The sequence below is a fragment of the Chiloscyllium plagiosum genome, unplaced genomic scaffold, assembly GCF_037043375.1.
Source record: "Chiloscyllium plagiosum isolate Xiang-an unplaced genomic scaffold, Cpla_swu_hap1 HiC_scaffold_14, whole genome shotgun sequence".
Classification (NCBI taxonomy): Eukaryota; Metazoa; Chordata; class Chondrichthyes; order Orectolobiformes; family Hemiscylliidae; genus Chiloscyllium; species Chiloscyllium plagiosum.
The window spans coordinates 43,839,957-43,912,045 of NW_028270152.1; the positions used below are offsets into that span (position 1 = coordinate 43,839,957).

The window sequence follows — 72,089 nt, forward strand, 5'->3', positions numbered from 1 at the left end:
TCTTCACAGCGGAAGACATGAGTAATATCCCAACAATTAAGAAGAGACGAGGGGCAGAGTTGAGAATGGTAGCTATTATGATAGAGAAAGTGCTAGAAAACCTAAAAGGTCAAAAAATTGATAAATCTCCTGGCTCCAGTGGGCTACATCCTAGAGTTCTGAGGAAGGTGGCTTTGGAAAAAAGAATACATGGACTATTTTCTAATCAGTGAGAAAGTTCATAAAGCCAAAGTACAAAGGGATCTGGGAGTGCTAGTCCAGGATTATAGACAATAGACAATAGGTGCAGGAGTAGGCCATTCAGCCCTTCAAGCCTGCACCGCATTCAATATAATCATGGCTGATCATTCCTAATCAGTATCCTGTTCCTGCCTTATCTCCATAACCCTTGAATCCGCTATCTTTGAGAGCTCTATCCAACTCTTTCTTAAATGAATCCAGAGAGTGGGCCTCCACTGCCCTCTGGGGCAGAGCATTCCACACAGCCACCACTCTCTGGGTGAAGAAATTTCTCCTGAGCTCTGTCCTAAATGGTCTACCCCGTATTTTTAAGCTGTGTCCTCTGGTTCGGCACTCACCCATCAGTGGAAATATGTTTCCTACTGCCAGAGTGTCCAATCCTTTCATAATCTTATACGTCTCAATCAGATCCCCTCTCAGTCTTCGAAACTCAAGGATATACAAGCCCAGTCGCTTCAGTCTTTCAGTGTAAAGTAATCCTGCCATTCCAGGAATTGACCTCGTGAATCTACGCTGCACTCCCTCAATAGCCAGAATGTCTTTCCTCAAATGTGGAGACCAGAATTGCACACAGTACTCCAGGTGTGGTCTCACCAGGGCCCTGTACAGCTGCAGAAGCACCTCTTTGCTTCTATACTCAATTCCTCTTGTTATGAAGGTCAGCATGCTATTAGCCTTCTTCACTACCTGCTGTACCTGCATGCTTGCCTTCATTGACTGGTGTACAAGAACACCCAGATCTCTCTGTACTGCCCCTTTACATAAATTGATTCCATTGAGGTAGTAGTCTGCCTTCTTGTTCTTGCCACCAAAGTGGATAACCATACATTTATCCACATTAAACTGCATCTGCCATGCATCTGCCCACTCACTTAACTTGTCCAGGTCACCCTGTAATCTCCTAACATCCTCATCACATTTCACCCTGCCACCCAGCTTTGTATCATCAGCAAATTTGCTAATGTTATTGCTGATACCATCTTCTATATCATTAACATATATTGTAAAAAGCTGCGGTCCCAGCACGGATCCCTGCGGTACCCCACTGGTCACTGCCTGCCATTCTGAAATGGAGCCGTTTATCACTACCCTTTGTTTCCTATTAGCCAACCAATTTTCAATCCAATCTAGTACTTTGCCCCCAATACCATGCGCCCTAATTTTACTCACTAACCTCCTGTGTGGGACTTTATCAAAAGCTTTCTGCAAATCCAGGTACATACATCTACTGGATCTCCCTCGTCCAACTTCAGAGTTACATCCTCAAAAAATTCAAGAAGATTAGTCAAGCATGATTTCCCCTTCATAAATCCATGCTGACTCTGTCCTATCCTGTTACTACTATCCAGATGTGCAGTAATTTCATCCTTTATAATAGACTCCAGCATCTTTCCCACCACTGAGGTCAGACTAACTGGTCTATAATTTCCTGCTTTCTCTCGCCCACCTTTCTTAAAAAGTGGTATAACATTAGCCACCCTCCAATCCTCAGGAACCGACCCCGAATCTATTGAACTCTGGAAAATAATCACCAACGCATCCACGATTTCCCGAGCCACCTCCTTCAGTACCCTGGGATGCAGACCATCAGGCCCCGGAGACTTATCAACCTTCAGACCTAACAGTCTCTCCAACACCAAATCCTGGCAAATATAAATTCCCTTCAGTTCAGGTCCTTCAGCCACTGTTACCTCAGGGAGATTGCTTGTGTCTTCCCCAGTGAACACAGATCTGAAGTACCCATTTAATTCCTCTGCCATTTCTTTGTTCCTAGTAATATATTCCCCTGTTTCTGTCTTCAAGGGCCCAATTTTTGTCCTAACCATTTTTTTGCCTTTAAAGGTTGACTTGCAGGTTGAGTCCATGGTTAAGAAAGCAAATGTAATGTTGTCATTTATCTCTGGTTGGAATGTAAAAGCAGCGATGTGCCACTGAGACTTTATAAAGCTCTGGTTAGGCCCCATGTAGAATACTGTATCCAGTTTTAAACCCCACACCTCAGGAAGGACATACTGGCACTGGAGCGTGTCCAGCAGAGATTCACACGGATGAACCCTGGAATGTTAGGCCTAACATACAATGAATGGCTGAGGATCCTGGGATTGTATTCATTCAAGTTTAGAAGGTTATGGGGAGATCTAATAGAAACTTACAAGGTAATGCATGGCTTACAAAGGATGGACGCTGGGAATTTGTTTCTGTTAGGTGGGGATACTAGGACCCGTGGACACAGCCTTAGAATTAGAGGGGGTCAATTTAAAGCAGAAATGAGGAGGTGTTTCTTCATCCAGAGAGTGGTGGGCTTGTGGAATTCATTGCCATGGAGTGCAGTAGAGGCCAGGACATTAAATGTCTTCAAGGCAAAGATTGATAAATTCTTAATCTCGCAAGGAATTAAGGGATCTGGGGAGAGTGTGGGTAAGTGGCATTGAAATGTCCATCTGCCATGATTGAGTGGAGTGGACACGATGGGTCAAATGGCCTTACTTCCATTCCTATGTCTTATGGTCTAATTCAAAGCACTATATTCCACCTTTGAAAATAAAAATGGCATTTTATCCACCATACTTCATGCAGTGGCAGATATTTTGTCTCATTACTAAACAGTTGACGTCCAATCTTATTGACCTGTTATTTGTGCAAGTATTCTTACAGTACCATCCAATGGTCTCTTTGTGACAATGAAAGAAATACAAGCTCCGAGTATGTAGTCACGATCTCAGAGAAAGCCGCTCACAGAGATCCAGTGATTACAGTGGCATGAACTTCCCATTTCCCAGCATTAGTTTGAATCTAGTGTCAAGTCAAAACAAATCTCCAGGTATCCAGTAGTAATGATATAATTAAGTAGGGTAAACACCCAATCACAATAAAATGTACCCACAGACATCAAAACAAAAAGTAAAATATATTGATAATTCTTCACTTGTATTGACTTCAATAAGAATCAGGGGAACAGTCTCAACTAGCTGGAGTTAAACCTAAGAAAGATGGTTCTGGTTGATGGTGGCTGAATATCTCAGCCCCAGGACATCATTGCAAGAGTTCCTCAGGATGTTGTCCTTGTCGCAAACATCTTCAGCTGCTTCATCAATTATTTTCCCTCACCATATGGTCAGAAGTGAGGATATTTGCTGATTGTTCAATGTTGAGCAGCATTCAAGACCCTCAGATACTGAAGTAGTCGATTCCTGCAGGCAGAAAGAACTGGGCAGTAGTCAGGTGTGGACTAATACGTTAGAGACAAAATAAAACTGCAGATGCTGGAATCCAAAGTAGACAGGCAGGAGGCTGGAAGAAGACAGCAATACTGAGTTCTCCAATTTCAAATAGCCTCATTTCCCAAGCTCTGATTCCCTTCCCAGCCCCTCCCCTTCTCTGCCACTCCTCCTTGCCACCAAGTGGATTCATTACTCCCATTGACTAATCAGGTCGTACCCTCTACTGTCCCTACTTCACCACATTGCCCCTCCAACCCCCTTTATCTGCAGCTCCCCATACACACCATCCACAGTCCTGAAGAAGGGTTACACCTGAAATGTTGACTTCTCCGCCTCCTGATGCTGCCTGGCTTGGACTAATAAGTGGCAAGTCATACACAAGTACCGGGCAATGGCAATCTTCAACAAGAGAGAACATAACTATCTCCCTTTCATTTCCAAGGCCTTACCATTGTTGAAGCCCCCAACGTTCAATACCTTGGGGGTCACCATTGATCAGAATTCAGGGACAACTATATAAGTACTATGGATACAACAGCAGGTGAGAGGATGAACTATGTGGCATGTAATTTACCTCCTGACTCTCCAAAGGTTGTCCACCATTTACAAAGTGCAAGTCAGAAGTACAAGTGTGATGGAATACTCATCACTTATCTGAAAGACTGCAGTTCCAACAACACTCAAAAAGCTCGAAACAATCCAGGAAAAACAGCTCCCTTGAGTGGCACTCCATTCACCACCTTAGATATTCACTCCTTCCACTATCAACACAGTAATAGCACTGTGTATCATTTAAAATAACTTACCTTTAAGTAGCTGAGTCTGTCCCAGTACAGATGCAGGTGGAACAGATTATAGCAGGGGCCTCCAGAATTATAAAACCCAGCGATGAATGCAGAAATTTGAGCAACTTGCCTTCACCTCTGCTGAAGCCACAATTTACCAAGTCTGCTTCGACTGCACCATCCAAAACCACAAATTCTGCCACCTTAAAGGACAAAACAACAGGTTTGTGGGAACAGAACCAACTGAAAGATGCTCTTCAAACCATACAGCATCCTAACTTGAAACTACATTCACTTTCCTTTATTGCCCTTAGGCCAAAAACACTCCTCACAAGCAATGTAATTATACCTCTGTATCACAGAATGCAGCAATTCAAGATGACAGCTCTGTATCACAGAATGCAGCAATTCAAGATGACAGCTCACCACTTCCTTATCAATGAAAGATGGGCAACAAATGTTGGCCTAGCTAACAGTGCATGTATCCCATTAGCAAATAAACAAAAACACATAGCATATGAAATAAGTGATGGAACCATACACATAAAAGGCTGAGATTTCATAAACAGACTTAAAAAGTAATGTATTATATTAAGCAACATAGACATTTTAAATTAATTAAAATAATTAAGCTAATGTAAATTAGTTTGCCAAAGCCAAAAAAGATTTTTCAGCATAAGTTATTAAATACTATATCATTTAAACTCATTTAAGTTGACAAGGCAGAACTTACTGAAGTTTTAAAAGCAATATTTGAGGTGATTCCTGAAAGCTGGAATTCCTCATGGAAGCAAAAGAGGAAGATGAAGTCAAGGAACAATATAAAGTTGCAGCATTTATCATTCGCCCAGCCATGTACATTAATACCAAGGATACTCAAAGACTCAACAAGTGACCCGCACAGGGAAATGAAATCCTTAAACTCTCTCTTGCCAATATAATTGGCAGCAGCACAGTGGTTAGCACTCTGCCTCACAGTGCCAGGGGCCCAGGTTTGATTCCTGCCTTGGGCAACTGTCTGTGTGGAATTTGCATGGTCTCCCCATGTCTACTAGGGTTTGCCTGGGTCTTCCAGTTTCCTCCCACAGAACTAGACATGTTCATGTTTGGTGGACTGGCCATATGTGGTGAAACGGTTAAAAAATTATGTCCCAATACATGTGTGAATCTAACCGGAATGGAGGTGTTGCTTAGTCCCGTGTGAATCTTATTACACACCTCCCCGTGTGAATCTTCTTATCTGTATGTAACCAGAATGGAATGTGTTTTTTAGCCTTGCTCTGCTGTTCACATGAATGTTTATATCTGGAAAAGAGTATATCAGCTGGAAAAGTCTCCAGTTCGGTGAGTCTGCTCCGGGGTTACGTTTAACCGCCGAGTGTGGGTTGTTGGCAACCGCTCTACGAGAACTGACGGCTCCCAGTTCCGGTAACATGTAGAGTGAGTATAAGCCAGACCCGTTGTATGAGACCTTGTTGTGGCGACGCTGCGGGGAATAAAATGCCCATATTCTAGCAGACTCGCCTCTTGGTCGTTTGTTCTGTGTCAGACTACTCTCCTACGAACCTGACCTTGAGAATTTTTTAAAACACCATATTAAATTGTCCATAATGTCCAGGGATGTGCAGGCTAGGTGGGTTAGCCATGACAAATGTGGAGTTACAGGGGAAAAGAAAAGGGTCTGGGTGGGATGCTCTTTGGAAGGTCAGTTCAGACTCAATCGGCCAAATATCCTTTTTCTGCACTTTAGGGATTCTACGATTCGAACTGCACTTCACAACACAGTCCCTCAACACCACTGACATTCAGTATAAAACAACCAACAGAACATTAAATAGTGAAGGTGATGATGTAGCGATATTGTCACCAGACAAGTAATCCAGAGCTCCTTGGTCATGCTGTGCAGACAAGGGTTTGAGTTTCTCCATGGTAAATAGTAAAATTCCAATTCAATTAATAAATCTGGAACTAAAAGCTAATCTAATGGTAACCATGAAGTCATTGTCAATTGTCGTAAAACCCTATCTGGTTCACAAATGTCCTTTAGGAAAGCCGCCATTTTTGGTCTCTCCTTCAATAGCTTGGCTGGTACAGCGAAGGACTGTACCATCATCCTTAGGTCATTGGTTCAATTACGGCTCAAAGGACATGCTGGCTCAGTGGTTAGCAATGTTGCCTCACAATGCCAGGGACCCAGGTTTGATTCCAACCATGGGTGATTGTGTGGACTTTCCTCTGGCTGCTCAAGTTTCCTCCCACAGACCAAAGATGTGCGAGTTAGGTGAATTGGCCATGCTAAATTGCCCATAGTGTTCAGAATTGTGTAGGTTACATGCATTAGCCAGGAATAAATACAGGGTGGGGGAATGGGGCTGGGTGGGTTGCTCTTTGGAAGGTTGGTGTGGTCTTGTTGGGCCGAAGGGTCATTTTCCACACTGTCGGGATTCTGATTTTGACCTGGTATGTGACTCCAGTCCCACAGCCTTGGGGTTGACTCATAACTGCCCTCTGACTCAGGCAATTGTGGGGGGGGGGGGGGGCATTGTTTTAAGATCCAGAAGTCCTTCCAAAGTAAGGGATAAATAAGAAGCTTCTTCCCACATTCGAACAGCTCGTGTCTGGACAGCCCGAGCAGGATTCTGAGGCAGCGTTCCATTCAACAAAGGATTAAACACGGCGGAATTAAAGTTCAAAACAAAGCCTGACGACTGGGCCTACTTCAACAGCCCTGAGAGATCCTGCCCTTGATCTCGTTGCCACGGTGATCTGTACCCATGGTGCATTGCTGCTGCAGTCCGCAGCGGTCTCCCTCTCCCAGGCGGCTCGGCCGGTGTTAGTCAGGGTGGGCCCGGCCTCGGAGCACAGCCACCGAACCCTATTATAGCCATTCATTCACCTGGAGCACGATGTCTCACCGAGAGAACCGGTAAATGTAAGGTGACAAATGGAACAGCACAAACGGCCCCTCAGACACTCCGCGTTTTTGTGTGTTTATTTTGGAACAGGGTCTGTTGAGCTGGAGAGATTTGCAGACCCATGCTACTTTCGTCTTGATCAAAACTGCGTTAACAGTTTGTTTTTGTTTAAACCAGTAGATTGCGTCGAGGCGTATCAATAATGAACTGGGTCAATTTCAGCACAAGAAAACACCAGATTTATTAGATGGAAATGTCTTACTTAGCCCATGAGGTTGAGCTGAGCAAGCGTCATGAGGAAATGTAAGTATTAACGAAATTAAAAGTGAATTGAGGTAAACGAGATTATCCTGTCTTGAGGGTCAGCAGCACCCTAATCTAGACCCTGTTGTTCACAAAGTCAGGCCATGTTAGACGTTACCTAAAGAATAAGTAGCTGTATTTTCAGTTACATTTATTTGCACCAGTATAGCAAAGGTCACTAACCTGAATGATTAACTGTTTCTCCCTCCACAGATGCTGCCTGAGCTTGTGCGCTATTACAGCATTTTTTTTGTTTTAGTTCAGATTTCCAGCAGCTATATTATTTTGTCTTTTGTATTGGTGTAGTTAAACACATCAGTTTGTCAGATTTCCTCCAGTTCTGAAGAAGAATCATGGGACTCAGTTTTCTCTCTCTACAGATACTGCCAGACCTGCTGAGTTTCTCCTGCACTTTCTGCCGTTGTCAGATTTTTTCCGTCAATTTTGGGGTTGTGTCTCTTGCCTGCATTATGGGAATTTGCTGATTAGTCCATATTTTTCTCTGTAGGACTTTATCACTTGGCATTCCAATGAACATCAGTGTTTATTTGTTTAATTTTTATTTAAGTGCTTACTAGTTCAGTTACATTGACAATTGTTTCTGCAGAACAAACCAAATAAATGTGAATATGGTTTCCTGCAAAAGGAGTACACAAATGGAACATGAGTTCTTCAGAAGCTTCTGAAGACCAAGAATGTAATTTATTTTATTACTTAGCCCTCCCCAGAGGAAAATACATTCAACCAGCATTCAATATACAGTATAACTGTTTCTGGATTTGTTGGGAATACAAAATGAGACTTCTATCCATGAATTTAAAAGATTCAATGATGATGCACAATTGAATGAATGCTCGCTGACTGATCAATGGCATCATAGTTATACTCACCATACGAATCCACAAGTAACAGTAAAATTGTTCTGATACATTTGATGATGAGTGTGATTCCAGATTTAAAATCTGAAATTAAAACTATTAATTCATTACCAGTCATTTTTATCAATCTCCACTTAATAGAATTGACAGAAAAAAGGTCAAAATTTGCTGTCAAAATAACAGCAACATTTATGAAACCCTTATTTAAGGGTAAACATACAGCTTAAAACATTTTTAGTGTGAATGTGGAGATTTTGTCTGCATACGTTAGGATGTCTTAAAAATTTGCTAAGTATCTATTTTTTTAAAAAGTCCAGTTCCTTGAACCACTTCTACCATTCAGTATATTCATGGCTGAATTTATCTCAACTGCACATTCATGGATCATCCTTGTATCCCATGATCCCTTCAGTATGCAAAATATAACAATATCTAACTTGAATATTCTGAAGAATTTGTGCATCCAGAGATATAAGAAAATTCCTTAAGTTCAGAACATTTTAGTGAGTAATTTCCTCTATCATTCCAAAGTGACAGATCTTTTACTCCATACGTCCCAGCCAGTAGCAGTGTCCTCCCAGCACTTACCTTTTGGATCCATTTAAGAATTTTGTCAGTTTCAATTAGGTCACCTTTCCTTCTTTAAACCAGAGAAAAGAGATTTAGTGCACTCAATCTCTCTGCTATAGGATAGATCTGTCATCCTAGGAATGAATTTAGTGAACCTTTTTCTCAAAGGCATCCTTGGATAAGAAGAACAAACTACACAGTGCTACAGGACATAGACTTGCCAAAGTTCTATGCAATTGCAAAAAGACTTCCTTACTTTTATAGTAAAATCATTTGCTTTCCTAAATAATTGCATTAACTGCATATTAATGTTCTATGATTCATGACCAAAGAGACACAGTCCCTCTTAATCACTATTTCCAAATCTTGCCATTTAATAAATATTTTCCCTTTCTACTTTTCCTGTAAAGTTGATAACATATGTTTCTCTGCATTGTATTTATTTTGGCAATTGTTTGCTATCTCAGTCTGTAGTTACTCTTAATTAACCTGATTCAATGATGATGCACAATTGAATGAATGCTCGCTGACTGATCAATGGCATCATAGTTATACTCACCATACGAATCCACAAGTAACAGTAAAATTGTTCTGATACATTTGATGATGAGTGTGATTCCAGATTTAAAATCTGAAATTAAAACTATTAATTCATTACCAGTCATTTTTATCAATCTCCACTTAATAGAATTGACAGAAAAAAGGTCAAAATTTGCTGTCAAAATAACAGCAACATTTATGAAACCCTTATTTAAGGGTAAACATACAGCTTAAAACATTTTTAGTGTGAATGTGGAGATTTTGTCTGCATACGTTAGGATGTCTTAAAAATTTGCTAAGTATCTATTTTTTTAAAAAGTCCAGTTCCTTGAACCACTTCTACCATTCAGTATATTCATGGCTGAATTTATCTCAACTGCACATTCATGGATCATCCTTGTATCCCATGATCCCTTCAGTATGCAAAATATAACAATATCTAACTTGAATATTCTGAAGAATTTGTGCATCCAGAGATATAAGAAAATTCCTTAAGTTCAGAACATTTTAGTGAGTAATTTCCTCTATCATTCCAAAGTGACAGATCTTTTACTCCATACGTCCCAGCCAGTAGCAGTGTCCTCCCAGCACTTACCTTTTGGATCCATTTAAGAATTTTGTCAGTTTCAATTAGGTCACCTTTCCTTCTTTAAACCAGAGAAAAGAGATTTAGTGCACTCAATCTCTCTGCTATAGGATAGATCTGTCATCCTAGGAATGAATTTAGTGAACCTTTTTCTCAAAGGCATCCTTGGATAAGAAGAACAAACTACACAGTGCTACAGGACATAGACTTGCCAAAGTTCTATGCAATTGCAAAAAGACTTCCTTACTTTTATAGTAAAATCATTTGCTTTCCTAAATAATTGCATTAACTGCATATTAATGTTCTATGATTCATGACCAAAGAGACACAGTCCCTCTTAATCACTATTTCCAAATCTTGCCATTTAATAAATATTTTCCCTTTCTACTTTTCCTGTAAAGTTGATAACATATGTTTCTCTGCATTGTATTTATTTTGGCAATTGTTTGCTATCTCAGTCTGTAGTTACTCTTAATTAACCTGTTTGGATTTGTTATGACGCACCTCTGGGGCATATGGGATTTGAACCTGGACTTCTTGGCTCAGCAGGAGGGAAGGCGATAGCTAGTGGTATTATTGCTTAGACTATTAATCCAGAGACCTAGATAATGTTCTGGGGACCCATGTTGGAATTCTGCCACGGCAGATAGTGAAATTTGAGTTCAATTTTTTTAAAATCTACAATTAAGAATCTATTGATCACCATGAAATCATTGTCAATTGTCAGAAAAACCCCCGGGTTCACTAATGTCCTTCAGGAAAGGAAATCTGCCATCCTCACCCTGTCTGGCTGACTTGTGACTCCAGACCCACAACAACGTGGTTGACTCTCAGTTGCCATCTGAAATGGCATAGCAAGCCATTCAGTTGTACAAATCGCTACAAAGTCTCAAAGAAATGAAACAGATGGATCACCTGGCATTGACCTAGGCACCAGAAAAGACAACGGGAGAAACAGCCCTGTCGCATAACATCTGCAGCTAGTGCCAGAATTTGGAGGGCTTTCTTATAGAATAGACAAGCAGCAGCCTGATATTGTCATACTCACAGAATCATACTTTACAATAATCCCCAGACATCACCATCACCATCCCTGGATATGTCCTGTCTCAACGGCAGGACAAACCCTGCAGAGGTTGCGGCACAGTGTTATTCAATTGGGTGGAAGTTGCCCTGAGAGTCTTCAACATTGACTCTGATTCCCATGAAGTCTTATGACTTCAGGTTAAACATGAGCAAAGAAGCCCCCTGCTGATTACTGCGTACCATCCTCCCTCAGCTGATGAATCAGTTACTCCATGTTGAGCAATACTGAGAGGAGGCTCTGAGGATGGTAAGGGCACAGAAAGTACTCTGGGTGAGGAATTTCAATGTCCACCAAGACTGATTTAGCAACAGTATTACAGATTGAGCTGGCTGGATCCTAAAGACAAAGTTGCTAGACCGGGTTTGTGGCAGGTTGTGAGGAAACCAACAAGAGAAAAACATGCTTGGCTTCATGCTGACCAATCTGCCAGCCGTAGATGCATCTGTTCATGATCGTGTCAATAAGAGTGACCACCGCACAGTCCTTGGGGAGACGAAGTCCCACCTTCACATTGAGAAATAATCTCCATCGTATTGTGTGGCACTATCACTGTCCTAAATGGGACAGACTTCAAGCAGATCTAGCAGCTCAAGACTGGGTATCCATGATGCGTTGTGGGCCATCAACAGTAGAATTGTACTCCAGCACAATCTGTAACCTCATGGCTTGGCATATCCCCCACTCAATTATGACCATCAAGCCAGGGGGTCAACCCTGGTTCAATGGAAAGTGCGGGAGGGCATGACAAGAGCAGCACCAGGCATACCTGTAGATGAGGTGTCATTCTGGTGGAGCCACCAAATGGACTATTTCTACACCAAACAGCATAAGCAGCATAGAGCTTAAGCGATTGCCCACCAAAAGATCAGATCTTAGCTCTGCAGTCTTGCTAGATCCAAACGTGAATAACCATGGGCAATTAAACAACTCACTGGAGGAGGAAGCTCCACAAATATCCCTATCCTTAATGATGGAAGAGCCTTGTATATCAGTACAAAAGAAAATGCTGAAGCTTTCGCAGCAGTCTTCAGCCAGAAGTGCCGAATGGATGATCTATCTCTGACTCCTCCACTGAACCCCAACATTACAGATACCAGTCTTCAGCCAATTTGATTCACTCCACGTGATATCAAGAAACGGTTGAAGGCACTGGATGTTATAAAGGCTACAGTTTCTAACAGCATTCCGGCCATAGTCCTGAAGACTTGTGCTCCAGTACTTGCCGCTCCCCTAGCCAAGCTGTTCCAGTACAGTTACAACACTGGCATCTACCTGACCGGAACATTGCCCAAGTATGTCCAGTACATAAAAAGCAGGACAAATCCAACCCGGCCAATTAACGCCCATCAATCTACTATTGATCATCAGTAAAGGTGTCTTCAACAGTGCTATCAAGCAGCACCTGCTCAGCAACAACATGTTCAGTGATGCCCAGTTTGGGTTCTGCCAGGGTCACTTATCTCCTGATCTCATTACAGCCTTGTTTCAAACATGGAAAAAAGAGCTGAATTTCAGAAATGAGGTGAGAGTGACCTGAAGGCTATATTCGACCAAGTATGGCATCAAGGACCCCTATCAAAACTGGAGTCAGTAGGTATTGGGGGCAAGCTCTCCAGTGGTTAGAGTCATACTTGACACATAGGAAGATGGTTGTGGTTGTTGGACGTGAGTCACCACCGCTCCAGGGCATCTCTACAGGAGTTCCTCACGGTACTGTCCTAGGCCCAACCATCTTCCGCTGCTTCATCAATGACCTTCCCTCCATCATGAGGTCAGAAGTGGAGACAATATCTAGACTTGGGCTGACAAGTGGCAACGTTTCGGGCAGAAGCTCTTCAGGAATGAGGAAAGTGTGCCCAGCAGGCTAAGATAAAAGGTAGGGAGGAGGGACTTGGGGGAGGGGCATTGGAAATGCGATAGGTCGAAGGAGGTCAAGGTGAGGGTGATAGGCCGGAGTGGGGTGGGGGCGGAGAGGTCAGGAAGAAGATTGCAGGTTAGGAAGGCGGTGCTGATACTCCGTGGTTGTCCTCCTGGGAGCAGATGCGGCGGAGACGAAAAATTGGGAATATGGGATGGCGTTTTTACAGGGGGCAGGGTGGGAGGAGGTGTAGTCTAGGTAGCTGTGGGAGTCGGTCGGTTTATAGTAAATGTCCGTGTTGATTCGGTCGCCCGAGATAGAAATGGAAAGGTCTAGGAAGGGGAGAGAGGAGTCTGAGACGGTCCAGGTGTATTTGAGGTCAGGGTGGAAGGTGTTGGACCAGTTCCAAATCCGTACAACCCAGATGGCCTCCTCCTTCAAGGACATTAATTTCCCCCCAGGTGTGGTCGACGATGCCCTCCACCGCATCTCTTCCACTTCCTGCTCCTCCACCCTTGAGCCCCGCCCCTCCAACCGCCACCAGGACAGAACCCCACTGGTCCTCACCTACCACACCACCAACCTCCACGTACAGCGGATCATCTGCCGTCATTTCCGCCACCTCCAAACAGACCCCACCACCAGGGATATATTTCTCTCCCCTCCCCTATCAGCGTTCCGAAAAGACCACTCCCTCCGTGACCCCCCACCAACCCAACCTCCACTCCCGGCACCTTCCCCTGCAACCGCAAGAAATGCAAAACTTGCGCCCACAACTCCCCCCTTACTTCCCTCCAAGGCCCCAAGGGATACTTCCATATCCGCCACAAATTCACCTGCACCTCCACACACATCATCTATTGTATCCGTTGCACCCGATTGGGCCTCCTCTATATTGGGGAGACAGGCCGCCTACTTGCGGAACGGTTCAGAGAACACCTCTGGGACATCTGGACCAACCAACCCAACCACCCCGTGGCTCAACACTTCAACTCCCCCTCCCACTCCACCAAGGACATGCAGGTCCTTGGACTCCTCCATTGCCAGACCATAGCAACACGACGGTTGGAGGAAGAGCGCCTCATCTTCCGCCTAGGAACCCTTCAACCACAAGGGATGAACTCCGATTTCTCCAGTTTCCTCATTTCCCCTCCCCCCACCTTGTCTCAGTCAAATCCCTCGAACTCAGCACCGCCTTCCTAACCTGCAATCTTCTTCCTGACCTCTCCGCCCCCACCCCACTCCGGCCTATCACCCTCACCTTTACCTCCTTCCACCTATCACATTTCCAATGCCCCTCCCCCAAGTCCCTCCTCCCTACCTTTTATCTTAGCCTGCTGGGCACACTTTCCTCATTTCCTGCAGAAGGACTTATGCCCGAAACGTCGATTCTCCTGTTCCTTGGATGCTGCCTGACCGGCTGCGCTTTTCCAGCAACACATTTTTAGCTCTGATCTCCAGCATCTGCAGTCCTCACTTTCTCCTGACAAGTGGCAAGTAACATTCACACCACATAAATGCCAGGCTATGATTATCACCAATAAGAGAAAATCTAACCTCCATCCCTTGACATTCAATAGTGTTACCATCACTGAATCCCCCAGTATCAACATCCTTTGAGTTATTGATCAGAAACTCGACTGGACTCGCCACATAAGTGCAGTGGCTACAAGAGCAGGTCAGAGGCTAGGAATACCACAGCAAGTAACTCATCTCCTGACTCCTGAAAGCCTGTCCACCATCTGAAAGGCTCAAGTCAGGAGTGTGATGTATTACTCCCCAGTTGCCTGGATGAGTTCAGCCCCAACAACACTCCAGAACCTTGACACCATCCAGGATAAAGCAACCTGCTTGATTGGCACTGTATTCACAAACATCCACTCCCTCTACCACTAAACTCAGTAGCAATAGTGTGTACTATCTACAAAATGCACTGCAGAAATTCACCAAAGATCCTCAGACAGCAACTTCTAAACCCACGACCATTTCCATCAAGAAGGACAGGGCAACAAATATGTGGGAACAAACCACCTTCAATTTTTCCTCCAAGCCACTCACCATCCTGACTTGGAAATATATCGACGTTCTTTCACTGTCACTAGACCAAAATCCTGGAATTACCTCCCTGATGGCATTGTGGGTCAGCCCACTGCAGTGATTCAAGAAGGCAGCTCACCACCACTTCAAGGAGCAACGAGGGACAAGCAATAAATGCTGGCCACCCAGCGATGCCCACATCCCACAAAATGAATAATTTTGTTAAAATTGCCACTGCACACAAGATCTCCCTCATTTAGCCTATATAGATTCTTTTCAGCCTTTATGCATCCTTACTATTTACTTTGCTATGTAACTTTTTATTGTCAAAAAACTTGATTTCTTTACACTCAGTCATTAATATAGATTGTAAGTACCAAAGTCCATAACACTACTCCTTGCAGTACCTCTTTAGTTGCAGCCTGTCAGCCCAGAAATGGCCCATTTATTTCTACTTCCGTGATTTCTTTCCCCGAATACATTCTCAACCTTCCAAGTCCTAAGATACCTTTTACTCAATGCTTTTTGAAGATCCAAATATGATTCATCAACTGTTTTCTCCCTTAACCAAACAGAAATTTTAATAATGAAAACATGTTTGTCCAACAGTTTCCGTTTCATAAATTTGAGTTGGTTCTGCCCACCATATTATGATTTGCAAAATGTCCTGTTCATCACATCCCTATTTATAGATTCAGGCATTTTTCTTCGAATAGTATTAGTTTATCTGGACCCTGGACCATGACCCTGCCATGGAACACCAGATCATTGTGTCCTCAAGAGTCACTAATCTCATTTTATCTGAACATGGAATAAAGGCTTGCTATAGTGCTTCAACAAAACTCAGTGCAAGTGGAAGAACCGTAGTACCTCATTTGCCACTTGAGAAACCTGCAACCTTCTGGATCCCATACTGAGTTCAATCATTGTAGGCCTGAGCACTTCCTCCCATGTCCTCACCCCAACCCTCACACTTCAGGTCTTGTCATCACATGGACTGTAACTTCAAACAATCCAATGTCAGCCACTAAGAGTCCAATGTGTAACTATTGATTCTCCCAGCCTGTCTTTTACCCATTCCTTTGTCTGCCCAACATTTTGTCTCTCTGTCTCTGTGCTCCATCTCCATCACCTATCATTTTACTCCTGTCTCTTTTTTTTAACTTTCTCATCTCTCCTCCATGTTCCCTCCTCCAGCCTTTCAGTACTACAATTGGTTCTGAAGAAGGGTCACTGGACCCAAAATGTTAACTCTGTTTTCTTTCCACAGATGCTGCCAAATCTGATTTTTTTTTTTCCCCCCAGCAATTCCTGACTTTTGTATCTAATTTCCAGTATCCACAGTTCTTTTTGCTTCAACTGGCCAAAAGTTAGGTAGAATGAAAATAGGAAGCTTTCTTGAATAACTGGTTTTCATTTTCTTCCTTCCATTCCAAGTGTTGTGGCTGAACGAGGAGTTCTGGAAGATCAAAATCAACCGGTATTTCTAGGCACTTTTACAGTCTATGATGCAGAATAGCAAGTACAGAAAATTGCAGACGTTTACTTGTGTAAACGTTTCCAGTACTATGTCTTTGATAGTACAAATATTGTATTCCTCATTTTCACAAGAACCTTGGTTCCTCCTGGATTTAAACAATTGAATTTGTTTTCTATTGTGAAGTTAATTGCAGAGTATTTAATGTGTGCCATTTCCTAGTTTACTGATGTGAATTCTCCTGTCTCTTTCTTTTTGTTTTTATATTTGTCTCGAAACTTTTGTAATTTTTTTTTGGCTGAGCTATCTTTTGCATCTTATTTCCCTTTTTAATCAATTTCTTGTTTTTTTTTTGCTGAATTTAAATGTTTTCTCAACTCTTTGGTAACAAATTTAATCCTTTAGCCTGTTACTATCTTTAATCTAAATTAATGTTTTTGCTCCTTAAATGAACGTTCAATTATTAAGAAGTATGAACTTATTATTTGAAAGCAGTTCTGTGATAACTTGGGCAGTAGAGTGTTGAGCCATTAGCTGAATGACTTTTTTTGGCATTATTTTGTTGTCATTATTTTCAATATTTTGAATTGAAATTGTACAGAAATCAGGAGAAGTGCAATTTTGTTCTGTTTTTGCTGCCTAGATTAGGCTTGAGAACCACACTTCTTCAGCAAATGGAAAACCAGCTTGAAAGTCAGGCAAATAAGAAAAAACTGCAAACCATTGAATTAAAGTCAGCTAACGAAAGAAATAGATTGCTTTTAAAAGTAAGTTGCCTTTTGCAAAGGTTTTTTTGTTGTTTACTTTTACCTGTTTTTAAAGTACAGACAAAACTCTAAATCTGCTTATTCTATTGCATTTGTTTTTGTTAATAATGAGTTTTCATAAACCTGAATTTCCAGAAAAACTAATTTAACTCTTGCATGCAAAAATTGAAGAATAAAATGCATGTTACAATACTTACTAGCTAGTTTATTATATATTTTTTGTATTTTTTGACCTTTGTACATAACTTTAATTATTTGTCATTCTTTTTTCCATTTGGCTAATTCATTGAATTACATTTAATATTAAATAGTTTAATGAAGTAATGGAAATATTCTTTCTCCTGTAAGGTGAGCATTACTGCTGATAATGAATAAACATTTGAAGTATTTGCATATCATCCTTCTACCATTCTTTACCAGAAAGTTTAATCTGTTTTCCTTAGCTCTTTGGAACTTTCTTCACTTGTTTCTTATGTCATGAAATTATGATACTTTACTGCGGAAGATTATAGAGACCATGGAGAAGGTACAGAAATGATTCATGAAGATGATAGTAGAAATGAGATAAGAGGAAAGAATAGAAAAACTGAGGCTTATTCCTAACAGTGAAGGTGGCTAAGAGCAGTCTAACTGAGGTCTTGAAAATTCAGGTGTTTTGATTAAACCAAGAAAATATTTTCCACGGATTAATGAGTCAGTGATTAAAGAATACAAATTGAGTGTAGATGAGAAGTTCACTCCTTGTAGTTTCAATGTCAGTTGCAACCATACATTTGTCCTACAGGTACAATAGACATAATAGTTTTTGAGCTGCATCCTTACAGTACTGAAATGAAGAATGTTAAAATATTCTGTTCATAACCTAAAACCTGTTGAGCTTCTCTAGATCCTGCAATCCGACCTTTGTCATAAAAGATGTCTCATTTTTAATCGACACAGTATTTCTTTCATCTTTAGTAAGCTGTGGTTGACTGAGTGGTAAAAGTTCCCTTGCGCCTATTGGATTCCTTTAATCCTTTCCATAGAGTCATAGACATTTTCTGGAAATATTTAAAACATCATAGTTTAGTCTATTGCCATTCTTCTTCAATGCTAAGATTATGGTGCCATATACTCCTGTTAGGCCTGTGCTTGGCTTTTGGTTCAGTTTGGTTTTTCAGATTCAATCTGTTCTTTTCCAGAATAATCAGTACCTCTAGTGTACCAGCTCAGCCTTTGGCCAACAGATGGAAAGGGTTTGAGATCTCAAACCTGAAACAAAGATCTTAGTTTACTAAGAAGAAATAATTTCTGTACTCCTATATACGATACAGAATCTCAGTACCACCAAAGTGTGTTGTCAAGATCCTCCAGATTCAACAACAAACATGATCCAACAACAGCAGCATCCAAGCCAACTTACCCAAAATCACTCAAAACAGACTGCACTGAGTGGGACATATCATTTATATGCCTGACATTAGACTACTGAAGGAACTGTTCTGTAGAAACTGACTGTGGCAGGAGATTTTCAGGAAGACTTCAGGTACATTCTTAAAGCATCCCTGAAGAGAAACATACCCTCTGACACATGGAAAACCATGACTTGTGACTGATCAAAATTGAGAGAACTCATTCAGGGAGGTATCAACTGCATCAATAAACGACATCAAGATTATGCAGAGAAGACACAGATCTCAAATGCAGCAAGCAAACCCCTAACCCTTTGAAGCACTACGTATCCTGTATGTGATAAAGTATGAAAATCACATATTTCTGAACCCATTAAGTCTGAGCAGAAGCAAGTCTTCCTCAATTCTAAGGCACTGCATTAGAAGAAGATTAAGAAAAATCTCAATTTTGGACAACAGTTTTAAAAATTATTTTTGCTAATTCCATCCCTCATAAGTTGCAATTATTCCAGTTATGACTGTAATTCTGGACACCTTCCTATTATCACCATCTATTTCCTATTGCCAGTTTTTTTATGTTTTTAGGTATATTTGCACAGAAATTAGGATACCTTGTAATCTGTGTCAATTTGCATGCATATTTTGCCCTTCCAAATCCGAGTCCAGCAATCTATTTTAATTTTTACTCTTTTTAATGTTTTTTCTTTACCCGCTTAGAGTTTCTTCTGTCATCATGCCACCTTTCTCTCTCCTCCCAAGGATCTTCTGCCCTCCTAAATCTTCAGTACTTTCACAAGAACTTCCTCTTCTCATGCTGTTTTACCATGCTCTTTCTTAGATCAACCACTGCGCTTTTCTTTGCATCCTTCAATGAGCTCATTGAGGTATTTAGTCATAGCCCATCATGAGCAGCAATCACAATCGCCCTGTTGCACTTTCTCACCAGCTTACCTACCTATTATGCTCCTGGGGCCTAACCCTGTAAATCTGTTTGTCAAACCCATACCTCCACAGTACTGGACCACAAGCTTGAGGGAGTCTGCTTTTCAATAATGAAGAGGTGATGACATGGACACTTTAATGTTAAGTTCATAAGAAGCTGCTGTAACTTGTGTCCTCATATTTATGCATAAAGAGCTGTAAAGTCAACTATACAAAGTATGCTGAAGCTGGTTCTAGTTAGAATATCCTTCCTTATTGAGAGCTGTTGAAACTATTGTTACTCATTTTCTTTTGTCATGCCAAATGTTTCTTTCCTGTAGTCAGGTAAGTTAGTTTACTTCTGCAGATATTCAAGAAAAAACCTTAGTGATTTCCTTAAGGTACTTACATTACAGCTAAACTTGAACTTGACCACAGCTAATACACATACTTGAGTACTTCCAGCTGTGACCTGTTGTGCTGCTGTTTCTGGTGTATTAAAGGTCAGGTAACAATGTGGATCGAATACTAAGTCAGATCTAAAAAAAACAAAAGAACTGAGGATACTGTAAGTCAGAAACAAAAACGGAAATTGATGGAAAAACTCAGCAGGTAAGGCAGCATCTGTGAAGAGAAATCAGAGTTAACTTTTGGGTCTCGTGAACTCAGTTCACAGATACTGCCAGATTCACTGAGCGTTTCCATTAAATCATATTTGTTTGGACCTCTTCCAATGCCTCTTTACTGACATCTACATTCTTGGGTATGCATTCATAGTTCCTATCCTTATCTGTCTAATAACAGCGTTGTATCACTTGCAATGAATTTTTTTTTTGCTCTCCCATAGTTACCACTGGTGACCCATATGATCTATCCTTGACAAACTCCAGTTCTCCTCCATGTGCTGCCTTTAGTATTACCATCTGAAAACATAGCCTTAGGTATCACATGTATCCAGATCTACCTCTCCACCTCGTTATTCTGTTTGCAGCATATTCATTTAAGTCCATATTAACTTTTTTTCTACTCAACCTCTGATGTACAGTATCTTAGAACATGACTTGTGCACAGTACTTTCCAGATTATTGGAAAGCCATGCAATCTAGAATTATGTAGAACTATGCTTCCTAGACAGTTTTACATTGTGACCCAATTCTCATGCTTCAGACTCTGTGACCCCACTTCCTGATAAAATCTACCTGTGACTAAGATTTTAGCCATTTGGCTTAATATTGCCTTTTGCGGTTATTTCAGACGTTGCTTTATGATGCACCCATGAAGTGCCTTGGAACAATTGATTACTTTGTGGTTGCTTTATGAAACAAGCATTTGAAAGTATGTAGAGTGAAATTATATCCCAAACTGCCTGATGGAATCCTGGTGGGTGGACAATTAAAAGGTGGGTGGACACCCTGCTTAAAAGGTTCCTGGATCCTTCCAACTGGTGTTTATACTCTGGCTTCTGGACAGGTGGCTAAACTATCCAAACTAATGATTAGATTAGATTACAGTGTGGAAACAGGCCCTTCGGCCCAACAAGTCCACACCGACCCGCCGAAGCGCAACCCACCCGTACCCCTACATTTACCCCTTACCTAACACTACGGGCAATTTAGCATGGCCAATTCACCTGACCTGCACATCTTTGGATTGTGGGAGGAAACCGGAGCACCCGGAGGAAACCCACGCAGACACGGGGAGAATGTGCAAACTCCACACAGTCAGTCGCCTGAGGCGGGAATTGAACCCGGGTCTCCGGCGCTGTGAGGCAGCAGTGCTAACCACTGTGCCACCGTGCCGCCCTCAAAGCCTCCTTTTAATAAACAGCTATGATGTGATTACATCACAGAGCCTCCGCTACAATTGTAACTCTAGTCTGTGGCTCTCTCAGAAGTAAAGGATCTGCCACAGCATGAACGGGATCAAACAGTCATGATTTAATTTTACTTCACTTTCTGGATCAGATATGCTTTTCTAGTCCTGATTTGGAAAGTCATGACCTCCGGTGCCTCAATTCAGCTGGTCCCAAGAGACAGTTCTGGAGCTACCTTCCCTGTTTATTTTTGTGATGTTAGGCAACCTGGATGGCTTATATTTTTTTCCATGGAGGATTTGCCCACAATTCCTGCTAATGAGGCACAAGCTAAAATATCTTGCCTGATTTCTGATGCCATGGCTAAGCTCCAACATGCTGCATAAGCCACCCTTCCAAAGTTAAAGTAAGAGCCATTGATAGATGTAGTGAATCATCAAGGGAATCCATTTCAACTTATTATTTTTGATACTTAATGTAGTTAATACATATGGATATTTCCCTGGATTGATGCACATCTACTATGCACACAAACTGTATAAACAGACTTGGTATAAAGTATTTTCTCATGATTAAGAATGACTCTAACAGCTCTTTCAGACCTTGTGCTTCACTATAGTTAAGTATAATTTGAGGAACTAAAGTTCTGTAGATTAGAATTTGCTATAGTAATCAATATATATGATTAAAGTTTAATTTTTAGACAAGCTTTTAAATAATCAATTTAGTCTCAACATTATGGAAATCTTTAATGATTATTCCTTATCACATTGAAAATAATGTTTTATCAAATCTTTTGTTTGTTAAAGAGATTTTATTTTTTTTAGGATTTGGGAGTAGCTGAGGAAAACTTAAAAGTGAGGGCGGGTACACATTTGCATCCTTCTTTTATCACTCTCCAGGTACATTCCCAATTCTGTTCTGTTGGATATTGTTGCATAGCATGTTAATTGAGTTGTGATTTTATGTATGTTCATAATAAAATAATTACAGAATGTAAAGTGACTTTCTTGAGCTATCGGTGAGTGCCCCCTAGTGTATGTGAGACAAATCAAAATTTACGGGAGAAATACATTTTAAAATGTAACTGTTTAACAGAAGGGCAAAATAGCAATGTAAAATGTTTGTCTTCTAAGTACACATCAGAAGCACACATTTTAAACTTTTTAATATGTGTCATAATTCCAAATAACAATCAAGCTTGGTGTATCCGTCCTCTAACTTGTGCAAGAGCAAAGGCACTACATTCTGATTCAAGTGGAATCAGCAGTTGCTTTGCAGTTTTCTGCAAATCAGTACTCCTTTTTACAATTTTACGGCTGTCTGTAAAGTGGCATGAAGAGATGTAAGGGAGCAGAGTGACTTCAGTTGGTATGTGCAACTGTGAACTCAAGGGTAAAGGTAACAATCCAACACACTTCCCAAAAAGTCCAAATTTTGTCCCTTGCTCTTCTGTGCTTGTAGATTTTGTAGTAATTTTTAGAAACTCGAATCATAATATATAATTTCTTCCCATCCGTCACAAAAGAAGGCATGGTGGGGCTCAGTGGTTAGCACTACTGCCTTACAGCTCTAAAGACTCTTGTTCTATTCCAGCCACGGATCACTGTCTGTGTGGAGTTTGCACATTCTCTCCATGTCTACTTAGGTTTCCACCAGGTGCTCCAGTTTCCTCCCACAGTCCAAAGATGTGCACGTTAGGTGGATTGGCCATGCTAAATTGACCATAGTGTGCAGGCTAGGTGGGATTAGCCATAGGGAATGCAGGGTAGGGGGTGGGGCTGTGTGAGATGCTCTTCAGAGGGTCACTGTGGACTTGATGGGCCGAATGGCCTGCCTCCACACTGCAGGGATTCTACGAAAACAATACTTTGAGTATTATGGAATCACTTGTCAGTTTCAATGTCTAATTTAATAAGGCAATTTTATAATTTGGATTAATAGGTACAGCAATAGAACACAAGTCTAGAAGAATTATGCTGAGACTTTAGAGTGTACTGATTATGTATAACATGTAACATTGAATCAATTTTGGTCACCACACCATAAAGAAACAGAGAGTTGAAGCATCCTAGATTTCCGTAGCTATCACGTGGGAGCAGCATTATTAAAGATTGCAATGGGTCACAAAGAAGGCTACCACCAACTTCGCAGGGCACTTAAGAATTGGGATAAATTGGGCATTTTAAACATTGTCCACATTTAGAGAATTTTTTAAAAAATATTTGTTGTATTTTTTACATTGATAGACCCCTAATTTGAACAGAGAAACATGAAATGGAACAGGTGTAATTAATGAAAAGAAATTCACAATGCAGAAATAATAGCACAAAGGTTTTTTATTGTTCTGAAAATTGTGTTTGTTTGCCTTTAACATGAGTTTGTAATGTTTGGAAACATATAATTAACCAAGATACAATTACATTTATTTGTGAAACTTCTGTTTGTTCGACCAGACCAAATACTGGACATTTGTTGAAGAACATTTACCAAAAAGGGAACAGTTTTTACTGGGTCAAGCAGAGAGTCCTGTTGAAGTGACAAATTCAAAGCACAAAAAATCACAGAAGGAAAAACCTCAAGATAACGTTACCATAGAAAGTTGTAATTTGCCACCATTACCATCTACTTTCAAGACACCACCTCTGTCTCCGCATTCCAAAAAACAAAAAAGAACAAAGGTTTCTAGAAAAAAAGATGGATAATCTGCAAAGTACTTTTGTTAAGAATTAAATTTTAAGATTTGTTAGACATACCTATTAATTAAATAAATCGTGATTTTTTTTTGTATGACAAATTTAATTCTTTTACTGCAAAGTTATTTATTGTTCTCATAATTTCAGAATGAATTATGTAAAATAAATTTATAGAAATCTATCAGTGCAAAATAAGTACAAATGACCAAATCAGTGCAACAGATTAGGGAATTTTAAATGCAATTTATTTTGAGTAAAATGAGTTTCTCAAACCTTGATTTTAAAAATCATTTTCTTGAAAACCAGCCTGTTCTCAACTTTGGCTGTACCTCCAGGTCAAGATGATGAGTACTGCAAGTTTACATTGATTGGAGCATGGGTAGAGGAGGAAACACTTTGTAGTTTTTTTTGAATTAGGCACATGAACACTAGGTGGTCTAAAAAGTTTTAGCGTACTGACTAATTTAGTTAACACTGACACAGCACAATAATGATGATAGTAAATGGTTCAGCATAATTCTTTTCATATAATTTTCAGTGAATTAAAATCAGGTTGTTCACACGCTAAGGACATAATGCACTTAGCTATGTGAATAAAATTGTTCCAAGTTACATAATCAGTTTTTGTTTGTTTTAAAGTTGAGAAGAAAATAACCATGTACATTCTATGGTGTACTTTTATGGGCAGTTGAAAATTTGTAATTGTGCAAATATTTTTGATATCAAACTTAACCATAACTTTGAAAAAAAAATACAATTTCAAGCACAATTTTCACCCAGTTTTCTAGTTGTACCCAGTTTGAAAATTGTATGCCTATGCCTAGTTATCTAAATAAGTACTGAAATTATAGTCAGGTCAGTTGATTTAGAATGATGTGATATCCAGCAAAATATTCTGTGAATATTTACACTACTTGTGCATGATCTATTTTGTTTTAAATGTGAGTTTGCACCAAAATTTCTAAAGATAATAAAACTACAGCTTTGAGAACACGTGAGTGCCATTGTGTATGCTTTGAATTGATCAACTGCTAGGTTACTTAAAATAAATTGCTATAAGCTAATAAAAGTTAAATTCTCAATGTATTTTTAAAATGTTTTCTTTTGAATGTTTCCTTGTAAATCTTTTCTGAACCCTTTCAAGTTTCACAACATTTTTCATATAGGAGGGAGACCAGAATTGCACCTAATATTCCAAAAGTGGCCTAACCAACATTCTGTACAGCTGCAACATGACCTCCCAACTCCTGTGTTTGGCTTCTGTGATGGACTGGGCTGTGTTCACAATTCTCTAATTTCTTATGGTCCTGGACACAGCAGTTGCTATGCCAAGCTGTGATATTTCCAGATAGAATGTTTTGTATGGTGCATCTGTGAAAAATTGGTAGGAGTCTTTATGGGCATACCAAATCTCCTTAGCCTCCTGAAAAAGTAGAGGAGTTGTACTTTCTTGATCATAACATCCATGTGGGTGGACCAGATTATTGGTGATCATCACTCCTAGGAACTTGATGCTCCTGACCATCTCCACCTCAACATCATTAATATCGACAAATGCGTGCCCTCCACCTTGCTTCCTGAAGTTGATGACCAGCTTTTTCATTTTGCTGACATCAAGGGAGAGATTGTTATCTTTACACCATGCCACCAAGCTATAGGTTCATACAGTACAGAAACAGACTCTTTGGTCTCTTTCTTGTAGTCTGTCTTGTCGCCATTTGAGATATGGCCTACAATGGGTTATGTTGTCAGCAAATTTATAAATAGAATTAGAACTGAATTTGGCCACACAGTCATGAGTGGACAGTGAGCATAGTAAGGGGCTGAATATGCAACCTTGTGGTGAACCAGTGTTGCAGATTGTTGTGGAAGAGATACTGTTGCCTATTCTCACTGATTGCAGTCTGTGGGTAAGGAAGTCAAGGATCCAGTTGCTGAGGGCAGAGCAGAGTCCTAGTTCTTAGAGTTTGGTTGGAATTATGGTGTTGAAGCCAGAGCTGTAATTGATAAATAGGAGCCTGATGTAGATATCCCTGTTATTCAAAGGTTCCAGAGATGAGTGTATGGCCAGGGGGATGGCATCTGCTATGGACCTGTTGTAATGGTGGGCGAATTGCAAGGGATCAAGGCAGTCTGGGACACTAGAGTGAGCCATGACTAAGCTTTCGAAGCACTTCATAATTATGGAGGTCAGAGCCACCCGGTAGTAGTCATTGAGGCACACAGCATGAGTTTTCTTTGGATAAAAGCAAATTACTGCAGATGCTGGAATCTGAAACCAAAAGAGAAAATACTGGAAAATCTCAGCAGGTCTGGCAGCATCTGTAAGGAGAGAAAAGAGCTGACGTTTCGAGTCTAACTGACCCTTTGTCAAACCTGAGTTTTCTTTGGTTGTGCGATGATGGGTCTTCTTGAAGCAGATGGGACACAAATTATTGACAGTAGATCAATGAACCTCATGACATCCGTTTTCCCTGTAATTCTTCCCTTTGTTTTGAGGGGTGACCTTATGGAGGTTTATAAGATCATGAGGAGCATGGATAGGATAAATAGCCAAAGTCTTTTTCCTTGCATGGTGAATCCCAAAACTAGAAGACATAGCTTTAATGTGAGAGGGGAAAGATTTAAAAGGGACCCAAGGAGTAACTTTTCATTTGGTCGGTAGTCCTGTATGGAACGAGCTGTCAGAGGAAGTTGTGGAGGTGGGTACAATTACAACGTTTAAAAAGCATATGGATGGATATGAATAGGAAGGGTTTAGAGGGATAGGGGCCAAATGCTGGCAAATAGGACTACGTCAGATGGGGATATTTGGTTGGCACAGACAAGTTGGACCAAAGGCTCTGTTTCTGTACTTTATGAATCAATACCTTGGTGACACGCTCAAATTTTGGAAAGTTAAGTGCCGCTGTCAAAGCTGTTAAATGAAATCTTATGCTAGGAAAATTCTAAGTTTTTAAAGTCCTCCAATATCCATCAAAACTCAACTTGTTTGGCATGCTTACCAATGCACCATCATGGGCTGTTACATCCTGGAATGAAAGATTACACAGTGGATGAGGGGAATATTTGTATGGAGAGTTCAATCTGCTGGATGAAAAGTTGGTGCCTGGCTGGAAACATGCCCTGCACTGCCTAGAACTAGATAAAGGCTAAATGAGTACTCATTGGGCCTTCTGCCCCTTAGTAGGATCACAATAACAGATCTTTTTACTCCTATTCCAGATTCTTCACCAACCTGAATGAAATGGCATTCATTTTGCATGTAAATTTAGGCAGCATATCCTTCAGGTGTCATGTTGTCAGCAGCAGAGCATGATATCTACCTCACTACACAAGATCCAAGAATTTTTTTTTTAGATTACCTACAGTGTGGAAACAGCACTGCCACACCGACCCTCCGCAGAGTAACCCACCCAGACCCATTTCCCTCTGACTAATGCACCTAACACTATGGGCAATTTAGCATGGCCAATTCACCTGCCCTGCAAATCTTTGGACTGTGGGAGGAAACCAGAGCAAACCCTTGCAGACATGGGGAGAATGTGCAAACTCCACACAGACAGTCACCTGAGACGGGAATCAAACCCGGGACGCTGGTGCTGTGAGGCGGCAGTGCTAACCACTGAGCCACCATACCTGTTAGATGATTGCAATTGCTGAGGTTATTTTAGTCCTACTTTCTACATCCTTATACATGCCTCATTCACAGTCAGAACTCCTCAGATCAAATCTGAAGTATTTAATCTAAGGATGTCATTGATCTTGGAAAGAAAGCATGTCAAGTTAACAGTGTAGTGTCTGAATAAAACTAAATGACTGCAAATGTTGTAAATCTAAAATAAAAACACCACTGGAGATACTCAACAGGTCTGGCAGCATTAGTGGACAGAGGAGTAGAATTAACATTTTGGATCTATTAGTTTCTCCAACATTTTCTGACTTTATAGCAGTGCCTGAAACTTGGACAACAGCTCATCAAAACTCCCAAGCAGCAGACACTTGTTGGAAATGCAGCTGGTGTCACTAACTCCCATTAGTTACAACAGCAACACATCACCAGCCCTGCCAGTTCCATTGTATCCTGTTTGTCTCATCATTTTGAAGTATCAGAAATTTATAAATAGTTATAGTTTTAAACCTCAGCAATAATTTATTTAATTAATCGATTTAGATATCTGCTATTGGTATCTTACATCTATTGGCTTCTCTACTAGTTGCAGACTTAAAAAAATCTCTTAATCAGTTTATCCAGCATGATTTTATTTTTATAAAACCATGTTGAGTTTATCTGATAATTGTATGGAAGCTCAGGAATTTTGGAAAGTGGTAATCAAAGCATCCAATATCTCTGCAGCCATCAGGTCCCGAGGATTTGTCAGTTTTTAGTGCCTTAAGGTCCTCCAACGCTGCTCAATGCAAGCATTAGTAACTCTAAGATTGTCTCTCTTTTTGACCTCTTGATTACTCTGTATTTTAGGTAGGTAATCTGTGTCTTCTATTATGAAACTAAATACAAAATATTTCTCAATATTTCTGCATTTTTCCCATTCCAATGATGAATATTCCTGTCTGTGGCTTGTAATCAACATTTATCCAATACACTTCTAAAAGCTCTTGCAACCTATTTTTATTCTCCTGGTTAGTTTATTTTCATGTCCCATTTAATCATTTTTAACTAATTTTTTGATCACATTTTGCTGGTTTCTAAATCTCTGTCAGTCCTGAGGTTTACTTTTATTCTTTGCAATATCATAAGCCTCTATTTTTATTCTCAAATTATTCTTAATTTCCCTAGTAAGCCTTGGATGGATCTTTTCTTACTAAGTTTTTGTTTTCAATGGAATGTGTTTTCGTTAACATTTTGAATAATTTATTTTAGTATTTCCTATTGTTTATTTAACACTTTACCCAACACTTTAGCCAATTCTTTCTTCATACTGATGAAATTGGCTTACTGTATTTGCAAGATCTTTATCTTGATCTGTGGTATGTTTTTTCCCTAAACTTGGTACAGCACTCAATTGTATTATCCCATTGTCTCAGAGGATCTTTGACTAATTATTAGATTGCTAATTACTGATAAATTCCATCAAAAGTATTGTTACTTTTACAGCATATATTTAAGCAATCTATCATTTTTCTTCCTTGTAACCAATTTCCAAAACTCGTTTTTCTGTTTACAGGAATTTATCAATAACGAATAATTCCAGATTGAGGCAGACTGGAACTCCTGTCAACATTTACTTTATAAGCATTGCACTAAGCATTATACTTATAACCATATTCTATTTTTAAGAGTACCTGTATTGGAAAAAGTTTTGTAGATAGTTTAAATAGTATTCATTGTTAATTGCAACCTTATTAACGTGGAAATCAGGACCTTTGTAATGTAAGTACTGTAATGTTATGTTTCTATTCCTTTTACTCACTAGGGGTCACTATGAGATGACAAAATCTGCTTGCTCATAGTCGGCTCTGTCAGTAACTGTGATCATTAGCTGAATTTAATTTTATTTATTTGAATCATATAATTGTGGAGTTGTTATCCTAAATCATGATTGGCTGTGTATGATTAGTTAACTACAGCTGCAGTGAAATGTGTACAAATGCACTGGCATCAGATAAAGAGCAATTCTAAGCTCCACTTAGTAATATCTTATTTACCATTAGATACATGAAGTTTCAGACGTACACTTGTGACAGAATTAAAACAGTTTAACAGGTCAAGAACACTTCTGCTTTGTACATAAGGCAAAATTACATAATTAATAGTAGATTCTGGACCAATTCTTATATATATATATATATATGTATATATATATATCCTATCCATGCCCTTCATGATTTTATAAACCTCTGTACGGTCACCCCTCCTACAACCCTTTCACAACATTCTTCTGCTAGGAAGGAGACCAAAATTGCATGCAATATTCCAAAAATTGCCTAACCAACATCTTGTACAGCTGCAACATGACCTCCTATACTCAATGCTGTGACCAATAAAGGAAAGCATACCAAACACCTTCTTCACTATCCTATCTACCTGTGACTCTACTTTCAAGGAGCTATGAACCTGCTCTCCAAGTTCTCTTTGTTCAGCAACACTCCCTGGGACCTTACCGTTAAGTGTATAAGTCCTGCTAAGATTTGTTTTCCCATAATGCAGTACCTTGCATTTATCTGAATTAAACTCCATCTGCTGCTCCTCAACCCATTGGCCCATTTGATCAAGATCCTGTTGTAATCTGAGGTAACCTTCTTCATTGTCCACTACACCTCCAATTTGGTGTCATCTGCAAACTTACTAACTATGCCTCCTCTATCCACATCCAAATCATTCATATAAATAGCGAAAATTTCATGGACTCAGCACCGATCCTTGTGGCACACCACTGGTCACAGGCCTCAGCACCGATCCTTGTGGCACACCACTGGTCACAGGCTTCAGCACCGATCCTTGTGGCACACCACTGGTCACAGACCTCCAGTCTGAAAAACAACCCTCCACCACCACCCTCTGTCTTCTACCTTTGAGTCAGTTCTGTACCCAAATGGCTAGTTCTCCCTGTATTCCAGGAGATTTCACCTTGTTAACCAGTCTCCAGGGGAGTGCAGAACTAGAGGGGCAAGATATAAAAGAGACCTATGGGGCAACCTTTTTACATGGAGGGTGGTGCGTGTATGGAATGGGCTGCCAGAGGAAGTGGTGGAGACTGGTACAATTACAACATTTAAAAGGCATCTGAATGGGTATATGAATAGGAAGGGTTTGGAGGGATTATGGGCTGGCTGCTGGCAAGTGGGTCTGGATTGGGTTGGGATATCTGGTTGGCATGGACGAATTGGACTGAAGGGTCTGTTTCCATGCTATACATCTCTATGACTATGACTTGAAATATGTGTGGTGTTAGCAGAATACAAGTAAACATGGGGTAATTAAAACATTTTTAAACTGCATTTGGTGAAGTTATGTAAAGTTAATTGATCATCTTGTGAAGGTAGCCTGATAATTGAAATGTGTTTGTTGTATGGTTCCATTTTAAGGCAGGGAGCACTGCAGGCAGAAAGAACCAGAATTGAGGCTTGAGAATGAATACTCAGGCTTCGACAGAACTATGGGTTTGCCTGATAAATACCAGTCGAGATACAACAAATTATGAAAACATGAAGAAGAGTCTTTGGATATAATTTCCAAGGAGAAGACAGCAACTGGGGAAACAATCATCTGACTTAGTTTGAAGATTGATCATAACACTATCAAGTGATGTAATGTGTTAATTGTATGTAAGTGGTAGATATTAACTGATTTACTCAACTCTCTGTAAATAAAGACATCAAAAATGATGGTCAAAAGACAACAAAAGCAGGAAATCTGAAAGAGAGAAAATATTCAGGACAGACAGCATCTGTGGAGAGAGAAAAACAGAGTTACCATTTCTGAAACACTGACTCTTTCTGTCTCTTTCCACAGATGGTATTCAACTTCCTATTCTTAAACCCCACTCTCCATGCCCTATACTATTTTAGAGTGAGACAAAGGCTATACTTACACACCAGCATTCAATGAATTTTCAGTCAAAAATATGAGCATAGAGAGTTGCCTGCTCAGTGTGTTGTCATTAAACCTTTTTTCTCAAAATTTCTTTCTTGTGTAAATATTTTGTTAGTAGGTCTCAAAACCTGTGTATTTTACTCAGAAGTCAATTTTATTGGTACTACCCAGATTTAACCCTAACTCTCTAATATGGTAAATTGGTTAATGGAGAGCACGTTCAATGCTTACTGCATTTCGTAATAATATTAGAATGGAAGACCACATTGCACATGTTCAGAAACAGATCAAATTGACTTAAACTTTAAAGTTATCCATAGAACCAAAAAATAATACGGGGATTTAAGAATAAATATTATCGAACATTACAATAAGCAAACAAAATTTGATGCACAAAGTTTGTACTAGTGTTTTTCTCCATGAGTCAGCAGATTGAATCCCATTCTCTTGTTCACTTACCGTACTCTTTATAATTGATTTATTGACCATAATGGTTTGTGGCAGAAAATTCCCGATTCTACTCACCCTTTATGTAAGGAATTGTTTCATATATTTCCTTTTAATTAGCCAATGTATCATGCTGTACCTATATCAAATGGACTATAGCAGTTTCAGAAGGCAGATTACAACTTCTTTCTCCAGGGCAATGAAGCAAAATCCATATTCCCTGAATGAATAAAATAATTTATTTTTATAATTATCTTAAACTTACGTTTCCTCTTACTGTCTCATTGATCAATTGATAAGATATTATGATATATCTGGCCAATTTGCCACATTGTCTGGTAGATGCATGTTGTTGGGACAGTATAGGAGCAGCTTGCTTAGAAGAATGGTCTTCAGTACTACTGCAAGGATACTGTCAAAATGCATAAGACTGAGATCTGTTTGCTGTAGTCGGCTGTTATATCACATGAAATGGTCTGCCTTTAGATATGAAATGATAAAGGAAGGAAGATAGCTATATCCATTGAAATCAATTTTTAAAAATCTGCAGGAACAGGTTGAACAGATGTGTATCACTGATATCGATTTTGTGAGATGACTTTACAGACATGCAGAGAACCATGAAATTAGTGTATTTTATGCATCTGTTCGGAAAGGAGAAAATCAAGGATAACAAAAGCATAGTTTATATTTACAACAACAACAACAATTAGGGAGGCTGTGTTGATCAGTGCTATATAGTGAATGTTGTGACTGGTATTGAACATTCCTGGGATAGCAGCGAAGTGTAGGAGCTATTTAGATAGAAGATTATTAGAAGACATTTATGTAAATAGTTCACACCAATTGCCTTTCCTTAATATTATCTTTTTCTATATTGTGACCCTCTACCTCCTTGTGTTTGCCTGTGGGCCTTCTCTTCTTCCTGTTACATGCTCAAACTTCGTTAGATGCAAACATTATGCAGCATGCAGCAGATGGTGATGATTTTGGAGCCACACCATGACTCAGGTGCTCAAATACTGGAATTGTAGCTTTAGTATTCCCATGGTGTGCTTGACATAAAGCTGTGTAGTGGCATAGACCTCATTGTATCCACACTCTGTTGCTATGTGAAGGATTCTAATTAGCATCCTGAGCCATGGCTGCTCCCAAGCGCAATTTTTAAAATTCCTACAAAACTATTAAATGCTGCAGAAATAAAAGTGGTATGACTGCTCCCTGGATAAAAGGGATCTGCATGTTATTTTTCCCCAAGGTGTAAAGTATATGCAACATTTTATTACGTTAAAGCTGTTTTTCTTTTAAATTCATTCATAGGATGTGGGCATTGCCGATTAGGCCAGCATTTACTGTATTGTCCGTTCCTAATTGCCCAGAGGACAGTTGAGTCAAACACATTGCCGTGGGTCTGGAGTTGTATGTAGTCCACACCAGGTAAGGTTGGCAGCTTTCTTCCCCAAAAGGACATTGATGAACCAGATGGGTTTTCCTGACAATCGGCAATGGTTTCATGGTCATCATTAGACTCTTAAACCAGATTTTTAATGAATTAAAATTTCACCATCTGCCGTGGCAAGATTCAAACCTAGTTGCACAGATTATTATCGGGGTATCTGGATTAACAGTGCAGTTATAATACCACTAGACTGTTGACTCCCTTATACAAATACATATTATTATCACTGTTGTCTGAAGTCACCCAAATAAATATACAGTAGTATCTCTTTGTGTTGATGTATTGCATTTAATACTTTGGAGAAGATACACTCTAGTGATAGTATCACTAATGTTCTGGAGGCATCTTTTGAATCTCACATGGCATATGGTGAAATTTGACACTTAATATGAATGATTACTTAATAGTTATCATTGTCATTGTCATAAAGACCCAACTGGTTATCTAATGTCCTTTAGGAGAGGAATATCTACCATCCCTACCTGGTCTAACCTACATGTAATTCTCCAGGCATTTTTGTTGGGCAATAAATGCTGGCCTAACTGCCAGAGCCTATGTCCCATAAGCAAGTTTCTAAAAACTAAATTACCCAGTTTTTTTATCATGTTGAATCCACTTAGAATTCCTTTGAAAATAGTGGACAAGGATTAATGAGGTGGATAGGTCAAACCCACATCAAATTGTTGCAATGTTGGACCCCTTCTGTGCGTAGATTTGGCTGGATACCTTTGAGTGGAGTCAGGAAAAACAGGGAGCCTCGGTTCTAAGTGGGGCGCCAAAATGAAATCAGCTGCATGCCCCTAAAATTCACTTATTGACAGTCTTTGAGTGAAAATGAATTGTTTAGTTTCAGTAGTTCAATATTGTACTGTAATTTACATGTGTTTCGGAAGCAGTGATTAATTATAAGACTTTGTCCTGCAAAGGTAAGTTGACCATCAAATGGATCAGATATATTTGATTTGAGATGCAATGGAAACCATTATTTTCCCCATAGGAAATATGCTTTTTTGCATTCAGAATTGAAAAGAACATTATTTGGGATCTCCATAATAATAATCTGATCTAAATGATCAAAGACCTTGTAAATTTGAAACAAATCCCTTCAATAGCTTTGACTTAGAGAAAAGGAGCCATCACCTGCTCCTAGTTTTATTGACAGGACATCTGGTATAGCTTAGAAGAAAATGCCATCTGGTTTTGCAGTTTAAATTGACTTTATTGTCTGCTTTTCCAAAGTTTCTTTTGGCATCTGAGCCTATTATGAATGCTTGAATGAGTTTCAAAAATTATCAGCCAACGGGTTAATGTTCACACTTTGATAGTGTTATGAGATTATTGAAGAGGTAAGTGAATAAATATTTATGTTTATATTTATAAATATTTATGATTTACAACTTGAAGGAATACCTTCTAGGTGTTTTTTTTGAATAAGTTTCTTTCTGTATATAGCATACGTAAAGTGAAAGCTGTCTAAGATAGTGAGAAGTTTGCTTTTTAAGTGACCTTTTCAAAGACTTAATGACAACAACCCAAAATGGAAACTGAGTGAATAGCTGTGTGGACAAATGAAGACATGAAGAAGAAATGTAGAGTATGAAGGGACGTGGAGAGTGCATTAGAGTCTGAGGGAGCATGGAGGTGGATTGATGAGTATGATGGGCTGTAGAGGGGGCATGTGTGTATAAGGAGCATGGAGGGGGATGGAGAACATGAAGAGATATGAAAGATGTGAAGGGGCATTGAGTAAGAATGGTGAGCATGAGGAGGTATCAAGGGAATTTGGAACAATATGAGAAGACATAGTGGCCATGTGTGGTTGGTGGGAGGGTGAGAGTTTGAAGGTCAGACATTCAGCAACTAGTCCAATATCCAATTAACTGGAGATGGGCATTGCAGCCTGCCAGCCTTGGAAAGTTCCTGCTTCAATCTTCTAAACTTTTTCATGAAAATCCAGCCCCATGTGTGTAGGTACAGCAACCATCTTTGTTGCCTTGAATTCTTGAGAAACATGACAAGAAGTGAACAATTTAACACCTCTGCAGTTGATATTTAGCTTTTTTATTAAGAAAAATGATAACAGTCTGTTTCCTGGGAAAAAAGGTGTCAGTGTTTGAGTTTTTTAATTTGTTCTGAGATCACTTAAAAGGCAATGGGATGTGGGTATCATTAGCTTTGCCAGCTTTGCTCTAGAGAAGGTGAAGGTGAACTCTTTTGTTGGGGATGGTAATGCCATGGAGATTAAAAGAAAACTGGATTGATTTTCTCAAGTTTAAAAATTGTCTAGAATTGTGTTACTTGTTATTGATCGACTTAAGCTTACATGTTGTCCATTTGTTGCTTTTTGCAGACCCAGATTGCTTCGGTATAAAAGAAGGGTCTGCTGTTTTTTTGTCATTTATATAACTGATTTGGATGTGAATATAGGAGATATGACAACAAAATTGGTGAGGTAGTGGACAATGAAGAAGGTTATCTCAGAGCACAATGGGACCTTGATCAGATGGACCAAGGAGTGGCAGATGGAGTTTAATTTAGATAAATGTGAGGTTGTGCATTTTGGAAAGGCAAATCAGGACAGGACTTATATACATAATGATAGGCTCCTGGGGAGTGTTCCATGAAGAGATTCTCGGGTGCAGGTTCATGGGGAGTCACAGGTATAGAGTACTGAAGAAGGTATTTGGTACACTTTCCTTCATTGGTCAGTGCATTGAGTATATGATTGGGATGCCATGTTGCTGCTGTACAGGACCTAGTGAGGCCACTTTTGTAACATTGCTTTCAATTCTGGTCTTCCTGCTTTAGGAAGATGTTCTTAAACTTGAAAGAGTGCAGAAAAGATTGACACGAATGTTCCCAGATTTGGAGAATAACATTGATTTGCATTTTTCTTTAAAAAAGAGACCAAAACTGTGCACAATATTTGAAATGTGGTTTCACCAATGCCTCTTATAAATGAAACATAAGATCTTTGCTTTTATGTTCTGTTCCCCTTGTAATAAAATATAGCATCTTTTAGCCTTCTTAATCACTTACAGTATCTGCATGCGAATATTTAGTGGTGCATGCACTAGAACATGCAGGTCCCTCTGCATCTCAGAATTGTGCAGTTGTTCTCCATTTAATTAATGCTGTTTTTTAATTCAGGCCTCTAGATCACTCCCACAAGTGATTTCTTTCCCCAACTGCTCCTCATCTCCAATCAAACCAATTCCACATTCTAATATCCTCAACCAAAGTCATTGCTAACTATTGCACCAACCCCATCTTGGATTCATTATGTCAATTCTCTGCCTTTTATGGCTTCCAGTCCTTCTTGAAAGTCTTATACCTCTCAATATCATTCCATAGCCACATCTCCATGATAGCTATCAGATCAAATTTATCCACTTTGATGTATGTTATGAATTCATTTATTGTGTTGTAAATGCTTCACACAATCAGATACAGGGCCTTTAGTTTTTTTTTAGTAATATTTGTGGCAGCTAGCCTTGACTGCTGAAATATTCTTAGTGTTAGTTCTCTCTGTTCTTTGCTGACATTCTCTGACCTTCATTTCCACATTAATATTTACCTCTCCTGCCTCAACTCTATTCCTTGATTTGTTATATTTGCCCAACCTTGATCCCTCATCCGCAATGTTTAGTTTGAATTCTTCTTAACATCCCTAGAAAAATCACCACAAGATCACCCATTCGGGTATGGTTGATGAGTAGGCTGCCTACAGATCCCATTTTCTCCAGTACAGCCAATGCCAAATGAACCAGAACCTATTTCTCCCACAACAGTCTTTGAGACACACATTCACTTCTCTGATCTTTTTCATCTTATGTCAATTTGCATGTGGCTCAGACTGTGACCCAGAGATTATTATGAAGTTCTGCTTTTCAATTCAGCAAGTAACTTCTCATAATTCTTCAGCAGAACCTCTTTCCTAGTTCTATGTATGTCGTTGATACTGATGTGGATTACAACCACTGAGTTCTTCCTTTCCCACTGCCAATTCTTCTCCAGGCCACAGCAGATATCCTGTAGCCTAGGCATTGAGCAGACAACACATTTATAATATCATATATAGTTTATAAATAATTCTTATATAATTTATAATAAGTGCAGCCTATGCTTTCCAACGCATTTTATCACTGCCAGTAAACTTTACAATATTGATAAAACCATACACATTTACTTTACTGACAAAACTTAGTTTTTAATAACTAGTTTTTGATTTAACTACTCCTTCTGCTGCTCTGCTTTGGAAATCAAATGATGGATCCTCAAACTGAGTTGAAGAAAAACATACCTCTTTCATTGTACTCCCCACTCCACACATTTTGCTTTTTGAATTAAGCCTTATTTAAAGCACTTTTATCTCCCTGTACAACAAATTCCCTATCAAACCAAATTCCTGAATATTCATGCCCAGCCTCTCTCTCTCTCTCTCTCTCAGGTGAAGTCTCTCTCACACTAACTGTTGTGATCTTACTAACTCTATGCTTTAAAATCCTTTTTCTTATTTAGAGCTTAACGTCTTGACAGTAATCAGCAGCTATTCAGACAAGGGGTGTCCAATGATTGATAGATAACTGCCACTGTCCATTTAGGTGAGCTATTCTCACCAATTTAAAAGCTGTTAACTATGAATGATGACACAAATTAGGAACAGGGGTAGGCCATTCGGACCCGTCAGCCCATACCACCATTTAGGAAATTCATGGTTGATCTGATTGTAACTTCAAATCCATTGGGCTGCTGACTCCTGATGACCTTACAATTTCCTACTGCCGGTTTAACTTGGGTATTCTAACCTACTTAAAGTCTGTTAGTTCTAGGTCAGAAGCTAATTCTTACTCTAAAAACTGAACTTGAGTAAAATTTAACAGTTGATCTCCCACTTTGAATCACATTCCCAAATATATTCACTAAGCCTATGTCTCACCCAGGTGAAGTTTCCCTCAAACTGACTATATGTCCTTTCTGACCATGAGTTTTAAATTCCCTTTACTTATATAGAGATGTGCCAATTCATGCTCTAGCTTAGCCTCCAGCTAATGTAATCAACACTTATTCAGACAAGAGATTGATAGCCAACTGATCCTGTTCGGTAGAAATCTGATTAACTGAGCAATTGTAACTTACTTAAAATCTGTTTGTTCTGTTTCTTACTCTAACATTTGATTTGATTTGTTGGCACATCTATCGAAGTACAGTGAGTGCAGATCATAATTTATGACGACATGCAGATCATAGAGTGTTTAGACAGAGTGAGGTATGCAAGGTTATGGCTGCACAGAAGGTGCACAAAAGCAATATCAACATTAGATTTGAGATTTGAGAGGTCCATTCAGAAGTCTAATAACAGCAGGGAAGAAACTGTTCATGAACCTGTTGGTATTTGTGTTTAAGCTTCTACCTGACATAAGAGATTGTAAGAGAGTATTGCTGGGGTCAGAATGGTCTTTGATGATGTTAACAGCCTCTCCACGACAATAAGAAGTGTATTGATGTAATAACTTACATCACAAACATCATTTTTGAAATTAGACATTCCAAATAGGGTTATTTGAAATCACAAGCTTTCTGAGCACTGCCCCTTCACCAGGTGACTTAATCTGATGAAGAGATAGTGTTCTGAAAGCTTGTGATTTCAAATAAACCTGTTGATTTATAACCTGGATGGTCTATTCCATTGATGGGAAGTTGGGTTTTATGATAGTCTGAGCTGTGAACACACCTTTCGGTAATGTCTTACAGTCCTGGACAGGGCTGTTACTGTACCAATCTGTGATGCAACCAGCTAGAATGTTTTTTATGATGTGTCTGTAAAGATTGGTGAGGGTCCTTATGGACATGGAAAAATTGAGGATGGCAGATGCTGTAAGAGTCAAAACGTGCAAAGCTAGAAATACATAGCAGGTCAGGCAATATCCAAGGAGCAGGGCAGTTGATGTTTCGTGCATAAGCCCTTCATCAGGAATGTCCTTTTGGGCATGCTGAATTCCCTAAGCCTCACGAGGAAGAAGAGACATTGTTGTGCCTTTTTGACCATTGCATCTATGTGGGAGGACCAGGACAGATTATTGGTTATCGTTATTCCTACGAACCTGATGACTTGATGCTTTCGACCCTCTCCACCTCAGCTCATTTAACTCCACCTCATTTAACTTGAAAAACAAGTTGAAAACCCACATTGAAACAAATTCCCAGGTCTGCTCACCTGACCACTGTCTCACTCAAGTAAAGAGTGTAGCGCTGAAAAAGCACAGCAGGTCAGACAACATCCGAGGAGCAGGAGAGTTGACATTTTGGGCAAAAGCCCTTATCTATTTCTGATGAAGGGCTTTTGCCTGAAATGTCAACTCTCCTGCTCCTTGGATGCTGCCTGACCTGTTGTGTTTTTCCAGCACTACACGACTCTAATCTCCAGTATCTGCAGTCCTCACTTCCTCCTCACTCAAGTGAAGTCTACCTCACCCTGGCCATGAGCCCTTACTGTTTGGAATGTCATGATATGGATTGCTGGTGTTGGACTGGGGTGAACAAGGTCAGAGGTCACATGACACCAGATTATAGACCAATGGTTTATTTGAAATCACAAGCTTTCAGAGCACTACCTCTTCATCAGATTAAGTCACCTGATGAAGGGACAGTGCTCAGAAAGCTTGTGATTTCAAATAAAATTACTTGGAATGTCTAATTTTAAAAATAATGTTTGTGATGTAAGTTATTAAAAACTGTGCGTTTTGAAAGAGCAGATATTAACTTAGATATAGTTTGTACTTTCAATGTTTGAACATTTCTTCACAAACATTAATCAGAAGCTTTGCCTTTGCATCATGTGGATGTGCAGGTGCATGAGATGTTTGAATTTACGTCAGGTGGATGTGGATATAAAAGGGAGGAAGGAATGTTTAGGATGGTCAGACTCAACATTCCCACCTCCGGCTTCCCAAATGAGATAAAATTAGCTCCAAACAAAATAAACAATTCCTTCAGGGCCAAATCTCAATGCAAAACGTAATGAATATTGAACAACAAGATAATCTCCCCAGAACTGTTCCTCTATTGTCCAGCATGGTGTCCAAAAAAGCATCTTAATTTTTTGAGCCACTGAAAACTGTGGCTTGATTTTGGTCACAAACATCTGGGAATGTTCACTTGCCTTGGAAGGGATTCTGCACAATTTAACCAGAGCTACAGCAGGCTATAAATGGCTACAGAAGTTTGATAGTATTTCCTTGTGATAAGAGAATTAAGAGTGAAGAGGGTGGGGAAACACCGTGAAGCTGTTTAAAACAATAAAGGGGCTTGGTAAAGTCGACATAGAACATTTTGATGATGGAATCCAAAACAAGAAATCATACCCTTAGCGTCTGAGCAAGGATATTTAGGAGTGAAATCAACAACTATTCCACCTCATAAAGGGTAGTGAAAAACTGGAGCACTCCCTCCAAATACCTATGAATGTGAGATCCATTGAAAATTGGAAGAATAAGATCAATAGATTTATGCTGGATAAGAGACAGGGATTAAAAGGCAGATGTGTAGAGTTGAAATCCAGATCAAGTATGATCTGGTTGAATTGGAAAACTTTGTTGAAGAACTGAATAAACTGTTCCTGTTCAGTTAGCTGGGGATTCATATGTCTCCCCAGTATCTTCCACGTTAATTATTCATTTCTCCAATAAGATGTGAAATGGTCACCATCTTACTTTTACTTAAAGATCACACTGAGTTCACCATGGAAATTTGACAGCACTATCTTCATGCTAAGTGCTTTCCGGCATGTATCCATGTCGAATTAACAGCATCATTTCATACTGCAGTCCCAGCTTGACCCACTGAAACTCACATCACATGAACCCCAAGTATGGCATATAATTCCAATACAATGAAAAGTTTCCTTAGATCAATTTACATACTTTGTGAAGGTTCCATAGGGATGTCAATATCACTGACAAAGCAAGCATTTGTTTCTCTGCCCATTTTATTCTTCAACTCAGTCATTTATAAAACCATTTCAAGGACAGAGTCAAACATGTTGCTGTGGGTCTGATGTCACATATATGCCAGTCATACAGTGATAGAGAGGTACAGCATGGAAACAGACCCTTCCGTCCAACCCATCGATGCTGACCAGATATCCCAACCCAATCTAGTCCCACCTGGCCCATATCTCTCCAAACCCTTCCTATTCATATATCCATCCAAATGCCTCTTAAATGTTGCAATTTACCAGCCTCCACCACATCCTCTGGCAGCTCATTCCATACACGTGAAAACGTTGCCCCTTAGGTCTCTTTTATATCTTTCCCCTCTCACCCTAAACCTATGCCCTCTAGTTCTGGACTCCCCGACCACAGGGAAAAGACTTTGTCTATTTATCCTATGCATGCCCCTCATGATTTTGTAAACCTCTATAAGGTCACCCCTCAGCCTCCGGTGCTCCAGGGAAAACAACGCCAGCCTGTTCAGTCTCTCCCTGTAGCTCAGATCCTCCAACCCTGGCAACATCCTTGTAAATCTTTTCTGAACCCTTTCAAGTTTCACAACATCTTTCTGATAGGAAGGAGACTAGAATTGCACGCAATATTCCAACAGTGGCCTAACCAATGTCCTGTACAGCCACAACATGACGTCCCAACTCCTGTACTCAATACTCTGAGCAATAAAGGAAAGCATACCAAACGCCTTCTTTACTATTCTGGATTAGTGGTGCTGGAAGAGCACAGCAGTTCAGGCAGCATTAGAGGAGCAGTAAAATCGACGTTTCGGGCAAAAGCCCTTCATCAGGAATAAAGGCAGAGAGCCTGAAGGGTAGAGAGATAAGTGAGACGAGGGTGCGGGTGGGGAGAAAGTAGCATAGAGTACAATAGGTGAGTGGGGGAGGGGATGAAGGTGATAGGTCCGGGTGGGGGGGTGGCGGGGTGGGAGGGTGGAGTGGATAGGTGGAAAAGAAGATAGGCAGGTAGGACAAGACATGGGGACGGTGCTGATCTGGAAGTTTGGAACTAGGGTGAGGTGGGGGAAGGGGAAATGAGGAAACTGTATAAGTCCACATTGATGCCCTGGGGTTGAAGTGTTCCAAGGCAGAAGATGAGGCGTTCTTCCTCCAGGCGTCTGGTGGTGAGGGGGCGGCGGTGAAGGAGGCCCAGGACCTCCATGTCCTCGGCAGAGTGAGAGGGGGGAGTTGAAATGTTCGGCCACAGGGCGGTGTGGTTGATTGGTGCGGGTGTCCCAGAGATGTTCCCGAAAGCACTCCTGCGACTCCACTTTCAAGGAGCTATGAACCTGGACTCCAAGGTCTCTTTGTTCAGCAACACTCCCCAGGACCTTACCATTAAGTGTACAAGTCCTGCTAAGATTTGCTTTCCCAAAATGCAGCACCTCGCATTTATCTGAATTAAACTCCATCTGCCACTTCTCAGCCCATTGGCCCATCTGGTCCAGACTCTGTTGTAATCTGAGGTAACCCTCTTCGCTGTCCACTACACCTCCAATCTTTGTGTCATCTGCAAACTTACTAACTATACCTCTTATGCTCGCATCCAAATCATTTATGTAAATACCAAAAAGTAGAGGGCCCAGCACGGATCCTTATGGCACTCCACTGGTCACAGGCCTCCAGTCTGAAAAACAACCCTCCACCACCACCCTCTGTCTTGTACCTTTGAGCCAGTTCTGTATCCAGGAAGTATTGCAACTTATTATTACTCAGATGTATTAACTGAATTTAAATTTCACAACGGGCATTGCTGGGATTTGAACTTGTCCCTGAACATTAACCTGGGCCTCATGGCCAGTCAGGGCAACATTTACCTTCCCGCATAGGAAAGCTGAAGGACAATTTTGATCTTTCCTAATATTTACGACAGGTGTTCAGAAAGGAGGAGTTCTGCGACTGTAAAGTTGTGCAGAGTGCAGTTCTCCGTCCACAAAGTAACTGGTGTTTGAGAGTGACAGAAACTAAACCTTTAAAAAGGCACAACTTTAAAATTAGAACCAGGTGGTGAACTTGCAGGAAGGGCTACTTCCCACAAAGGTCAATGCAAATGTCGAACTCTGGTGCTGAAAAGGCGGTGGAAGCGGGTCAAAACTGAAATACACGTTTTTTGAGAAAAATGAATTAAGGGATACGGAGGGAGAGATCAAGGACGCAGAAAGGGCATTCGGCTTAGTCATGATCTAATTGGATGATGGGTTTCAGGGTCTGAATAGCTTGTCCCATCCCTATACTCTTTTTTCCCATATTTCTGTCAGATTGCAGTATGGCATGGCCCAGGAAATGGAAGGCGTTGTGAGAATTGCTTACAATTATAATTGTTCCTTTTCCTTATGTTTTTAAACATGATTATTTAAACTTCTTGTGTGAAACTTGTCTTACAACAATGTTAAAAAGGAAAGCAAATTTAGCAAGCTTAAAACGCCACTCATATGAAATTACGCAATTAGTGCTTATCACAATTCTATACATTTCAGTGTTTTGCGAGAGATGCGTTTGTAAAGTTTTTTTTATGCTGAATCTCTTTTTCGGGTTCTTGTTGGTCCACGTTGTATTAAATTGATCTTGGGAAATAGCTTTGCAATTTGGACTTTTAACCGTTTAACCAGTTGGTTTTCTTTAATGTGTTATTTTTGTGTAATTGCTGCAATTATTTCACAACCTTTCAGAAGGGGAACATGAGTTCGCTGCTGACACGAATCTGAAATTAGCAGTAAATCATTGGAAATTGGAACTGCGTCTCAAAAAAGTTCGACGGCGGCTTGTATCATTTTGCTTAGCAAAATATTTAATGTTCAACGGTGCTGAGAATCCCCGGGGTTTTGCATTTCATAGAGAATGGTTGGGCAATATATCCTTTATCTAGCATTTTTTAGGAATACATCCAAGCGATTTGTCAGATGCTGAAACTCATTAACTTCCCCTTGGCGCTCGCAATGTGTCTGCTGTGCTCATTGTGCCAAGCTCTGGCGCTTTCTCTTCACTAATGCGACGCTTTTTCTGCTCGTTCGGGGAAACAAATTACTTTCCAAAAGATCGCGAGGGATGTTTTGATGAGAATTTCATTTGTACCGAGCTGGAAGGCCCTGTAGTTAACATTTGGTGGACTTAATTGGACTTTTCTTTTTCCCCTTTAAAATCTGAAGCTACTCTGCTAATCCCTCATTTGTAATCAATTGTGTTGACTAAACAAAAGTATAGGTCGTTCTTTCTTCCTGTTCCAGACAATCCTTTGTTGAGTTTAACTGCCCTATTATGAAGTGATCCTGGTAGTATAGATGTACTCGATTGTTGACAGTTCATTATTGCGCTTTTGTCCATTTAATCATTCTCTCTGTGTTTTGCATGTGCATACAATAATGAGCTCCGTTGTCAATTAACATGTTTCTAGGAGCAAAACTGGTTGCTCAGATGTTTTAACAAGAAGCGCAGAGAAAAGGGCAACGCGCTGTCTTGAGGTTGTTTACTTCCCAGCACTTTCTCAATGCACCAGGTTACTGCCAGTCCTGACACTGACCCGGGTCTTCCGCGCGGTCCTAGTGCATGACAAGTCTCATCAACAAGGAGCAATAGCAAACAGTTAAATACAGGAGTGAAACTAAAACTCTGCCTGAAAGGGTTGCTGGTTGTACTTTGTCTTTGGTTCCACTTCGGAATATCATCAAACCTTTAGATTATCTGCTTCTCGCAGCCCCTCAGCCCCATTCAATTTTAAACCCACTGTTTATAAAGTTTGGGTGACTTTTCTGCGTTTACCGTATTACATCTGTGCGTGGATGTAACGATGTCGGCCGCCGAAAAGGGCTTTTCCACTAATCTTAGAATTGCAGCGCAAGCGAACATTCTTGAATGTTTCTCATCAGGTTATTATTGTTTCTGTGTTGCACAGATGGTCTCCATTTTGCCAGCTCTTTAAAGTACATCGACCTCTGAATTATAACTTGTGACGTTGAAAATTTCATAACGAATTTGGATATACATGTTTGTATAAACATTTAACGATCTAGATTCTACTGCATCTTGTATGTCCTTTTGTAAATGGCATTGGGCACCGACAGCCCGAGTTCCAACCGCTTCCTCTCGATGTTGCAGGGATGGGCGGTAGCTGGGCGATCATGATAATCTTCCTGATCACATAAAGTTTGTTCTCAAATGGGTAGGGAGAGAACCAACAACTGGACTCCAGTGCGAAAATGTACCTGGTATATTCGCCGGCAACTTCCTGTGCGCAGAAACTCGTCACCTCCGAACACCATTCGGTGAGAACTGCCCAGCTAAGTCGAGCACTCAATGCCGATTTTTAGCAAGTACGGCGGACAACAATAGAATGGTACAATCCGTAGAATGGGAAGGATCTAAGTTTATGATTGTTGCAATAGTAATATGGTTTAATAATCACGACGTTCATTTCTTTTGCTACATTTACTAATAATGAAAGGTTTTGTGTGGCTTTCGCTTGTACCCTTGTTTTCAATTCCGAACATGCTGAAAGTTTGTTAAACTTAGACATCAGCAAGAGTCAGCAGTATCATAACTACTTCTGAAATTATACACTACAGGATTTACTAACAGTGGTCACAGAGCCTATCACTACAAGTCCAGGAGCCCTGCACTATGATTGAGAAGCAACTTTATTGTATGAAGGAACCAAAGTTACTGTGTCTTCATCAAAAATATCTGATGAGTTTCAAGCTGGAGTTTGCATACCCGAGTGGGACATTGTCACACGCTTGATCCCTAAAGACATTCTTGAAATAGTATTTTGTACTGTTCACTGATGTGAACTGTTCAGTTGATGGGGAAAAAAGGTTTTAGGAGAAATTGAGGACTGTAGGTGCTGGAGATCAGAGTCGACACGTGTGACGCTGCCATCTTAGATGCTCATCAATTATATGAATTAATTTACCGTCATTATTTATGTATATGTCAACTGTCCAAACTTTAAAAGTGATCACTTTGAGTCCTCCGGCATCATAAATTAATGTTTGATTCGTGTGAAAATGTTCCTGGTTTGTACTTTCTCTGATTTTAAGTGAATATATCAATCTAAGAAGAGGCATTTAAAATGTTGGTTTATTCCTGTATTGCAAGTATATTTAATAATACTTTGCTTGAAATGGCATTGGGATTGTGGATAAACCGCAGCAAAAAAGTAAGTGGGGATTTTCTTAAATAAACTTAAAATATCGAAACAAAATCAGTAGTCAACATTGTTGGAGTGCGGAGATTGTCAGTGCAGACAAACCTATCATCAATAATCCCGAAGGGGACAACCATTTTGAAGAATCAGTATCAAATATTCCATTGAAAGTAATGAACACAATATATTGTATCAGACGTTAGTTTTTTGGTACAACATTATCATATTTCATTTGTTTTCACTGCGGAACCATTAGAGTCCTTCCAATGAAATAAACCTGATATTATATAAATTATAAAACGTTATAATATCTTAATATGTAGTGGGTACCGTCAAGTCGGTATTTGCAAGCTGTTTGATGTTTTCCTAATGGCCACCAAAAATGAAACAAAATAATATGAAGGTGTTGATTTAGCTTATGTAATGTATGAATTCATCTTCATGTTGGAGAACTTCGAAACAATCCTATTGTATCGATGATACATTTTCCGTCGACAAATCAACATTACATGAATCCTGGTCGCTAACAACAAATGGCGGTTTGAGGAAACTTACAAGGAGTGTCTCTCAAATTGACCGAAATTTGGCAGACTTAACTGTTTTTGGTTATCGTGAAGAAGCAAATTGACAAATAGTAGTTATCTGCAAAAGGAACGATTGCAGTTGACATTATAACCTGGCAGAAGTGTCACTGTATTTATACAAAGGCGGTCAGAATTCTACATGCACCTATGGCTTGGATTGAATACGTGCTATACACTGTAAACGTACAAAGTAAGTACGGAGGCATACTCCAACATTTAAACACAATGTGCATGCGCATGTACACTCAGGCTAGTGTTTGGGATGAGAATGGAATCAGCAGTTTTTTTTTACTTTTTCAGATTGTTGTCTCTCCAGGTTTTGACTTGATTGTATCTCTCCAGGAAGTAAAAATATCTTCCACTTGCCAATTAAAACCTGAGGTGTCAGTCAGCTGTATTTATGAATATGGTGTAACCAGACCTGTAAATAAATCTGGGCATGTTTATTCCTTTAATCTACCCTGACCTGCTGCGACTAGTTTCCCAATTTGCCCTTGCATCTTTAACAAATCTTATGAAGTAAGTATGCTTGCGATGTGGGAAATTTCAACTCACTGCAGCGGTTGCGTTGACATTTTTAAACCTGGCTGTACAACTGAAGGGTGCTTTAGGTTTCATCTGTGTTGCAATGGGCCCTAACTTCTTGGAAGTCACTTCCAAAACACCTCATGATATTGCAACCAGTGGTGACATATAACACTGCAACTTGTGAGGGGCAGTTTACACTTCGTCTTTGGTCAGCATCCTTCAGTTTAAACATTGATTTTCACTCTTTTTACGATGAAGTGCAAGATCGGCGAATTGTGCAGGTAATTATCCATAGAACGACGCCTCAGTACACGTATAACTTGGAAATGGGTGTGTCTGTGAAAATATGTAGCCTATGTAACTTTTTAAGAGACACTCTTTTCGCGATTGGAGATCGTTAAAAGGGCATCCGTATTCCGGAACAGAGAACCCGTTTGCAGCTAATAGGAGGGGAGGTTACCGCATTTTAAAGGTTCAAGGATTAAACTGAGAGATTTTCCGAGACATTATAGGATAACTGCGACAGATTGGAGAGAGCAATCTGTAGGTTGGTATTACAAGAGCTTCCAGGGCCCTTATTTTCAATAGTTGTATGTTAACGTGTATTCACCACCAATGACAAAAGTATAACACAAAGTTTAAACGTGTGTACAAGCCGCAGTTGTACCTGTTCAGTTTGGTCTCTGCAAGCTGACACACCAATTGTGGGTGTGACCGTCACAATGGAGTAGCGCAGAACACTCACTTGTTTGAGGAAGTCAGTGGTTTTCCCACTGGAACATGGCTTCTTGAGGAGATGGCACCATATAGATTTTCACTTTTTATCTTACGTTGAAGCAAGTGCTATACTTCAGTGCCTGTCGGTGGCTACTGAAAGAATCAAGAAAGAGTGACAGTAACTTTTTGTTTCTGCAAGAAATTATGTGAGGTATATTGAGACGTAATGAGCCGGAAGAAGACTCAAAAACCCAGTGAAGATTTGCCCTGTGCATAACGTGGTAAATCATATATGATTGCAATCTCCATCAGCAACGTGCAGCAGGCAGTAATAGATCGATCTGTAGAAGTCTAACAAAGTTCTTAAATATAATTAGCGTACCGCTTTTGTTTCCATTTTAATTAAAATAACACATTTCACTCAAAAGCACACGACGGTATCTTTACAGCCCAGTCTAACAGCCGCTAAGATTAACCCCACTCAATTAACTGTAAAAAGGTGTACATGCAATTCTCTTCAAATTATTGTCCTTTTAATCAGTCCCTGGACGGTCTCACCGTTTAATGCTAACGGTTAATTTAAATTTCATTGGGAAACAGAGAGTGAGCAGCACGCAGCTGAGATGAAATGAGAATGTTGTTGGTACACTGTAATAATATTGTTCGTCTAGACGTGGGGAGAATAAATTATCCCGTATTAAAAGGAGCGAAACATGGGAAAAGGAGTTTTTTGAAAACCCTTAGTACTTTATTATCCACTGTTACATCAAATTGGCTAATATGGAAATGGGCTCTCCTGAGAGAGCTTGGGTGATTACCGCGTGCGCTGTGGAAAGCGGCTGTCTCTGACTCTGCTTTTGATGCGAGTTTCTTCTCAGGATCAAGTGTGCTATCATTTCATCACTGCATTCTCAAAATAAAACAGTAATTTGTTGCCGGCAGAAGGTCGAGAAGAGACACTTAATCTGCCTGGGTTAAAAACTCAATTACACAAACTGGACAATTTCGTAATCAATCGTCTAGAAATTATCTGGCCGCACTGACGGCCCCCAATTGTACGAGGTTGTGCCCAAAGAAACGTCGGGAAACGGAAAGACTTATCCACTTTAATGAAATCGGAATTCTCTCACCATTGGATTTATTTCAGTTTTTTTTTAAAAAAAACACGGCAAATACACCGGGTGGTTTCCATTTTCCAATTGCCCGCACTGATTAACAAACTCTCTCACCAGTTTTGTCCTAAAAGTTATTGAGAGTGCCATCAAGATAATCGTCCCATGAGAACTTTATGAAAAGTGCGAAATCGAGTCAGTAAACTGCATTTTTTAAAAAAATGTCTGTTTCGCCGTGTTAAAGTGACTTCGGGCGCACAAGTTGGAACACATTTCTAAGACAGTTCTTGATATCAGTGTCTTTATTTGCGTTAAAACGTGCCGTTTATTTTCTTTAAAAGGTCAGGAATATCTGCTTTAAAATTAATCAATCTGGATAACATTTGACACTTTTATCTGCCCCCCTTTTTAAAACAAGTCAACTTTATGCGACTTAAGTGACGCGAGACAAGCAATTTGCGGCGTTTATTTGAACAAGTGGAATGCTGAGGAAGGACGAGATACTGGGAACAAGGCCACTGACCAATCTTCACGTTAAAACCATCGAGCTCGCCCATCTGCTCTGCGTGGAGACATGTTAACAGCTTTCCTTCCCTCCCTTGGCACAAGCACGTCTCCGAGTCACTTCTCAGTTGCCAGCAAAAGTAGCAAAATGCTAGAGATTTGTTCTTTGAAACTGTTCGAAGACGTATTTAGTGCAAACGAGCCGGGTGTTTCCTAATCTCTATTACCTTGAGTAAAAAACAATGCATTTCAAATATAAAGATAACATTTCAACAGGAATATGTGCAGTACCTTATTGTTAAAAGTCAACAAATAATCTATCTCCTTATCAGTTTGTATCGTTGCCCAGAGTAATGTTCTTGCTTTGTGAAAAAACAGAGCAGCTATCGCCCCATATTTGCGTATCTGTGCAATTCAAATAAATGCAAATTTGAAAACTTTATTTTTTTTATTTTGCAGGTAGACACGTTCAATTTTTACAACGGGATTAAAATGTACAGAAATGCAAACGAATCAACGTCCTAACAAATACTTTAAAATGTAAGATTTACCAATCCACGGTAAGTTTCATTTATAAAATACTACAATACAGAAAAAATAATGATATAAGACATTTAATTAACATGAATATTTACATTACGATTGATTCACAACACTTTTGGAATATTGTAGGACTAAGACATGCTGTCGCGTCTCGGTAGTTTTTTTTCTGCACAGACTTCGATCCATTTAAACATACAAATTCAAGTGTGGAAAGTTATCTTATGAATTCTCCACTGTTGCATAACTGTGTGCGAAGTAAAGAGCATTGCAGTGCATCGAACAATCTCAAATAGATCTTACTTCAAAATGCAATGTACAGAAATGATTGTCCGCCCAAAAACCTTAAATCGAAGTCTATAAAACTAACTTTGCCCCACCCTTGAACGTTCGTTCGCTGGGGCTGTAGCGGAGTTACCGTCGTGTAATTTCCTTATATGCTTCTTCAAATCAAAGTTCCTGCAAAATCCTTTCCCACAAGTGCCGCAAGTGAAGGGCTTTTTGTCATTGTGCGTATGCATATGAAACGTTAAATTATACACCTGATGGAATGCTTTGTTGCAGATATTACATTTAAACTGTTTTTCTCCGCTGTGAGTCAGTTTGTGATTCTTGTAGTTTCCTAGCGGAAAAGATGAAGAAAGTTAGTGAAAGTCTTCCCCCCCACAAGGTCAGGAGTTCACAATTAAGTTAATTTCAGATGAGGGAATTTCTATGTTAAGAAGAAGCGAGGCTTCATTAAGCAGTCTTGTGTTAGTCTGCCCGTATGGGAGTCAAGAAGTTGTCAAACTTTGTCTCAATCAACAGAGGACTGCAAAAAACTGTCAGATTAGGAATTAGATTGAGGTCAAGCTTCTGACCCACAACCCAAATTAAGGAGCCGTATTAGAAGAGGGTTAGTTCAAAATGGCACGGCTGATTTGTAATAGGTTGGATTCAGCTTGGCAGCTATACCCGAGTCATGTTGCGGAGAAATGCCTTTTTAATGGCACCGTTCCTTCCGGAGATCTTCACTGGAAATCGGGAGTACTAACTATGCTTTTGCGACGTGCCCACCTGTCTCTAACAATGTGTATAGTCCTCAGTTCTATCCTTCTAATTTCTTCTATAGTTCTGTAGGATGTATAATATGACGGTGTCTTATCAATGGAATTAGTCAGGCTAACTGAATTAATGTTATTAAATTATCAAATAAAGTAAATTAAACTAGAAAGTAGAGGCAGAATGGAACTATGCCTGTTGTACTAATTTAATATACGTTAACGTTTTCCTGGAAAGGGACACACATTTGGAGCAGGCACTGGCAAGACTATGCATCCACCTAAGGGTTAAATATGATGGATGCACGGAGCCAAATAGATAGCTCGTGTGAAGATTAATTCCAATTAAGTAGACGCTACTTTGAAAAGTACCGTACCTTTTTGGTGAAATCCTTTCCCACAGAACTCGCAAACAAAAGGTTTGTAACCAGCGTGGATCCGAATGTGAGTGTTGAGAGTGGAGCTTCGGTTAAAAGCTTTTCCGCACTGATTGCATTTATGAGGTTTCTCCTGAGAATGAATCACAGAAGTCATTGGCGACCGACGGCCGGATAAACACAGTTAAGCAGAAATGAAACGAACTGGGACAAAAATGCAGCAAAGGCACAAGGCATGCGCCAAGTTTAGTCCCAGAACAGTAGTATTATATGTGAACAATTTAAACGTAGATTTGGAAAAAAAAGAACTTCCAACTGAAACATGAGCCGATGTTATTAAAGTAGGATCGCATACAACGTCTATATAGTGTCTGTATGTCATTTCCCATGTATTACTGAAACCATATACCAGAAAAGGAAACAGCTAATAAGCTAATCAGGATATTGTCGAGTGTTAAAATACTGGATAATAAGGGAAGACGCGAGCACGTACCTGTGTATGGATTATTTTATGTCTGCACAGGGTACTAGCCTGTCGAAAACCTTTCCCACAGACCTTGCACACAAACGGTCTGGCCCCAGTGTGAACTGGCATGTGGCGTGTTAAGTTATAATGTGCGTTAAAAACCTGGAAAGGGAAGAAAATAAAAACAATGAACATGTAATTTGTCTTGGAGCTGCACAGTTGATGTTAGTCTTGTCTTTTCTCTCACGAGAACAGTATCCATTATCAGCGAAAAACAAAACGTTGTGGTCGATTTGCGCTTCAATCTTCACGTTACCTTTCCACACACTTCACAGGTAAAGTTTTTGGGTTTGCCATCGTTTGAGGTGTTGCTCAGTTTTTGATGATTTTTAATTACATTCTTTTCGACTGGAAAGCTGCTGTTTTCTTTGATCACTTGGTCCAGCTGTCCTGGGATCCGTTCTTTGTGAGGAAATTGTGGCGTTGGATATTTTTCTGCGGCCAAGCTGGCAAATTTAGCATTCTCCAACAAAAGAAGTTTCTGGTGAGCAGAAAGCGAGGCTGGGGGCTGAGAACCGAGGATGTGAGATGGGAAGATGTGATGTCCATGAAGCAACTCTGAAGGGTGGTAGGTAGTGTCCAGATAGTTGAAATAATAAAGGGAACCGTTGGCGGGCATAGCGACCGTTTGGTTTATGACTTGGGGTTTAATCAGTCTGTTTGCAGTCATCATAGAAGGGCCTAAAGTTAAGTCAGTTTTACAGCACATCCCACAGTTTGATTTACACATTGCCGCAGAAGTACAAAGTGACCCCCTCAGGTTAGTCTTCCATACCTCAGAATAGTTCAAGAGAGCTTTAGCTTGCAAGTCATAAGGGAATGGTTGGATAGGAAGCATACACGGGACAGGAGAACACAATTTCCCAACCTTTTTGCCTTCGGCTTTCTCCAAGCTTTGTCTTTGTTCAGTATGGCTCCTTGGTTCTGAGGATTTGGCCATGATCCTTTCGATGGAAAAGGCCAGTGCCTTTGGGGTAGCTCCATTGCAGCTCGTGGCGGAAGCTCCATTCCTTGCCGTCTGCCTGGGACAGGACACAACTGTCTCCAAATGACCAGAGCTTGCCATCCCAGGACTTGGTGTGAGCAGCCGCTGACTAGAGCCGCTCTGATCTCCCCTGCATTCCAGGAAAGCCAAGACACACATCAATTTAATAAGCACCTTGCGTTTGGCATGTCACCCATTTACATTCAAATCAACATCTCCATGAACAATGGCACCGAGGGGCACCAGATTAATGCTCATTAAGCAGCACAAAAGAACGAATTACAAGGACAGCGAAAATCTTGCTGCTAGATTTTAAAAGCTTTACTGTATGCACAAATCACCAGTTTGATACTGGAAATTCCGATTACTAACTTACTGAGGAGTGATGTGCCAGACGCCACCGTCTATTCTTAACGGGTTCTACATTTACTAGAGAGCGGAGCAGATTATCCAAGGACTGCGTGTGGCTATACTGTCACATTTTGATAGCACACATCCTCATCAGTGTGAGATCACTGTCTGTTGCATTTAGCTGACATCACATGAAGTCACTTAGCAAGGTGACATCCAAATAGCATCAGCCCATTCCAATCTCCCACCAGCACCCACAATGCTCGTGGGCGAAGTGGCTGTGGGGGTATGAAAAAATAATTGTGCATTTAATATGCTTTAATCTATCGCTAGGTCTGTTTACATCGCTTATGGGCTGTTTTTTAAATGGTTAGAAAAAAAAGCAGTTTGCCGCAGCCTCACTATTAATCATTATCATATCTTTGTAGAAAAGCTAATGCTCCAGATTTTTTAAACATGATGAAACATTCATTTGAACTCAATCTCGTCAGCCAAGCCCGGCTAGGACCTGGAGAAATTACATCCTGAATGAATAAGGAATGATGCCTTTGTAACATAATGCATACAACGGACAATTTAAGCCTAAAGCAATTCTAAAACAATTGTCTTTTATTAATTTGGAATTTAACATCCCTTCACCTCCCCCCCCCCCCACTTCCCCACCATCCCTCTTCGCAACACCACCTCCCCCCCCCCCCCCCCCCTCATCACACAACACACATTCCTGCTGCAAGTTACAAAAATCACAGCGCGAAGATAAAAGTGTTCATTATTCGCACGGATTGAAGTATAGATACTGCATTGTACTGAATACATTTTGAAGGCGGTTTGCTGAGTACAATCTTCCCCGTTTTACTTCTCGCTACGTAGTCACGCGGCGTGCATCTAAAACTTGTACATATTTTACAAAAGTTAAAAAAAGGGCGCATTTCTTTCTGATTCGGTACTCACTCTCAATTTGTGGATGTCAGGGGCGAAAGTCCAGATTCCACCTGTGGCAATAGCAGATTGCAATCTCAGAATCTCCCCAGGACCCGATTAAACGTTTTCCTCCTTCACCTATTCAGAACAGCCAATTTTCCAAAGCGATTCATACTGTTGTGCCCTTGTGAAGCGGCTCTTTCAATTTTAGCCACTAAAGCACCGCGTGGAACCCGGTTTTGTGTTCTTTTTTTTCCCTTGTTGAGAGAAAAAAAACGCGTTACGATGCGGATTAGGAACCGAAGAAAAAAGACTGCGCCTGGCCAGAGGTAAAAGCGAGCAATGAAAAGACTCCCTTTAACAAGCCTTTTCAGAAAGTTCCTGGAATTTACTCCCAAAAAGTTCTGTGTTCTCTCTACAATGGCCAAGTGCCTGTTCATTTGGGGCCGTTTTAATTCTCCTGTTTGCAGACGATTTCACCTGAGAAGCACAACAAATTATTATCGCAGAATTGATTGAGGCTGCACCAGAAAGGGCTAAACAACTAGGCACCATCAAAAAGTAATCGTGAAAAGACCTTAACAAATGATCTTCGGACCATCGCGGGCCTGTACTCGCTCTTGATCGTTTGAATATTTTTTTTGTTTTGAACTCTAAACCAGGATGCTAATTCTTCTTACACTCTGCCCGACTTTGTGCCTTATTTCATATTACTGGCTGTAGGCGATTGAGTGAAAACAGCGATTTGGGTGTTTACACTGTATTTGGGTATATTTTGCTTTCTACAGCAATTGTCAGGGCAAGTACTCTACTGAAATAATTAGAAGCTAAGGGGACTCGGAAAAGGAGCAGCAGGGTGGAGGCATTTCTTAGAGTGTAAACCTTTTACTGAGAACATAAAACAAACTGAGACTACGTGCACTGTAAATATTGAAATGCCCTGTGTTGTGATGTGGTGCGCTTCCTGCTAACTTTTGCTGTAGTCGTATATTGCAGGTTCTTTGGTTTGACAGAATCACATTCAAATTAATGCTTCATTAATTGCGGTTCATATTATTGTGCGGTGCGGCGCAGTCTCTGTGGGTTCCCAGTTCTCATTTTTGGAGATCATTATTTTTAAAGACCCCCAACTAAACCGAATCGTGAGGGAAACGGAACGGAGTGACTGTATTGCAATATCCAGGCGCAAATCAGAACGATAGGACTTGTGGAATGTGATTGTCGGAATGTTGCAGTAGCACTCGAAGGGTTAATGTTTAATCAGCGATGCTGTCTGACCCTTTTCTCTTTCTGTTGTACTAATTTAAGGGGCGGGTTGTTTGTTCTGTATTAGAATTGTAAATTCCTGCAGAGCATTAGACTAGTCCCGGCAAAGAGCAGCAAAAGGGCCAGAAAAGGACCACAGGAATCTTCCAACACAACACAGGCAACGTTGGACTTAATGCAACCCCTTTCACGATTTATGTTTTTGTATGAATCCATTTAAGTCGCCAGAGTGAATAGAGGTGCACGGTCCCTATTCTATTTCCTCTGGTTACTTCGATGATGTCCTTTTAAATTTTATTGCCCTTACAGCGTCTCCATGAAAAGGTGTTTCAGCACGGTCCCCTCATTTTTGGGATCAAATTCAGCATCTTGGTAATCTTGGATGAAATATTCAAATTGACAGATTGGAATTGAAGGGAAAGGCACAACTAATTTAAGCGAAGAGTAGTTGCAAACGATCTCATCCTGATAAGATCATGTCTTTTAGCTAGGGAATGTTTGGAGCAAATTGGGAAAACTGGAAGATGGTCTATTGACAAGTCTAATTCTCCCGTTGTACCGTACAATGGCTTTAATGGCTGTGTTCCTTAATGGTTTGGGACTATTCAGTTATAAAAAACCCTTGAAATTTTTAGAGCGCCTTTCGGGGAGAGACATGGCATTGTCACTGGAACTGTAATCAGAAACACAATCTAATGCTGAATAATAGAATCCCTTACAGTGTAGAAACAGGTCCTTCGGCCCAACAAGTCCACACCAAGCCTCCGAAGACTATCCCACCCAGACGCATTCCCCTCTTACTGTACATTTACCCCTGACTAAAGCACCTGACCTGCACATCTTTGGATCGTGGGACAAAGCCGGGCCACCCGGAGGAAACCCACGCAGACACGGGGAGAATGTGCAAACTCCACACATCAAATCCGTGTCCTTGGCTGCAGTGCTAACCACTGGGTCACCAAATGATGGCATTTGAATTAATGATCAAAGTTCTTTCTTAAAATAAATCTCGAGTAGAATGTTATGGTGCACTTCTGTGACGCAGTGGCAGTATCCCTATCTCTGAGAGTAGAGGCCTGGGTTCAAGCTCTACTTGCACCAGAGCACTGTGATAACATCTCTGAACAGGTTAATTAGAAAATCACCCTTGCGCCATTCAGGATGTCTCAAAGTGGTTGCTAGCCAATTAAATATGTCCACTGTTGTAATGTCGCAATAGCAACTAGAAACAGTAGTTAGATAAATGACCAGATCGCACGTTTTAAGTGTTGGCTGAGGGATAGATGTTGCTCAGTACAGTATACTTTACCTGCATTTGAGAGGGCAGATAGGCCTTCGCTATAACAGCTCTTCAATGGGATGGCGCCTCAGTGCTTCTTTGAGTTATCAGCCAAGACCATGTGCTCTGAGTGAGAGCTGAAAACCGGGCCTTCTGACTCAGAGGCGGGAGTCTTTATGTTGAACTCAGGGTGACACCGTCACTCAGAAGACTGCACAGAGGGTAAATGGGGAGGCGCTGGGGGTCTTGAGCGTCCCGGGGAATGTTTGCAAACAAATCGAGTGAAAGATTTTGGAAACTTTTGGTCCCAGAGCATGTCTCCCAGAGATTGTACGACTGGAGAGGCAACTATCAAAATGTTCATGATTTACAACAACTCACACCTGCATTGCACTCTCTGACGGATTCTGAACTAAAATCCACCACTCCCCACCTCCCACCCCTATGTCAGATTATGTTAATTAATCTCTCTATCCCAATTACAGTTTGTCCAAGAACGGTGTTAGGCTATATGGGCCGATGGTTTTACCACGTCAATTCATTAAACGACTTCAGCATTGTTAATAAGAGAGTTCCCCTTCGCAAAGCTGCTTCATGCGGACAATATCAAAATTCAAGGTTAGGATCATCGCGAATTTTTGACGACTCGATTTGTGAGGTTTATGTTAATATCATGAGCACATTGTAAGCATAACTTTTTTTCTGTTTCTACAGTAATTGATTCTTTAAGGAATAGGACGTCCACAGCCAACTTAGTTCATCTCGTCCATTATTACTAAATATTCAATCAATGTTGACGAAGCTGGGTTAGACAGAACAGTGGGAATTCGCGACCTTTTCATTCAATAGCTTAGCTATTATTTGTCAATATTTTCTGTCTCTGCGCTGGCTATAGTTGTAAGGCGGAGCTCATGTAATACAATACTGTGGTATGAAATCGATTCTGTGTGATTCAGAGCAGTTGGAAAGTCAAACGATTATTATACTTTATCCATCAAAGGTATTTGCGAACTTCACACTCTTTGGGCTACCCTTTTCATTTCCATTGTTTCAAATTTCTTAACGTCGTGGGATGTTACACTTGACTCAGTATGGTTTTACATCTCCCCCGGTAATGTAACATTTTCGACCTATATTGCGTCTAACTTTATTTACATAATTGAAGTCAAGTTAATAGCATGATTTGATCCAACTGCTTTTTTTTGCTGAACTTTCACGTGTATCGGTTTAGGTTTGAAATGCGGTTTATTTGTGCCACATGGAAGCGTTTTTTCCCTTTTTATTCTAAGTCTAGGTGTGCGAGTTTTTTTTTCCTAATCCTATTGCATAGAGGTGAGTTCATTGAGTACAGTCTGTTAGCACCAGGGAGCAGCAGGTGCGGTTCATATACCCTTCCCACAACATTTTGCTGACACCAGCTCTCGGTTACACAGCAGCTCCTTGCCGGTGTACAATTCTCTTTCACTGTTTTAGTGCTGTTGTTGAACATGGTCGCTGTAACTATCCAATGATCAATTGTTTAATTCCCATGAGCATTTCAAATGAAACCTGACAAATTCTCCAAGGATGAAGTAAACGAATCCAAGTGTAAACAAATGTGTTTTTTTTTCTTAAACACTTCATTACGTGCTGACGTGTGGTTAAGCTGTTGAAAGTACTGACACATATCCATGACTTGAGAAATTCAAAATGATGCATAATTTTCTGCTTGTATACTCCGAACAGCGCGAGTGGATTACAAAGCAATTTGTCTTCAGCCGTTTCTCCATTCAAATACTTGTGGCCTAATGGTCGGAGTTCTGTCACTGAATCTGGCAGATAGTACAAATACAGAAATAACTCCAATGCAGATGTAGGGGACTCTGAAACAAAAGGATAGGGTTAGGATTTCGTGGTGCGGATATTTCTTCATTGCACGGGGTGGAGTTTATTGATTTTGATTGATAATCCAGTATTAACTTTTTTTAATGAATACAACGATTTGAACATCTACCGAAGGAATTATATTACTTCAGTCATGATCTAGGACTGCCAAGGCAATGCATCTTCTGATAGGCGTAAAGTAGAAAACGGCACTTCTGTTCTCGAGATATAAATAGTAATTGTAAATATTTCAAGCATTACAAATCGTGTTTTAATATATTCATGCCCGCCTTCTTCTTGGAATTTTTAAAAAGCTGTAAAATTCGTTATCACCGACCCAGTCTCTATCATGAAGATAATTATATTTGTTAAGCTATCAGCTTTGATAGTCAATGGCTGCAGAACATTTCCTTGATGTTCGAAGTGAGGGGGGAAAAAAGTATCCTCTTTATTGAGTTGTCGGGTCTCATGTTCAATGGCTTCTTTGTGGTCAGTTGAAAAAGATGTTGCCATGCTTTCAATGAAGAAGTGTCACTGGACCCTGCAGCCTGTTAACTCTCTACGAAAGCAGATTAAAACATTTAAATTGACAATTGAATAATGAATAATTGCGGTCTTACCAAGTTGAAATATTGGTGACCTAGAGGCCTCTCTCCAACTTGTCTCCAGAATGATAGCATTGATGTTTTTTTTATATAAAGTAGATCAGCTCTCTTTCTACAATGCAGTATTTTTTAAAAAAATGTAATATTTTAGTTGGTCTTTCGGTGCACCAAAAATGTCAACGAACTCGAGCTTAAGTAGGGCATATCGACCTGGAAATGGGCACCTAATGTTTTGGATGTAAGACGGGATACACACATGAACTATTTTCCCGCTTTTTAAAGCATACCCGCCATTTTATTCCAAGAACGTTTAAGCTTAGAAATGAGTATTTAACCTCGAAAACGAGTTAGTTTTGCAAGAACTCATAGGATCTCGTTCGCAAGCTTTCTCGTATTAGAGTGGTAAATATTTCCTTGATTCTTCTTTTTTCTAATTTAGAAATGGGCAATCTGACCTGACTCCTAAGGAGCCTGTTAACAGGCACGTGTTAAGAGCAGCCTGTTTGGGCGTGAATTCTGCGGCGCTGTCCTGACGCACATTTCAATCCCCAGGTTTGGAGAATCCTCAACCCGAGTTAATTGAGCTCTAACAGCAGGGCTGAGATCAAATTCTAGGCTGCTCGTCCGGAAGTTGTTCTGTAAAGTGACAGCAAGCAGCAGAGAGATTAGAGAAACAAATGAAGGTGCAGGACAACACTGCACATGATCCGTGCTGATACAATTCCCATGCTTGATCTCCAGTTTTGAATGTTCCAGCCAGCGAACTCCTCCACAAGCTCAATTCCAATGGGTGTTTCACACAACGGCCCTGGAAAAGTAGCCCTCTTTAGAATAGATTCTTTAGAGTGAACTCACGAATTAGTTCTAGACAGGAAATCTGCTAAGTTTTGGCGACTGAATCGAACACTAGAGAAGTTGGAAATTCCAATGATTATTTAAAGTTTCACAACAAAGCAGGAAAGCCAACATAAAGTCGCATCTCATCCGAAGTTACGATAGGAAATGCTCTAAATTATATCCGGTTGGCAAATGACCTGAAAGTAAAAGGGACTCAAGATATTTGATGTGAAAGACAATTTATGGTTGACTTAGAGATAACACCTCAACTTCAAGCTCCAAGTCAATGAATCATATTCAATTCATACAATTAATCCAAAATATATTTTCGATTTTGAATCATTTATGGCTCATGTTCACAGCGGGGATTGTTTTAGTATTGGGTATAGCTATGACTCCATCTTTGAAACCAGGCATGATGCTGTACTGTGCTCAACTAGAGAAAACGATACTACCTCAGTGAAGCAACATTCAGATCAACCTGTTCTAAAATTAGTTTTTCGAGCATTTCACAATGTATCATTAGTGTTATGCCATTGCTCACCAGTTTTGCCATTGCTTACTAGCTGAAAACTTTTAATGATTAGTTTATAGTCAGCGAGCAGTAGCTTGGGATTTCAGTGAGATAGAAGTGTGAGTCTGGACAGATTGAATTAAATCATCCACAGCTAGCGGTTCATCCCCTGATAAAGTTTAAGAAATCTCATGTGGTGTGCACGATCCCATCGGAATTGTCATGTGGGACCATAACAAGTGAACACATATCCTTGTAACGAAAGGTTTCTGACCCCAAATATGTTTAATGAAAAAGAATATTATCAAATATATAAATCTTCCATAGATCCGGTTTCTGTAATTTCTGACACATTGTGCCGAAGGGGCATGCATAATTTCAAATTTATGTTTTGTAGTTAGGCTTTGACATTGGGTTGATTAGGGGATGTATTGAATCGTTTGCAACCGACCATTGCTGCTGCATTGCATGCTGTTAGTGGCAATGTAAGGAAAATCCAAAAATTGTAATTTCACAATTTTTCAGGCTTTGGTGAATCTATCTCCGCTTTAAACACACAGAAGGACCCTGTTCCCGTAGCTCTCTGCAGCAAGAAGTTTCAAAGATTCAGAGTCTCCTGGGAGAAGAAATTCTTCCTCATCTCAGTCTTAAGCTGGCTTCATTCATCGAAATGAGGAGGAATTTCTTCTCCTAAAGAATTGAGTGTGTTTGGAAGTCCTTGTTGCAGAAAGCTGTGGGGGCAGAGTCCATATGTAATTTTAAGGCTGAGATAGATTTTCGATCAATAGGAGAATCGAGGATTATAGGGAAAAGGCAGGAAAGTGGACATGAGCAATATCGATCAGTCATGATCCTATTGAATGGCGGAGCAGGCTCGAGGTGTTGAACAGCTTACTCTTGTTCCTATTTATCGTCTTTTGAGATGGTTACTAATTTGTGCTCTATTAATTAATATTTTTACCTGCTGCAAAAAAGCAAGTTGCAAGCATAGTGCGTTCCTAAATCACCATCATGAAATAACATGGCTGTGATAGTAATGTCAAATCAACGCCAGCACTTTAATTTTTGGGAACACTTGTTTCTCTGGTATATATGCAGCTTACTTTTCGTAAATAGTATATTCAGTGTTGAATATATAGGAACATGGCGTTAGATCTGTGAGCATGATATATGTCATATGAGGGAACAGACTTGATGGCCTTCTTGATGGCTCTTCCCAAAAGAGGACTGATCAATACCAATCAGGGGACATCATGTCCTAATGGATTTGGTAATGACTTGCTTATCTCATACATTTAAACAGTCATATAAATTGCCTTAACACTAATAGCTTGATTGACATACTCAAGTGCAAATTGATTCCCAACTCACTAGTGCCATAATTCTAATGAATGAGTAAACACTTATTACCTTTCAACACTTCTTTAACATAACTCCGGTTCTCAATTGCAGAATGTTTAACACTTTAAAGTCAAAACCCAAAGAGCTTATGTTCCATCTGTCTTGTTTCTTCTGACCCAACTCTCGGCTCAAGCCACTCTTCTTGGTTGAGAATGTGAATGTTGCAAACTTGCACCAAGGTTTCCAACTATGCTAGTGGGCCGCCCCATTACTGAGAAATGTGCAAAAGCTGTCTCCAGCAACCCTGTCAGAGTCCCACAAATGACAATAAATGCTTCTGTTTATAAACTGAAACGTTCTTGAATTTGTCCTATTGAATTGACAAATCACTGCAACTCTTTCACCAGGTTCGGGGTTCACTTCCCTTTGCAGCACTTGTGCTGGAAATATGAGGCTGACACTCGAATGCAGTACTCACGAAGGCACAGCCTTTCAGATGAAAACCTAAGCCAGACAGATCTGTCTGCTCCAGTGGATTTGAAACATCCCATGACACTATTTAGAAGAAGCACAGGAAATTTAACTGCAGTGTTCAACATCACTAGAAGAGATTATCTGCCCATTATCCTATTGACGTCTGTAGACCTTTACTGTGCAAGTATGCTGCAGCAGTACTTTCAGTGCAACAGTGAAGGCACTTCGCTTCGAGACGTCTCGATGCTTGTCAGATAAATGTTAGATCATTTACAAACAGAATTGTTCATGTAAACATTCTGAGTAATATATTGAATTATGCGTTTTCCTCTTTAAATATATTTTGAAAATAATAAAAACCCTGATCTAGAATCCACCTCTGTTCAGTCAAGAGCATGAGCTCTGCTGCTTGTATATGGATGAATCTTTTCGATTCAAAAACATTATTTTAAATGCAATCGAGAGCGCTCAGTGCCCTGGGTTTTCGAGGCAACGCCAATAAATATCAAGTCTCGTTGCAAAGTATCAACTAGTGCTGAATAACTCAATTTACTGTTCTTTTGAGTGAGTCTGTATCAGTTAAGTGGAATAAAATCACTTTCAATTGTGCAAGGTGCCGCAGAGTTACTAGCATTAGTAAGAACGTGGGAATTTGATATTGATGAAGAAATTTACTCAGATGAACTTCAACCGATAACTCACGTACTATATATTATACCTCTGTTTGGCAAATGCCACACCTGAGAGTTCCACGTTGTTACACTGGCTTTATTGTGAACTATTTTAAGTTAAACGTTCGAACCAATCCAATAAGAACATCATTTTAAAGCAGAAATTAAATCAGTGTAACTTGACTTTTAATCATGTGGACACTTCGCATTATCTCCTTTGATCAACAAAGACCCGATTTCTATTCTTACCTATTGCCGAACCGCTCATAGATAAGGAAGTAAAATGACATAAGAGGCGATATCGAATGCCAATACATGCGGGAGCACCGAGCGAACCATGTACAGGAATCAGCTCCAACGGGATAACTAGATTTTTCTTTAAGTGCATTAAAAACAAAGTTTTCTAATGCTTCATGATGTAAACGATTTTCAACAAATTAAAAATATTTACTTTCTGACAAAGTTACAATGACTATCTTGTGCTGTATGAACAGTGTGAATGACGGTATTTATATTCATTTTCTAACCAGGAAAATGACAGTTTCCAATCATATAACTTTAATTGGAAGGCTTTGAAATCACTTAGTGAAACTAAGATTACTAACTGGCACATTTCACTAGCGGATTAGTCCACTACCAGTTTGTAGGATCATTTACTTGTATTCTCGATGCAGAAGCAGCGCTGATAGGAGGGAACATCTAATGTGCCTATTTGGAATTGGATTCTGTGTGAAGAAGTGGATGTGTTCATGTGTTTAATAACATCTGCAATTAAGTGGTGATTTGTGTAAATTGAATAATGAACCATTTGTTTTAATGCAATCGAGTAAAAAGTGTGTTCGAAGCTTGGTTTAATGGGACACGTTTTCCTGTATGTATGAATTAATTACTTACAATCAATTACCATTACAAGAGAGGCGCTACAGATGGCGTTTTGTGAAGTTTCTGTTTACCATAACATCGAACAGTTTCTTGAGGTGCTCGTTGTTAACTGGTTGTTTGATTTAATAAAAGTCACTAAACAGTTACCAGTTTGTATTTTAACAGCAAATAAAGTTTAAAGGGGAATCTTCAGTTTATTGAAGATTTCTTCATAATACCTGCCCTTTGCCATTTTTTTTTACAGTCTAGGCAGAAATAATATAAGAAAAATACTTTCAGATTATTGGTGACAACGCTGAAAACAAAACAACAAAAACACGTATAAATCCATAGAACGATTAAGCAGACCTGAATAAGTTCAGATGGGGTGCTCACCAGCATGCAAAAAGTACTGAATTACAGGCCAGTATTCATGAGGGGACAACAATATAGGGCTGTATTAGATAACACCTTTCGTTTTCAGACATACAATCGGAAATTTTGCACATTTTAAATGACGCTTACTTTAGTGTCTGGACCCAATATTCAATATGAGCACAACCCCCACTCAAAGGTCGGGAGAAAGCGATTTAGAAGATGAACTAGCTCAGATCGTGATCATCTAATCTCCTCTCCCATTAATCTGACGTGATACGTGCTCCTCAGGCACTATTTCACTCAGGCGTGCATGATGTGGGAAATGAAAGATATAACATTTCTACTTCAGCTCGAGTTTCAGAGAAGGACATGTCAGGATTCTTCATTAACGACAAATCATTTGTAATAAAGGCACTGTAAACTACATCAAGTTAGCGTTTACCTATAATTTTTTAAATTGTTTCGCACACTGGTAACAATTCCAGTTTGCTCTTTGCATCCTCAAATAACACCATCTGTATTGCTACTAAAATCACTTCTTTTACCCACTAAGGGCAACATCCATTTCTTAGTCAATACTTCCATATTTTTGTGTAACCAATGCTAGCTTGTTGGCCCATTCGTAACAATTACCTCCATAATAACTGTTGCATCCCAAAAGATGTACTTTAAAAAGTCTGAAATTACAATTATATTAAACTATAAGATTCAATATATATTTTCAGAGTAGATAAAGACAGTTGTATACAATATTTTAATTTTTTTAAATATTGATTTTCATTTTGCTGAATGAATGAAAGCTTGGTTTACATATACTTCAAATATACATTGTGGTTCCTATCACATTAGAAACATATCATATCTATCAAAGCATATTACCTCTATTTGTGGTCGACTCAAACATCACAAAGAATCATTTTGCCACGTGTTTTTTTTTTGCTTTTATGTATGCATTTGATTTAGCTTTGTTGAGGCACACTTAATCTTTTGATCTGTGCACTTTATATTTTAATCTTGGATGAACTTCTGTTCAAGATGTTTCTTCATTTGACCTCAAATTATTTTAATCAGGCCAAGAAAATCCACCACCAGATTGTATTGCATCTTTGAATTCATTTTTGCAATCTCTCTCTGGTCAAAAATACCCAAATTGCAATATCTTTAATCCATAGAATTAATTTAATCCAAGTCTATTCTTCATCAGCACAGGACAGAGAACAAGAAAAGAAGATACTTATAACATTAAAACTTAAATATTGAATGAATATTTAAAAGGGAAGATGTTTATACCTTTGAGTGTTTTCATTTTAGATAATTAACAAGCCACCATAAACTATTAAGTAGCACTTCTGCTTCAGTTAGAACAACTCTGAAGCCCCCAGCACATTCTAAATGATTTACATTGAACTTGAATTTCTTGTAAATTCACTATAGGGTCCTTTTTGTATTTATATATTACTTCTATAAATGCCATTGTTTTATTAAAAATCTCAAAGCCATGTGCAATCAAAATCTATGTTTATATGCAATGACTAAGCAATAAAAGAATTTGATGTGATTTATATGGACTTCAGTAGGGCGTTCGACAAGGTTCCCCATGTGAGATTGGTGAGCAAAGTTAGATCTCACGGAATACAGGGCGAACTCACCATTTGGATACAGAACTGGCTCAAAGGTAGAAGACAGAGGGTGGTGGTGGAGGGTTGTTTTTCAGACTGGAAGCCTGTGACCAGTGGAGTGCCACAAGGATCAGTGCTGGGTCCCATACTTCTTGTCATTTCATAAATGATTTGGATGTGAGCATAAGAGGTATCATTAGTAAGTTGATACTAATTGGAGCTGTAGTGGGCAGCAAAGAAGGTTACCTTAGATTATAACAAGATCTGGACCAGATGGGCTAATGGGCTGAGAAGTGGCAGATGGAGTTTAATTCAGATAAATGCGAGGTGCTGCATTTTGGGAAAGCAAATCTTAGCAGGACTTGTACACTTAATGGTAAGGTCTTAGGAAGTGTTGCTGAACAAAGAGACCTTGGAGTGCAGGTTCATAGCTCCTTGAAAGTGGAGTCGCAGGTAGATAGGATAGTGAAGAAGACATTTGGTATGCTTTCTTTTATTGGTCAGAGTATTGAGTACAGGAGTTGGGAGGTCATGTTGCAGCTGTACAGGACATTGGTTAGGCCACTGTTGCAATATTGTGTGCAATTCTGGTCTCCTTCCTATCGGAAAGATGTTGTGAAATTTGAAAGGGTTCAGAAAAGATTTACAAGGATGTTGCCGGGATTGGAGGATTTGAGCTATGGGGAGAGGCTGAACAGGCTGGGGCTGTTTTTCCTGAAGCGTTGGAGGTTGAGGGGTGACCTTACAGAGGTTTACAAAATTATGAAGGGCATGGATAGGATAAACAGGCAAAGTCTTTTCCCTGGGGTTGGGGAGTCCAGAGCATAGGTTTAGGGTGAGAGGGGAAAGATATAAAAGAGACCCAAGGGGTAACGTTTTCATGCAGAGGGTGGTACATGTATGGAATGAGCTGCCAGAAGAAGTGATGGAGGCTGGTACAATTGCAACATTTAATTGCAACATTGGATGGGTATATGAACTGGAAGAGTTTGGAGGGTTATGGGCCGGGTGCTCGCAAGTGGGACTAGATTGGGTTGGGATATCTGGTCGGCATGGACGGGTTGGACCGAAGGGTCTGTTTCCATGCTGCAAATTTCTATGAATCTATGAATCTAAACGGAATCATGACATTAACCTGTTCATTTCAATTAATGGATGATTACATTTTCAGTTTACTTTTCAGACCTATGAAAACTTGGAAGAAGTAATGTTAGACATTAAACACAATAAGTGTTTAAAAAGCAAATTAAATAATTTGAGATTCTAATCTCTGTGGTTTTGCCATTTTAAAGAGAATGAATATATGCTTCTTACCACAGTTGCACAAACTGGTGTAACTTTTAAAACAGTATATTACTGCAGTGTCGCACGAAGTGTGCAGACTGGAATCTCGATCAACTGAATGGTTCAATAAAAAGTAGGAGAGTAACTTATTTTTACCACACTCATTCAAGTTGCAGATGCATTTCTATTTTTGCATAGATGCAAAGGTTTTAGTTCCTTATTACTTTTCTTAGAAATGTCTTAATGTGATTATGTTACAAGCATTCACACTGCAAAGTAATTGTTGTTCCAATATAGGTATCGCTAAAATTCAGATCTTGATTTAACTCTTGAATGCACCAAAGCCAAAGGGGATTAGACCTCTTCCACATGGCTGTCTCATTGCATTTGAATTTCATATTGAATGGGATATAATTCTGCTATGGGGTCAAGTCAGGTTCTAAAAATGGTCAGATGCCCTATGGGAGCTCTTTACAAAAATGACATTCATTCTCCTTAATATTTTGAAAAAAACAGATGCTACAAAATTAAATGAAGAAAGAGAACTTTGTGAATGTATGGAAGCGCAAAAATGCAAAGCTCTTCACTGGCAGGCAGACATTGTAAAACTGCTTATAGTGTAGCTATGACCTTATTGCCGCCATGCTTTGCAGTTCAATTCCAGCTTTCATTGTGATACTCTGAGAAAAAAATGCTACACTGGATTCAAATATTTAATAAACAATTATGCCTATTTTGACAATTTCTTGTCTGGAAAAATGAAAGAATAATCCCTCTCCCAGCACCTTCTCCACTCTGGTTTCAAATCTACCAGGAGAGTTACCCTGACAAAGACAACACACAATTCTGTTCCTTAATTACCTTAGAATTCTTCAATTATTCATCATTATTATTATTTAAGATGCAGCATTGCATGACAGTGTTTTGAGTGAACTCTGACTAAATTGACAGTATTGTCAAGTCAAATTCCCAGAAGTTTTTCAATGTGTTGTTTTATTATGAGTGATAGACATAATTGAAAACATAACTGGAATAAGAGAATTGATAAGATTTATCAAGAAAAAGTGGCCTTAAGAAATTTTTATCTTTAGAGTTAATATATGACATGTAACATTGTGCACGCCATTTCCAATTAGAGTTCAGAAGTGGCTTCTTGCTCAAATTGAAAATTTGTATTAGATGTTTGCATCTTAAGAAACATTACAGCGACTCTTAATTCATTAAATACTGATGTATGTATCTTAAAATGCTATTAACACAACTGAATCACAAGTAAATCTGAGAAGAGATCACTACAGCAAACACATTTCAAAATTTAGGGTCATCAGAGTTTCTCTAGGCTCCTGAACAATGTAGGTTTGCCAAATCAGTTGAGGAAATGTGGCAAGTTTGGAAAATGAAATACTCAACATCGAGAATAAAGATCTGATTTTGCAAACAAATATTGAATGATGAAACAAGAATATCGTCAGTGAATGGTTGAGAGGCATCTTTGCAATCATTTGCATCTTACACATACCTAGTCTTGTTTCATTGATATACAGTTTCCTGTTCTCCTAAATACTGGGTAGAAACTGAATAGTGACAATTCTTGACATCAATATTAGAGTCAAAAAATCTGCAGATACTGGAATCCAAAGCAGACAGGCAGGAGGCTGGAAGAACACAGCATGACAGGCAGCATCAGAAGATGGAGAAATTGACATTTTGAGTGCAGCCCTTTTTCAGTAAGTTCCCTGGTCACTGTAGCTTGCTGTTTGCTCCTCTTGGCCTCCAGTTTAAACAGGAGAATTGAACATCTCATAGCATGCTCCTTGGGCAGCAATGACTGTCACTCCTCATTCATGGAGATTGGCACCAAACACATATGACCCTTACCAATTCATCATAGCATATCTCTGACTTGCTTAGAATATAGTTCTGAACTTCAGTGTTGCAATTTGGAGCACTTCAAAGACACTGTATACAGGGACAACCACCAGCTCATGAATTAGACTAGGGTGCATCTCAGGGCTCCTCGCTTCTTCCCTGAGTGCTCACTCATTCAGATGCTCACAGCATCTTTACCTTGATTAGATATTTTGTGTTATGCCACAGAAGTTAAAAGCTGTGTTGTCTTGACGTTTAATGCAGAAGCAAAACCAGCCAGCTTGTCATGCTTGTCAATAGAGATCAGTCAAAGGGATTGATGTGTTGCTGTACAGTACTGTGTTCTGTCAGTTGCACACCTGCATCAAGTACCAGCAGCTTACACAGTAAACAAAATCTTTCAGATGCCTTAAGAGGAAAGATTACTGAGATTACTGAGAGGCAAGGACTACTCGCTCCATGGCTGATGACTCTACTATTCAATATTGAATGAGGCTATGAGCATGTACAATGCTGCTCATTCTTTGACCAGGATCATCACAATGCAGATAAAGTCCTCCTGAAGATGAGTCTCTGATGCTTGGATTGGTTGATGGTGGGGGGAATACTTGTTGATTGTGCCACATAATCCTAGCATGCACAACTAAAGCAGGCATAAGGGGATGAGGAGATGCAATAGATGTTGAAGAGCTGGGAAAAAGGGTGCAAACTTCCAAGATGGAACATGAGGACATTGAGCAGAAGGGGTATCACTTTCAGCATGTTAGAGTGCAGCAGTGTGGGCAACTGTGAGACTCTACTTCAAATCAAGTGCCATCTGAGCCACCTATGTGCCCACAGAAGCTTTTCTTCCTGGTTACCCAGATACTCTGAAGAGCTATTTGTGGCTGGCGGTGATTGACCTGGTGCATAGCTGAACTTTAAATATAGCACCAGCTGCAGAAATTCCAGAAGCTCCCAACAGTGGTGAGTATTTCCACTGCTGGTGAATGCACAATGGTATGAGTGTAGCACCATTGAAGTATGGATATATGTATAATGGGGTGAATCGTGGAGTACTGAGTGAGATAACATGCTATATCACGCACAGAAAAACGCTTCACAAAGGTCCCTGAAATTGATGTTTAGCTTATTGTTTTTGTAAAATTGAGCACATATTTATTGATGTAACTAGGTGTTTTGAAAAAATGATGACTGCAATAATCTTTAAATTCATGAACTGACAGGAAAGCATTACAGTACACATGTCACCAGTAAAATGCTATGAACTTTTTGCAAGACCTCCCTGAAATAGGCCTAGAAATAATATTGTGAAGGGAAACTGCATCCTATCAAGGGATGTCAGAGCCCTCTCTACTCAGAAAGTTCTTACTTTCAGATTGAGAATTAGTGACATGTAAACAAGACAGATACTTTATGTAGCTGAAAATGTGTTGCTGGAAAAGCGCAGCAGGTCAGGCAGCATCCAAGGAGCAGGAGAATCAACGTTTCGGGCATAAGGTCTTCTTCAGGAATGAGGTACTTTATGTAGATCAGGCAAAGAGAAGTGCTCAAGTGAAGAATTTACATTTGTCTTTCCAGTATTTCTGATGAAATGTTCAGCAATGTATGGGAATAAATTTAATCCACCTCAGTGAGTGGATTTGGTAGACTGCTGGTTTCACATCCCACCTAACATTATTAACATATATTTGAAAAGTAAAGGCTGACCAGATATAAAACCAGCTTGAATCCATGGATTTCAGGACAGCTGTGTGTTAGACTAGAACTACCTGATATTCTTCGCTTTTCTCTGATTTTTACATCTTTGTCACTTGCTTTCCTTTTAACTTTAATTTTCCACTTGACTTTTTTCGTACTTTTGTCTCCTTTTTGGACTTGCAACAGTACATCCCCCTATTTATTTCTCACAGTATTTCAGTTGCCATGAGGGAAGATTACACAGACACATTAATCACTCAGTCTAGAAGTTGCTAGAGAGTGAGCTGGTGCTTAGTTAGTGCAAAATGCTGGTTAGAACTGTCAGGACCATCCCAGAAAATGCTTGTATCTCCAAGAATAAAATCTTGATTTCTGTGTAAGTAAATGTGCAAATATTGTTGATTTGTTTATATTGTAAGGTTGAATTGTGGGTTTTTCATCTCAAACAATGATGCAGCACTAGTCTAACTTGAAGGGGCAATAATAAGCTTTTGAAGAATGAGCATGCATGGGAAGTTCAAAAAGGTCTATTTTAGTCAGAGCTTGGAAGGCAACTATTGTTATGGATTGAAAAGCTGAAAGCCAACATATGTTCAAAAGAACAAAAAGGAAAGACTTGCATCAATATAGATCTTTTCACAATCACTGGACATC

General features: G+C 39.8%; 2 protein-coding genes and 1 long non-coding RNA gene across 9 annotated transcripts; 1 reads left to right on the plus strand and 2 right to left on the minus strand.

Moving 5' to 3' along the window:
• Positions 1–2,476: 2,476 nt before the first annotated feature.
• Positions 2,477–6,951, minus strand: LOC148147961 (uncharacterized). 2 transcript variants are annotated; one of them, XR_015759406.1, is made up of 3 exons: positions 4,980–6,951; positions 4,268–4,449; positions 2,477–3,431 (listed from the first exon to the last, which is right to left on the minus strand). It is a non-coding gene; the product is annotated as an uncharacterized LOC148147961 (long non-coding RNA). The 2 variants fall into 2 exon arrangements; XR_015759405.1 differs by having other exon boundaries at positions 2,477–3,531.
• Positions 6,952–7,039: 88 nt separating this feature from the next.
• cep15 (centrosomal protein 15) lies at positions 7,040–25,171 on the plus strand. 6 transcript variants are annotated; one of them, XM_043708216.2, is made up of 5 exons: positions 7,040–7,178; positions 7,339–7,464; positions 17,141–17,264; positions 22,217–22,291; positions 23,846–25,171. In XM_043708216.2, exons 2-5 carry the CDS (start codon positions 7,409–7,411, stop codon positions 24,092–24,094), a joined length of 504 nt encoding a protein of 167 aa, XP_043564151.1. In that variant the 5' UTR covers positions 7,040–7,178; positions 7,339–7,408; the 3' UTR covers positions 24,095–25,171. The 6 variants fall into 6 exon arrangements, with proteins under 6 accessions (XP_043564151.1, XP_043564152.1, XP_043564153.1 ...); XM_043708217.2 differs by having other exon boundaries at positions 7,342–7,464; XM_043708218.2 differs by having other exon boundaries at positions 7,040–7,172.
• Positions 25,172–50,552: 25,381 nt separating this feature from the next.
• Positions 50,553–54,139, minus strand: fezf2 (FEZ family zinc finger 2). The gene is made up of 4 exons (XM_043708221.2): positions 52,873–54,139; positions 52,584–52,718; positions 52,091–52,223; positions 50,553–51,295 (listed from the first exon to the last, which is right to left on the minus strand). Exons 1-4 carry the CDS (start codon positions 53,758–53,760, stop codon positions 51,039–51,041), a joined length of 1,413 nt encoding a protein of 470 aa, XP_043564156.1. The 5' UTR covers positions 53,761–54,139; the 3' UTR covers positions 50,553–51,038.
• Positions 54,140–72,089: the final 17,950 nt, after the last annotated feature.

Excerpts from the sequence above, each read along its gene's own strand:
- cep15 (XM_043708216.2), top strand. The coding sequence starts at position 7,409 with ATGGAAATGTCTTACTTAGCCCATGAGGTTGAGCTGAGCAAGCGTCAT. Across the intron at positions 7,465-17,140 it reads AGCAAGCGTCATGAGGAAAT|ATTAGGCTTGAGAACCACAC; the intron begins GTAAGTATTAAC and ends TTTGCTGCCTAG. Across the intron at positions 17,265-22,216 it reads GAAATAGATTGCTTTTAAAA|GATTTGGGAGTAGCTGAGGA; the intron begins GTAAGTTGCCTT and ends TATTTTTTTTAG.
- fezf2 (XM_043708221.2), bottom strand. The coding sequence starts at position 53,760 with ATGTGTGTCTTGGCTTTCCTGGAATGCAGGGGAGATCAGAGCGGCTCT. Across the intron at positions 52,224-52,583 it reads ATAAAATAATCCATACACAG|GAGAAACCTCATAAATGCAA; the intron begins GTACGTGCTCGC and ends ATTCATTCTCAG. Across the intron at positions 51,296-52,090 it reads GAAAGGATTTCACCAAAAAG|GAAACTACAAGAATCACAAA; the intron begins GTACGGTACTTT and ends CTTTTCCGCTAG.